Source organism: Podarcis melisellensis (assembly GCF_964234715.1).
Source record: "Podarcis melisellensis genome assembly, chromosome: 8".
NCBI classification, from domain to species: domain Eukaryota; kingdom Metazoa; phylum Chordata; class Lepidosauria; order Squamata; family Lacertidae; genus Podarcis; species Podarcis melisellensis.
The window spans coordinates 62,965,690-63,025,696 of record NC_138540.1 but is presented as its reverse complement, the minus strand read 5'-3'; the positions used below and the strand labels follow the sequence as shown (position 1 = coordinate 63,025,696).

Below are 60,007 nucleotides of genomic sequence, written 5' to 3'. Positions count from 1 at the left end.
AAGGGAAGGAGGGGACACCGCAGTGAGGTTGGCTGTTTTCACCACCGTTTCCTGCCCTCGTCTTTTTTTTTACCATAGATGGTAACATCGACAGTCACACACCAGGCATGTGGAAACTGGAAACAAACAGGCGTAATGCTGGCCTGCAGCTCTTACATTGCTTTGTAGAGACGGCTGCTTTATTTCTCGGATTCTTTGCATTCAGAAATGGGGGGAAGGGATTTGTTGCTTGGAGGGAACAGGACACAGTGGATTCCTGTGTGTGTGTGTGTGTGTGTGTGTGTGCATACATGCCAAGGATATGGAATTGCTGACATCTAGTGTCTTGCTTTTCAAATAGGTTGTGTATGAATTGATGGTTTAGAAATCATTGGACTTTCAAGGGGACCAGAAGGTCTTCAAGACTGCCACCCAACTTCCAAAGTAGGAGCTGACCCCTAGATAAAGATCAGATGGAGATTCAGGTTCACCAGATCACAACAACACCTGATCTTCATCTAACAAAGTGATTTCTGTGGTGAATCCAACATTGTAGAAATCCTTCCCTAGAGAGGTATATTGGACCTGGCTTTAAGTGACAAGCAGGTTTTTGCCAAGCTTTCTAGGTTTCCAGAGCGTACTAATTTTAATTACTGTGCTGTTGTTCTGAGCTAGCTTTAGATGGCTCGGTTTTCCTGTTGCCTTTACAGTTGTATTATGAGGACTATTCCAGGGGGAAAGGAAACATATTGTTGCATGCCACCCCAATCTCCGAGTAGTGCAAATTCCAGGGGTTCCAGGCACTTATACAGGGTTTATGTTTCCTTTTGTAAATGAGGTGCACCAGAGACTGTAGTGTCTTTATTATCTATAGTTTATTCACACATATATACAACCTAGTGTCTACAGTGGAGGGCTTTGCAGCATTAGCACTCCCAGATGGTCTTGTTTCTCCCATAGCCAGAGCCTTTGATTGAAACAGACATCAAACATCATACTCTGCTTCTGCCTTTTATTTTTGCCCTGGCATATGCCCCATGGAAACCCACTCTTTACTGCTGAATCGGAGCAAATGGCAATCCATTGAAACCTGAATTACTGTGTGTTCCAATTCAACATTAAAGAGAGGGTTTTCCTGGGGAAAGCAGGGAGGGGAGTGCTTGGATAGGGCACTTAAAAGTGCAGACCTATACCTAGAAAGACCTATATCTAGAAACTGGGACGCGGGTGGCGCTGTGGGTTAAACCACAGTGCCTAGGACTTGCCGATCAGAAGGTTGGTGGTTCAAATCCCTGCGACGGGGTGAGCTCCCGTTCTCAGTCCCTGCTCCTACCAACCTAGCAGTTTGAAAGCACGTCAAAGTGCAAGTAGATAAATAGGCACTGCTCTGGCGGGAAGGTAAACGGCGTTTCTGTGCGCTGCTCTGGTTCGCCAGAAGCGGCTTAGTCATGCTGGCCACATGACCTGGAAGCTGTACGCCAGCTCCCTCGGCCAATAAAGCAAGATGAGTGCCGCAACCTTAGAGTTGTCCGCGACTGGACCTAATGGTCAGGGGTCCCTTTACCTTTACTTTATACCTACAAAGTATAGGGCAAAAGGTAAGTGTGGATCATGGTCTGGCTGGAGGAATCTGTTATTACACTATGCAACCCCCTGCCCTCAACAGAGATAAAGTTTGTTAGCCATTAACTTAGCTGGTAGTGATTTTTTACCTAAATAGCTGAAGACAACACATGGTGTCAGAAGTGGGATCTGTACATTTATAGGTGCTTTGTAACTGTAGAATCCAATCACAACACCTTGGAAAGAATACTAAATAAACCTCTGACCTCTGGCTCCACCAAGACTTCAGCAGATGATCCTAAAAGCACAACAGTACAATTTAAAAGCTACATACAAGTGTGGGAAAGACATTCCCAAAGCTGATCTGCTCTCATGCAAATGTGTAGAAGGACACAGTTAAAAAGAGGAGAAAAATGTAGAAGAGCAGGTGCACATGCTATTGCAGCACCTCCCAGCAATCACAAACAAACTGGAAGAAATGGCAGAAAACAGAGAGAGATTAGACACTCTTATCGTCAAAGTCCAGGCTAGCACTAAAAGTTAGAGACACATATTCAATTGCAGCTTTCTGTCTGTTGCAGAAGTACCGGTAACTAATTTAGATGGTTACCATTACCAATACCCAAAGTCACCACAATGGCCCATGTAAAACAGAGGTGGGAAACCTTTCTGCCCAAGATAGTCTTCAGGGGCTGCATATCTGGCGGTGGGTGTGGCCAAGGGCAAAAGTGAGGCAGCAGAAGCGGCTTTCATCCTTGTACTCTTGGCTACATTAAGGTAAAGGTACCCCTGCCCGTACGGGCCAGTCGTGTCCGACTCTAGGGTTGTGCGCCCATCTCACTTAAGAGGCTGGGGGCCAGCACTGTCCAGAGACACTTCCAGGTCACGTGGCCAGCGTGACAAAGCTGCTCTGGCGAGCCGGCACCAGCGCAGCACACGGAAACGCCGTTTACCTTCCCGCTAGAAAGCGGTACCTATTTATCTACTTGCACTTTAGGGGTGCTTTCAAACTGCTAGGTGGGCAGGAGCTGGGACCGAAGACGGGAGCTCACCCCGCCGCGGTGATTCGAACCGCCAACCATGCAATCGGCAAGCCCTAGGCGCTGAGGTTTTACCCACAGCGCCACCCGCGTCCCCTTGGCTACATTACAGGCACACAAAGGTCAGAGGTTCTGATGTACATCTCTCTCCATCCAGGCAAGCACAAGAGATTATTCCAGTTCAAAGACAAGTCACAGCATTCCAGGAGGGCTGGGAGCAGGGACAGTGAGAGGTCAGGCCTGGGGACTTCCTTGAGGGCCAGATACAGAGGGCTGGAAGGCCACATTCAGCCCCTGAGTATGACGATCCCCACTCCTGGCGCAAACTAATCTATAGCTTTCCCATGCGCTGGGCAGACACTGACGGTTAAGTAGCAGTGACTGGTCCAGAGCCACTGGGCAAGGATTTGAACCCAGGTCTCTAGAGTCCAGATCTGCCCACAATACTACACTGCCTCTTAAAAGCAGTATTGGATTGTACCACCCATCCACCCTATGTTTCACATTGAATGGGACTCTGTAGTCTCACTTTGCAATTGCACCTGCAGAGATGCAGCCTGACTGGATCCAGTTCTGAGTGTCAGGCAGAGGGGTTCCCCCGTTCCTTGCTCTCTGAGCTTACTTAAGGCGGGGGTGGGGAATGTCAGGCTCGGGGACTAAGTACTGCCCTCCGACTCTCTGTTTGGCCCTTGAGAATCTTCCCAGACTAAACCTTCTTCCAATAACACGCCCCAGAAAGCCCTGCTCTGTGCTTTCCTCAAGTGCTTTTGCCTGGCTGAACTTGTGAGAATGCCTCTGGCTTGCCTGGATGGAAAATGAAGAGATGGGGATATATGTAAACCCCTGACTTTTGTGTGGCTGGAATGTAACCTACCATACAAATTTAAGAACCACAATGGTTGCTCTGCCCATTTTGCCTTTGGTCCAGTCCACTTTAGCCTCTCGCTCTGCCTACCACTGACATAAGGCCCTAGAGAGGTTGCCAACAAGGAAATGCGGCCCTTGGCTTGATAAAGGTTCCCCTCTCCAGTTTAAAGCATAAACATTAAGCCAAGAAACCTAGGACCAAGTCTTGAATCATCCATGCCTTATTTGTCAGTTCCTAGGCTGTTGTCATCAATCAGTACCTTGCAACAAGTGAGATTTCACCAAATTGAAAAGGGCTTTCTGTTTTATTTTATTGCTCCAAATCTTGATTGAAAGGGGCCTTCTGTTTCATTTTACTGTTTTGCTTTCAAGTGATTGCTTTTAAATTTCATCTGGCACCTCCGATTCTGTGCAATGCAGTATATAGAAGCTTTCTCTGTCACTGACTACTGTACACATTTGCTTTCTATCAGATCTGCTTTTCAGAGTCGCTTTTGGAAGCTAAACACTCGTAACCTTTATCAGTTCGCCTCACATGGAGTCTCACTTCTAGTCATGATTGTTCTTTGGACATTTGTTGTTCCACATCCTGGTATTTCCTTTTGGGATGATCTGCCCTGGAGTTATCAGTTGCTCATTGCTAGGAAATCCTAGCAGCGGAAAATAAAGCTGTGCCTGTCAGTCTGCTTTGCAACAGCAGCTGAGCAACCTGACTTCAGAGGGCTGATAAGAACAGTAATTGTTATCACACCAGTTTGCAGAGTCCCATCTGGAGATATCGGGGATTGAATCTGAGACGTTTTGCATGCAAAGTAGATGCTCCACCACTGAACTGGAGCACTGTGTCCAGTTTTGGGCCCCACAATTTAGAAAGGATATTGACAAGCTGGAATGTGTGCAGAGGAGGGCGAACAAGAAGATAAAGGATCTGGAAAACAAGCCTTATGAGGAATGGTTGAATGAGCTGCAGTGGCATAGTGTGGGAGGAGGCACAGGGGCAGTTGCCCCAGGTGCAAAATTCTTTGGGGTGCAAAATTTCAAAATTTGTTTGGGGTGCTGCCTCAATGCAGCTGTGCACTTCTGTTGAAGGGCTCCATTGAAAACAGCTTCTCCATGCGAACCAGAAAGTGACCTCTCCAGACCATGATAATCTCTTCTTTTCTTATATCTGCAGCTGCAGTTTGGGTGATGCAGACACCATTAAAACCATTGAATGTGCATGTGTACTCTGTCCATTTCCCTCCCTTCCATCCCTCTCTGTGTGGCCCCAGGTGCTGGCAACCCATGCTATGGCACTGAGAAGCTGTGTCTGTTTAGCCTGGGAAAGAGAGGAGATACGGTAGTCATCTTTAAATATCTCAAGGGCTGCCACATGGAAGATGGAGCAAGCTTCTTTACTCCTGCTCTGGTGGGTAGGACTTGAACCAATGGCTTCAAGTTAAAAGAAAAGAGAGTCTGACTAAACATCAGGAAGAACTTCCCTGTATTGCAGGGGGTTGGACTAAATGACCCTCGGGTCCCTTCCAACTCTACAATTCTATGATTCTATGCTTTCAGGGTTTGAACCAAGGTCTGACCTGGCCAGGTGCTTGCCCAGGACCCCCACTCCCTGGCCCTGCTCCTCCCCTTCATAGTGGGGCTCAGGGGTACAGCATCTGTGTCTTGCATGCAGACATGGGCGTAGCCATGGGGGCCGGCGGGGGGCAACTGTCCCTCTAAATCAAGTAAATCAATAAACATACTTAACTAACTGAGATTCTGCCCCCTAACATGAATCCTCCCTCCCCAACATAAATTCTGGCTACACCCATGCATGCAGAATATCCCTTGTTCATCCCTAACATCTCCTCCCTGTCTGAAACCCTGGGGAGCCACTGCCAGTCAATGTAGAGAACGCTGAGCTGGATAGACCAGTGGGCCTGACTTAGTAAAAGGCAGCTTTCTAGGTTCCTAGCCTGCTTGTTCACCTGCCTCTTGCTCTGGCCAAAAGCGAGGGAGCAAGCAAACTACAGAAGTGGTGAGAAGGAGGAAGAGTGACTGTCAGAGCCTCTTTCTCCATCGGTGAGGGCTGGCTGGCTCTTGCTTTCCTGTTTTATCTGGCAACTGGGAAGTGCAGACCCTATGGCTTATGTGTATCTGAGAACCAGGGCCAGCATTAGCAGTCAACATGGCTGAGTACTTGCCAAGGGCCCACAGGGGCCCAGCAGGAAGGCCCCTGGCAGGAGCACCCTGGAACGGCTATTTCTTCTCTTCCCCATTGCAACCCACCTCCTTTTCCAACAGGCAAACAACAGTGGTGAGAAGGAAGAGGTGTGGTCGCCACCCCCTGCTTGCTCATTGGATCTGTCTAGCAAGCAAGCAGGTGGCAGCAGCTAGGAGGGCAGAGGAGCAGGAGCAGCTGGCAACAATGGCAGACTCACCAAAGCAGTGGGTCCATTCTAAGTGTCTTTTCCAAGCACCCCTCTCCCTACCACAAAACCTGGCATCACCATCATTCCTGCCTGTTTGTCAGTTTTAATCAGTGGTTCTGCGAGGTCAGGCTACACCTGCTTTGTTTTGGAGGCTATTTTTGGTTATACTATGAAAGAGAGAGGGATGCGGGTGGCGTCGTGGGTTAAACCACAGAGCCTAGGGCTTGCTGATCAGAAGGTTGGTGAGCTCCCGTTGCTCGGTCCCTGCTCCTGCCAACATAGCAGTTCAAACGCATGAAGTGCAAGTAGATAAATAGGTACAGCTCCGGCGGAAAGGTAAATAGTGTCTCCGTGTGCTGCTCTGGTTCGCCAGAAGCGGCTTAGTCATGCTGGCCACATGACCTGGAAGCTGTACGCCGGCTCCCTCGGCCAGTAAAGCGAGATGAGCGCCGCAACCCCAGAGTCGGCCGTGACTGGACCTAACGGTCAGGGGTCCCTTTACCTTTATGAAAGAGAGAGACAGACAGAGAGAGAGAGAGAGAGAGAGAGAGAGAGAGAGAGAGGTTATTAAAGATGGCCTTGAAAATGAAGATGAAAATGGGTGGTCACTTTTATTTATTGAATCTGTATTGAAGTTTTGGTAACATGCAAATACAGTATATACAGAAATGACAGCGCAACGGCAAATCTTAAAGAGCCTTTTAATTGATTGTGTGCCTGAGTATACAGAGATGCTATCCCTTCTGCGGTCCAGGAGAGGGCACCCTTCATCCAGCATTTGAAGTGAACTTTCTAGTTTGCAGCTCTGGATTTCTGCCTGACAGGCTGCAATTTACTGCTGCATTGAGAAAGAACCGAAGTGGTACATGGACTGAAAGCAGAACCTGATCTGTAATAACAGCCATCAGCAGAGAACTGAACGTCTGGTGCTTGGATTGCTGTGCTAGAACAGAGAGCTCCTCTTCTGTGGAATGCATTGTTAACATTCAATATATGAGCAGTAATACCACAGGAATTGGCCAAATGTGGGGGACCCACATCCATCTAGCTCTGCTGGTGGCTTGGCTTGTTAGCATAACTCAATCCAGGGGGGTTCTGTGTTTGGCACAGTTTAATCAAACCTAATTTATACTAATTCCAGGATTTATGGGTGACTTGCACCCACAGACTCTAACCCCTACAACTTATAACATTACATGCTGATTTAGTTGCACATCAGTTTTGAAGGCTAGCTATAGGGCAACAGGCTCTTTTGGGATGAAGGGCAGGATACAAGTTTAATAAATGAATAAAATAACAAATGCATATTCATCCTGATTTGCTTGTGGAATGTTTACACATCTTTCCATTAATTGTTCATCCCACACTTTTCAATGCATATCCCTGTCACTCTCCTAGTTGCAAAAAGGCATGCTGATTTTTTAAAAAATGGATTTGTTGCACTAGGGTGACAGAGTACTTTAATCTACCTTCATCGCGCAAACCAACATTTCTGCAAAATAGTGGCAGTCTGGAGGCACCCATTATCATTCGCCTCTCCTGTTGATCAAGCCTTGTAACATCAGCCCACAAATCCCAATACTGACTTTCTAACCTCCTTTTCCTAACTTTTCAAGTTCCTCATGGGTTTGCTCCACTTTAATCCCATAACGTGTTAATTCCTTTCCACCACTTGAAACTCCCTTCCCACATGTATATAATTTCTCCAAATTCCATCTAGGTTTGACATCATGTTAAGTTTCGTTAAATACCAAACCATGAAAACAAATTAGTATTGCATTCACTTGCAAAAGCAGGGCATTCTGTAGGTTAAAGGAGTTCAGTATGTTTAGGTGGGGAGATGATTAAGAGGCAATATGAACTATCTGAAGGGCTGTCACATGTAGATCACATGTGGAATTCTTTTCTGTTTCTCCAGAGGGCAGGAGGACCAGGAAGCAATGGGTTCAGATTACAATCAAGGGGATTTTGACTAAGCGTTAGGAAGAATAACTTCCTGGTGGCATGACCTGTTTGAGAGTGGAGCAGGCTGCCTTGGAAGGTAGTGGATTCTTCTACCTTCCTTAGGCCACCTAGCAGGGATGCTGCAGCAGTGGATTTCCTGCATCAATAGTGGGGTTGGACTAAATTGAGGTCCTTTCCAACACTCTGGGGTTGGGACATAATTTGCTGCTACATTTCAGGCAGCCTGGGAAGAGTCCAGAGGGACAGAGAAGCATTTAGCTCCTGGGCCTGAGGCTTCCCACCACTGCATTGCAGAGTATGGCCATGATAGTTGGTAGAGCATGAGACTCTTAATTTCAGGGTTGTGGGTTTGAGCCCCATGCTGGACAAAAGATTCCTGCATTGCAGGAGGCTGAACTAGATGACCCTCATGGTCCCTTCCAACTCTACAATTCTATGAGTACAAAAGACAGATCCCTGACCTAATGGGAAACCCAGCCAGATGGGTGGGGTACAGTGGCATAGCGTGGGTTGTCAGCACCCGGGGCAAGGCATGTAATTTGCACCCCCTAACCCATGGATTTGCGTCCCCTAACCCGTGGATTTGCGCCCCCTAAACCCCAGATGTTGCGCCCGGTGCGGCCGGCCCCCCCACACTACGCCACTGGTGGAGTATAAATAATAATAATAATAATAATAATAATAATAATAATAATAATAATAATAATAATAATATTTACAGGCTAACATATAATACAGAGGTAACTCAGAGGAAGGAGAAGCAGAGGGATAAAGGAGAAGAGTTGGCAACAATTGCACTAATTGTTCAGCCTAATGGAAAATCACTGTCCACATCAAATGTAACTCAATCAGAACAAATGCTCCCCAAACTAGGAGTTCCTCCTCCACTGAAATCAGCAGAATCAGACTCAGATGCCCATCCAGCAGCAGTGGATAATTCTTGGAATGTAGTGAACTGCAAAAAGAAAAAAGTAAAAAACCATCCAGCCTGCAAACCAAGCGAAACAGAATGAAAGTGAAAAAGTGAGTGATCCTTAAGGCTGTCTAACCTAATATTTCAACAGAGTTTTCCTATCAGACACTTCTGCAACCAAACTTATTCTCATGTTCATTGTAAACCTAGGGGAGGTAGAAGATCTTCTAAATACAACAGGATCTCCGCTGGCCCCTAAGTTCTCCTCTGCAACTTTGGGAACTGCTCCAAACTCCCCTGATGGTGGGAGAGATTCCTATTCAAAGGGAACTGTTTATTGTTGTGTTCAAATCACTGTTGCGGTTATTGTTGTTCAGTTTCATAGGGATTAGCAACCCAAGTCACATCAACCAGAAATCCCATCTTTCCACAAAATTTAAAAGTAAAGCATCATAGCAACTGATGCTATGAGCATTTCACAAGCTAGTGCTCCATCTAGTGGCTGGCTTAAAGTCTATCTAGTGGCTGGCTTAAAGTGGGATGCAGGTGGCACTGTGGTCTAAACCACTGAGCCTCTGGGGCTTGCTGATCAGAAGGTTAGTGGTTCAAATCCCCGCGAAGGGGTGAGCTCCCGTTGCTTACTGTGTTTCTGTTGCGCCAGAAGCAGTTTAGTCCTGCTGGCCACATGACCCAGAAAGCTGTCTGTGGACAAACACCAGCTCTCTTGGCCTGAAGCAAGATGAGCGCCTTTGGCTGGACATAACCATCCAGCGGTCCTTTACCTTTTCTTTTCTTTTTTTCTTTTTTAACCTTTTACTGGCTTTAAATATAGGATTGGGACATCCAGCTAAAAGAGCCAGAATGGAACCAGTTCATTAAAAAAAACCCAGCTGACATAATTTCTCTACAGAGAATACAGAAAAAAAGAGAGAAAAAGACTCAGATATAAACTTCTTAAGGGTGGATGGTTAAAATCCCAAATATTTGCAGATGGCAATACGAAAGTGAGTGGGGAGTGGTGGTCATTATAACCAAAAAGTGTCCTTTTGCAATTTGGGAGTGGGGAGTGGGGAGGTTTTGTGCAATATAAGCAGTCATATGCTATTTACGTTAGAGATACAGTCATACCTTGGAAGCCAAACGCCTTGGCACTCGTACATTTGGCTCCCAAATGCCGCAAGCCCAGAGGTGAGTGTTTCAGTTTGCAAACGTTCTTTGGAACTTGAACGTCCATTGTGCCTTGGTTTTACAAACGTTTTGGAAGTCGAATGGACTTCTGGAATGGCTTTCATTCGGCTTCCAAGGTACGACTATACTGGATGAATATATAGTTATGAAATGGTTTTGGTTTGAGTTCCTGGGAAATAAGCACTACCACCTGAAACCTGGTTGCCTGTCTACTTACAAGGAGCCCAATGTCAGGGAACTGACATCTAAAGCGCCGCAGGTGCAAAGGCTCCCTGAGGTTGAGAGAGCAGTAGCAGCGGAAGAGGGAACCAGTAGAGGGCGAGCAAGAACTCCAAGGGAAAGTGAGTCGGAGGGATGGCTCAGAGACGCTTCAAGCGAAACCAGTGGGGAGGTCTCAGGACCTCCTATAGGGACACCCACACCTCGACGGAAACTGTCACGCCGAGAGGCCAGACGACGTGTTTCCGTTAAGGAGCTTTTATGTTGGAAACGTTTCCGAAAGCAGCCACTTTCGGATTCTACTAGTGATTGACGCAGCCATGCTGGAGGGGCTCCGTCACAGGCAGAGGTTTGAAAACCTGATCAAACTCTGAGGGACTTGCATTTTACGCACAAGCAGCTCATCGTCCCATCACAGCAATCCGAAAGTCACCGAAAGCCAGCTTGTGCAGAGAGAAGCATCATGAGCAACCCAGCCGGAACCGGGGGTGCAGGAGCAGCTGGAGGGGGTCCAAGCCTGGAAGAAAGGTACAGAGCGTTGGAGATCCAGTTGGCGCTGCAAACGGCGAGGCTTGAGGAGAGGAGGGCTCAGGATGCAGAAAAGGGAAAGGAGAAAACCACCCCGCTCGCCAGAAAGGTACCAGGATTGGTGCAGAAATTCGGGGGGGATCCCAGGAACTATCATGCCTTTAGAACAGAGATGCAATACGCTCTAAACTTGCAGTTTGATGACTTCCCCGACGAGGAATCGCGGGTGGCGTATGTGATTGGCCATCTCGAATCCGGGGCGAAAGATTGGGTTAGACCCCTGATGGCAGCGAATAATGAGATCTTAAAGGACACGAGGAAGTTTTTTCGTGCCATGGACCTGATGTTTTCCAGCGATATTGAGCAGGGGGTGGTGCGAAGGCAGTTAATGGCTTGCCAGCAAGGAAGCAGATCTGTCCGTGAGTACTGGACTGAATTTACTATGCTGATTCATAAATTGGGGTGGGACCTATCGGCGGAGCCCATCCAAATGCTTTTCGAAGAGGGGCTTTCTTCAACCGTCAAAGATGAGCTTTCCCGGGGGCCCAGGGCGGAGTCTATGGACCAATTAACCAAATCTGCGCTGGCCATAGGAGCGCGCCAGGAGGCGAGGGCTTTGGAAAGGCGGGAAGGGAAAGGAGACCGTTGGAGGGAGTTCCGCATTCCAGACATTCCAGAGCCATCTTTCCCGCCGGCAGAGCCGATGGAAGTTGGAACAGCGCGGGCGCGCGCAGTTTCAAATCCCAGTGAAGGGCGGAAGAAGGAGGGAAAGAGCGCCAAGAGATGTTATCTCTGCCAACAGCCAGGGCACTTTGCCAGAGTCTGCCCACAAAGAAAGGAATGGCAAGGGATGGCAGGAGCTGTTGGGGGAAAGGAAGAGGAAAGCAAGGAGCAAGTAAAAGCCAACGCCTGGCTGCCACCGTCGGGGCACAGCAGCCAGGCCAAAGAGCAATGAAAGTGCCCATGCCAGAACCTCCCAGACCTGCTTTAGTGATAGAGGTGTTACTAGAACTGCCAAACGGACACCCACTAAAGGTCAAGGCGCTTTTGGATTCAGGCAGCTCCTGTAATTTCATGAGTAAGGAGTTTGCAGCTGAGCACCAGATACAGACCATCCCTTTAAGTAACCCCTTGCAGGTGACTACGATTGACGGCAGAGAGCTGTTGGGGGGAGAAGTTAGCCAACAGACTGTCCCGATGATAATGAGAGTGGCAAGGCACACCGAACAGATAGCGTTTAATGTGGCCATCCTGGGAGGAGCGCCCATCATTTTGGGGATGAGCTGGCTGGCGCTACACGATCCGCTAGTGGGCTGGCATCAGAGGGTGGTCTCCTTTGGGTCAGCGCATTGCCTAGAGCACTGCAAGGAGGGGAAGGTCTCGGGAGGAGACAGAGTCACCCTAGCGGGGATGGAAGTGATGGGCAAAGGGAAGGTGCCCCCGCAATACGCAGATCTGAGCAACGTATTCAGCGAAAGGGAAGCAGACAAACTGCCATCGCATAGACCCTTTGACTGTCAAATCAACCTACTCCCAGGGGCCCAACTCCCAGTAGGCAAGCTGTACGCCATGTCAGACAGGGAGATGCAGGAGCTGAGGGAGTTCATTGACAAAAACTTGAAGCGAGGTTTCATCAGAGAGTCCCGAGCGGTGGGGGGCAGCCCAGTGTTTTTTGTGGACAAAAAGAACACAGACAAACCGAGACTGGTGTGTGACTTCAGGGCCCTCAATGCAGTGTCGGAGCCCCTGGCTTTCCCTATGCCCCGAATTGACGACATTTTGACCAGAGTAAGGAAGGGAAAGATTTTTACAAAACTGGACCTGCGGGGGGCGTACAATCTGATACGCATAAGGAAGGGAGATGAATGGAAGACCACCATGTTTACCCCTTTGGGAGCCTTTGAATACCTCGTTATGCCCTTCGGTCTACAAGGGGGCTCCGCCTGTTTTCAAGCTTTTATAAACCACGTTCTGGGACCTTTGCTCTACAAGAACTGTGTGGCCTTTTTAGACGACGTGTTGGTGTATTCGGAAGATGAGGAACAGCATGTGAGGGACGTTCGAGAAGTGTTGGGCAGGCTGCAAGCCAACCAGCTGTGGGTGAAACTGGAGAAGTGCCAGTTTCATACCAAGGAGGTGGAATTCCTGGGGTACCGCTTGTCAGACAAGGGATTGGCCATGGATCCAGGCAAGGTTCAAGCGGTACTGGAATGGAAGACACCGAAGACCAAGAAGGACGTGCAAAGATTCTTGGGGTTTGGGAACTTTTATCGGAAGTTCATCAAGAACTTTGCCCACTTGACGGCGCCCATCACCGACTGCCTCAGCAGCAAGAAGAAATTTGTTTGGACGGTGGAGGCGGATCGAGCCTTTGAAGAACTGAAAAGGGCTTTCGCCTCGGAAGAACAACTTCTGCATGTGGATTTACAAAAACCCATGAGAGTGGAAACAGATGCATCCGACCGGGCTATAGGGGCGGTCCTTCTTCAACCGGGGAGGAGTGCGTCGGAGTGGAGACCGTGTGCATTCTTCTCGCGGAAACTGAATAAGTCCGAGAGGAATTACACGGTGTATGACAGGGAACTACTTGCCATTCACGAAGCATTCCGGAGGTGGAGACATTTATTAATTGGGGCACAACACAAGGTGCAAGTGTGCACCGACCACAAAAATTTAGAGTATTGGAGAACAGCTCGAGTGCTCAACCAACGACAAGTGAGATGGGCACAGGAATTCTCCAAATTTAACTTTGAGATTTGTTATGTGCCAGGCCCAGAAAACGTCAGGGCGGATGCGCTCTCACGCAAACCAGAATATTGGGAAGGGGAGGAGGTGATCGAAGAGAGACATGTCATCCCGGAGGACCGCTGGGTGTGTGGGGCGGCGCTGGTGGGGCAACGGGAACTGGTGGGGGAAACGGAAAATGATGAATATGCCCAGGATAAGCTCAGAGGTCTCAGGGGGGAGGGCGAGAGCCCCGGAGGTTTTGAGGAAAGAAATGGGGCATTGTATTACAAAGGGGCACTGTATATACCCGAAGGTGAATTGAGGGGGAGAGTACTCAAGCAGTTGCATGATAGCCCCACGGCGGGACATTTTGGGCAACACAAAACCATGTGGTTGGTTACCAGGGAATTTTGGTGGCCTAAGGTGAGGGAAGATGTAAGGGAGTATGTAAGAGGGTGTGACCAATGTCAGCGAGCCAAAGGGGAAAGAAGGGCGCCGGCAGGGTTATTAGAACCTTTACCCACACCAGAACGGCCTTGGGAAGCGATATCAATAGATTTTATGACGGATCTGCCAAGGTCCAAGGGGAAAACAGCCATCATGGTAGTAGTAGACCTGTTAACTAAGATGTGCCATTTTGTAGCATGCTCACATGCAGTCACAGCGGAAGAAACGGCGAAGTTGTTTGTGGAACATATCTTTAGGTTGCACGGGGCTCCCTCGAGGGTGATCTCAGATCGAGGCAAACAATTTACTTCCAGGTTCTGGAGGAAGCTCATGAGCTTGCTACACGTGGAAGTTAATTTTTCAACTGCCCGGCACCCTGAAACCAACGGGCAGGCGGAAAGGGCAAGTGGCATTCTTCAACAATATCTTAGGTGTTATGTCAATGACAGAGAGAACGATTGGGTCGAAAAGTTGGCGTTGGCAGAATTTGCCTACAATAATGCGGAGAATGTGTCCACAGGGATGAGTCCCTTTTTGGCTAATTACGGGTGTCACCCCAGGGCATTTCCAGGGGAAGGAGGGGAGAGATGGAGCGTTCCAGCGGCTGAACATTTTGTAGAAGAGATGGAAGCCATCCATCAGCAGCTCCAGCTCAACTTAGAAAGGGCCAAGGCACAATATAAGAAGCAGGCAGACAAGAACAGAAGGGAAGGTGAAACCATAAGGGTGGGGGATCAAGTGTGGTTGTCAACCCAAGGGTTGCCGTTCAAAGGGGGTTGTAAGAAACTGAGGCCCAGAAGATTGGGACCCTTTGAGGTGATTCAGCAGGTCAACCCGGTAGCTTTCAAACTCCGATTACCCAACCACATGAAATTGCACCCAGTGTTCCACAGGTCGTTACTGTCACCATACAGGGGGGGACGTGAAGGGGAGCACGTCAGGGGACCAGCCTTGGAAGAGAGGGAACGCCGCAACCATGTAGCGGAAATCCTCGATTCCAGGTGGAAGGGTAATCAGGTGGAGTATTTGGTGGCGTGGGAAGGGGAACCGGAGTCAGAAAACACCTGGGTAAGTGCAGAGGAAGTCAATGACGAGGTTTTAACAGAAACGTTCCACCAAAGGTTCCCGAGGAAACCTCAGCCTATAGCAAGGTTTAGGAGGGAGTATTTCGGCACCACCGATGAGGAAGAGGAAATGGAAGGGTTCGCGGAGTCGGAGTTGGAAGATGGAGTGGACTCTGATGACGAAGAGTACCTAGAGAGTAGGAACAGCAACAAGTGGAAGGAAGTGTTCGCGACGTCGGAAGATGAGGGAGGTTCTTTCAGGGGTTTTACCTCCTCACCGCCAGTAGGAGAGGAGACGGGAGGGGGTGAAGGGGGCCCTGGAGGGGAGGTGGATGTCAGGGAACTGACATCTAAAGCGCCGCAGGTGCAAAGGCTCCCTGAGGTTGAGAGAGCAGTAGCAGCGGAAGAGGGAACCAGTAGAGGGCGAGCAAGAACTCCAAGGGAAAGTGAGTCGGAGGGATGGCTCAGAGACGCTTCAAGCGAAACCAGTGGGGAGGTCTCAGGACCTCCTATAGGGACACCCACACCTCGACGGAAACTGTCACGCCGAGAGGCCAGACGACGTGTTTCCGTTAAGGAGCTTTTATGTTGGAAACGTTTCCGAAAGCAGCCACTTTCGGATTCTACTAGTGATTGACGCAGCCATGCTGGAGGGGCTCCGTCACAGGCAGAGGTTTGAAAACCTGATCAAACTCTGAGGGACTTGCATTTTACGCACAAGCAGCTCATCGTCCCATCACACCCAATCTATTGGAAATTTCCATTGTGCTAGCTCTACTGCATCAAGAATTAAGAGAACAGCTCATTCATTTTGGTGGGGCTTATGCTGTGCAAGTTCCCTGTCAACTGCAAAGCTGCCTGCACTTCACTTTGGGAAGTGAGGAATTCCATAGTTAAGCAAATTTAATAATAATGATAGTACATGTCTGTCAATATCTACACCTATTCTAATTTAAATTCCCCTTATAAGGGAAATAGAACATTGAGCTAAAATTTAAGAACAATTTAAGCAGCAATTACCCTACCTACAGTCCTCAGTTATTGCAGAATGTCATAGCTCCAATTAAGAGAAAATTAGGTTTTAATAATTCTAAACAGAATTCTGTACTAAGAATCTTAGGTTTCATGCATTATCCTTTATAATTTGTGTTAGTCTACTGCATTCAATATTTTAGTTATGCACTGTATAAATAAGTAATTTCTTTGATTTAAGTTGATCTATCTATATTAGCTTAATTGCTAGCTGTTTTTTAGAAAACACACACAAAGGATCTATTCTGGATCTCTTTTGGAACTGTACAAAAGCTTGTATGAATTAAAGCTGCCTGTAGCTTCTGAATTTTGCACTTCTCATGCATTGTGAATTTCATATTTAAATAAAACACTTTGAGTGTAATTGCTGTCTTAATTTCAAATTGGGATTTTGCAGAAAGAAAATGCTTTGCAGCATAAGCTAAAGAGATATTTACCCCTCTACTGCTGTTCAAAACTTGCAGCTGGCTCAGAATTATAAAAATTATGAGTTTTTTTGGTTGGACAGCTTAATCTTTTCTCCATTCCAATTCTCCACTGTGATGCCCTTCTCATCTTCCTACTCATGCTGGGTGTGGGTAATATGGCTGAAGAATGGCCAGAGCCCAGAGTTATGACAAGGCCTTTGTCACCTAAATCTTCCTTATAAAACCCCCATCCCATCTCTGATTCTTCCTTATAGGTAGCCCTTGAGTCATAATATATAGTGTCGCTCTAATGACAAGCCATAACAGCAATCTTATCTATACTCCCTTGTGAGCTATGGAGAAATCAGTGGGACTAATGAGTAAATGTGGCGTATTTGGGCTGTCAATATATTCTGCATTCATATTATACAAAGTTCATTCATGCTCTCATAATATCTAGGTTAGACTATAGCAGCATGGAGCTCGCCTTAAAAACCATTTGGAAACTTCAGTTTGTTTAGAACACAGCAGTCAGAATACTAACTTGGACGTATGAGTTTTAACCTATTTCACCTGTGTCAAAACATCACTGATCATTGTTGCATTTCTGGGCAAAATTCAAGGGTTATCTCATACCAAGTGATCCAAGTTTTACCGGTAATTGATTTTTTACTTCATGTCATCCAATTGTCTAAAACTTTTGCACACTTACTGAATGATCAAAACTCAGTTTAAATCTATTTTTTTAATCTCATCTCGTTTTTGAATTATAAGGGTTTGAAATTTCAAAAAATTGACAATTTTGGCCTTGCCAGACTATATAAAAACCTTAAAAACTAAGCCCAGAATTGAGATATTTCAAAACTAATGATACAAATCTCTTCAGAACTTCATGGGCTTTAATACGATATAGTACATGATAGACTTATTTTAAATTTCAAAGTTAAGTTACAAAATTTAATTTCATCTCGGTCTCTTAATGGGGTCACATTTTTAAAATATATTTTTTTACATGCATGTCTTCCTTGTTGGGTTCTGTTTAGGATAAATGGATCTTGGAATAAATATAACAGAAGAAACAAAACTTCAAACGATAATATCAGTTACTTCAGGCATTTCTTTTATTCAATTAAAAGGTTTCTGATAAGCTAGCCAGGCTTTTTTTTAAAAAATGAGTTTCAAAGCAGAGTGATAGCTTGCTATTGCATGACAGAATTAACACTGTACATTCAGATCTCAGTTTGTCTAGAGTTGCAATATTTCTAAAAGTGAAAATCCAGAAAATTGTAAAAATTGTGATCTCTATTTTTTAGAGAAATCTCAAAAAAAAAGAAAATAATTTTTGAGCTATTTTTAGTGAGATTTATCAAAATCGACATGAGCTGCCAGACATTTCCGCGATTTCTGCCCAGACACTGTTTATGAGGGCTGAATACTGGCTATGTCCGGGAAATTCTGGACATATGGCATCCCTAAGTTTGCCAAATATGCAGATAGTCTCAACACCTCCTTTCCGTTTTGGTTTTTAAAAAAACTGAGCCCAATTTATATAGCCATGTTAGTTTCTGGCAGCAAAAGTCTTGCAACACCTTGAAGCCTAAGAAATTAATTGATGGTAGCATAAGCTCTCATAGAAACCCCTCCCGCCAAAACATACAGAGCGCTCAAGTGAAATTGGTAGAATATCCAAAGTGTGTGAGAGAGCATGATCCACTCCCAGCTTGTAAATAATTGGTGAAACGAGATGATTTGTGTGCCTGAGCAATCACTTTCATGCATGCCTCCAATTACCGTATGTTTTCATGCATTTGCTTCCTAGCCTGCTTCCCCCAACCTGTTCAGCTCTGCTTGACTGGGACCATTTGCTGCTTCCCTTCCTTCCTCGGGGAGGGGGGAAGAGGTTGTGGCTCATTTTAGGCCTTTGCATTTATTTTCTGAGACCCCTGGCTGGCCTTGGCCTATTCAACAAGGCATTTCCATCACTGCCTTTGTCCCCTTGTTCCGCCCAGCCGCTCAACTGGTGTGGAGGGAGTTCCCTTTTGATTCTTTTCCCATGCCAGAAGCCCTTCTCAAAGCAGCTCCCTGACTTCCACTTGCCTTTGTTTTGAGAAATTAGCCCTTCTCTGGCTTGCCAGCGCATCGGCATCTGCTGCCATCAATCAGCTCACTCCTAATGGATGAAGAGACCCCCAGTTTTCCTACCTAAAAAGAGAGAGAGAGAAGTCCTGAGACGCTTATCATCCTTGGCTGCAAAACAAGGCCACTTTCAGTTGCAAAAGAGCCACCCACAACCCCACACAATGCCCCCCTGGCCTGTCAACTCGTCTTGCTCGATGTACCCCAGTCTTGAAGGATTTGCCTCAGCTCCTTGATTAGCATAGGCCAATGGCTTTGCCCTGTTCCTTTTGGCCCAGCCGGGGCTACTTTTCACTCTTTATCTGGAGGCCAGTCCAGCATTTCCATCTGAGGGATAATCCCTTTTGTCGCTTTTAACCCACTCCTCATTCCAGCCCCTTCGCTTTGTTCAACATTCAAACAGCGCATGAGTCATCATCTGTGCACCCTTCCCATCCACCTCCAAGAATTGTGCTCTGCTGAGGCTCATGTTACCCTTCTGAACTTTTGGGCCATGGGAAATGTTGCCTCAAGGGTTGCCAAAAAATGGGGCTAAGGATGCAGCCTTTAGAGCTTTCCCCACTGTCTTGTGAGGACAGAGGACCAGGATTCAAGTTCAACTGGGAAAAGATATACCGTATTTTTCGCTTCATAAGATGCGCCAGACCTTAAGGCGCACCTAGTTTTTGGAGGAGGAAAACAAGAAAAAAAAAATTCTGAATCTCAGAAGCCAGAACAGCAAGAGGGATCGCTGCGCATTGAAAGCAGCAATCCCTCCTGCTGTTCTGGCTTCTGGGATAGCTGTGCAGCCTGCATTCGCTCCATAAGACACACAGACATTTCCCCTTACTTTTTAGGAGGGAAAAAGTGAGTCTTATAGAGCAAAAAATACGGTATCTAGAATCCAAGTTCAATTGGAGAACTTATCCAAATATCTAGAAATCAAGTTCAGCTGGATAACTTTTAAAGAAGAACCTTGGAAGTCGAACGGAATCCATTCTGGAAGTCCGTTCAAGTTCCGAAAAGTTCGGAAATTAAGGCGCGGCTTCCAATTGGTTCCTGATTGTGCAGGCATGTCGGAAGCTGCGCTGGACATTCGGCTTCCCAAAAAACCGGAATACTCACTTCTGGTTTTCATTCGTTTGGGAGCTGGAACATTTGACTCCCAAGACATTTGGGAGCTGAGGTACAACTGTATGGCATGGGCAGGGCCAGCCCACCCATGAGACAAGGTCAGGTGACCACCTTAGGTGGCATGATCCACAGGCGCAGCAGATCTGACCTATAAGGCCTACCCACACGCTGCTGCTGCTGCTACCGCCACCACAGTGTCAGCAACAGCTGTGGCACATTCCTTGGAGGCTGGTTCTGCTGCCTCCTCAGCAGCCTCTTGTTGGGGGGACACCATCCACTCTGACGCTCACCCAAAACACAGGGCTGGGAACGACTGTTCATTCATGACTCCAGGCAGCCAGCACTAGCAACCCTGGACCAGATGAACCAACTCACCCACGTGCAGCATGCGTGCCTAAGCACAGGACCAGCTGACCAATCATTAATTAATCGGCCTGGGTTCAGTGTCAAGAGATTCTGATGTATTCCACTATTGCCCTGAAAACATATGTCACATATAAGTACAGTGAATGGAATTTAGCACCCTGATCATCTCTCTCTTTTTCCCTTCTGTAAAGAGCATGTTTCTAGCCGCTATGGTTATTTGAAAGGATATGGGTGATGCCAGGTGAACCTTCAGAGGCTGGCTGAGTAGGACTTCAGCAGAAAGCAGGCAGTGCTTCAGGCCACAATCCTACACACACTTACCTGGGAGTAAGTCCTGTTGAACTGGGTCTTCTGGGCAGAAATATTGCACTGTCTTATGTTTTGCTTAGGGGTTTTGCCCATCTCCCTCACTAGTGGCCTTTATTTGAAGGAGTCCTCTGTTTGAAGGGCTGCCAGGTTTAAAAAGAAAGACCCTAAGAAAGGGAGAATAGGGATGGCCTTTGGAAGTTTCCGTGAACAGTTAGCATGCTGCGGATGGTGATAGCAGTACGAAATTAAAAGAAGCCTGCATCTTAAACCTAGACAGCGTCTTAAAAAGCAGAGACATCACCTTGCCAACAAAGGTCTGTATAGTAAAAGCTATGGTTTTCCCAGTAGTGATGTATGGAAGTGAGAGCTGGACCATAAAGAAGGCTGATCGCCAAAGAATTGATGCTTTTGAATTATGGTGCTGGAGGAGACGCTTGAGAGTCCCATGGACTGCAAGAAGATCAAACCTATCCATTCTTAAGGAAATCAGCCCTGAGTGCTCACTGGAAGGACAGATCCTGAAGCTGAGACTCCAGTACTTTGGCCACCTCATGAGAAGAGAAGACTCCCTGGAAAAGACCCTGATGTTGGGAAAGATGGAGGGCACAAGGAGAATGGGACGACAGAGAATGAGATGGTTGGACAGTGTTCTCGAAGCTACGAACATGAGTTTGACCAAACTGCGGGAGGCAGTGGAAGACAGGAGTGCCTGGAGTGCTCTGGTCCATGGGGTCACGAAGAGTCAGACACGACTAAATGACTAAACTACAACAACAACAATGGAGGGCTACTGCTTCTTCATTCCTTCTCTACAGGTGCATGCATTTAAAACACATTTTCCCAATCCCCCCCAAATCCTGGGAACTACAGTTTACTCTGCACAGAGCTGCAATTCCAAACACCCTTAACAAACTACAGTTCCCAGGATTTTTGCGTGTGTGCTTTAAATGCATGGCGCGTAAAGTCTTATGTGATGGATGGGGAGAAGGGGGTGTGGTGCCAAGGACCCACTGGAGGAGATCCGGTCCTCACTACTGACCCCAGAGATGAGCCTGCAGCAGCTGCTGTTCCTCCTTCTCCATCTTTGTGGGTCAGGGACTGGCCATGAACCCGCACAATGGGCACTGGAGCCTTGGCAACTGCCCAGAGATGCCAGCTGAATGAGTTGGTGCAAGGTGTTGACTCATTAGGATTTTTTTTAAAATAAAAAGCATAAAATATGCACAGGCTAGCTCTCATTCAGGCTGTGAGAAAGAGCAAGACTCTCTTTCTCGCTGTGTTTCTTAATGATGTCAACTGTCCCATCTCATCCTTCTCAGCGACCCGACCCCCCCCCCAGTTCTTAACAGGCGCATAACAAATGACTTGCCTCTATTTCAAAACCACAGCCCAAACTTCCTGCTTTGCAATCAAAAGAAGAGGACCTGACCTTCACCCCTTCAGTAACCATAAAAACAGGGGCAATAAATCTAATCTGCCTCCAGAGGCTGTTCCACAGGATCCAATCAGTCGTTCGTTTCGTTTGGATAAGGGTTGTAGAAGTGTCTTGTGTCAGCGCAAGGTCAGGTTCATGGGATTTCTTCCCAGCCTCTCCCCCATTTCTAGCTAGGGCACAGCCTGGAATCTCAGCAACCGGAGCTTTAATGGCATTGGGGTGTGTGTGTATTTTACGAGCATCTCGAAGAATAGGAGCTTTGTTGGAAACCTGAAGGCCTGCGCTGAGAGAGTGTCAAAGGGTTAAGTGAACACACCAGCACATTAATGGGGGGTTGGATTAAGACATTCCAGTACTCCAAAGTAAGAGACTGGAGGCCGGCAGAAGGAGGTGGCCTGCTCAGTCTTATAGTTAGTTTACTTCTACACTGGATAAGGGACCATTGTTCATTGGCAGAGGACTTGCTCTGCATACAGAGGGTCCCAAATGCAATCTCAGGTACTTCCACTTAAAGGACCTCCTTTAGCAGAGTCTTCTGATTGCTTTTGTTTGATTCTTGCTTTAAAAACTTCCCCAACACCCTATAAAATCACAACCAAAACTCCCTGCTTCCTCTAAAAACCTCCTCTTCTTTATCTAAAGTGGCCCAAGTCAGCATCTACTTTCCTTTCGATACTACCTCCAGCCAATTCCCCCGCCCCCAATTCCTAGTTTCTTTCTTGCTCTGCCCTTCTCAGTCCCTTACTAAGTTTACATGTTTCTATGTTGGTATATTGAATGTTAATTCCTTTAAAACTATGAAAGCCCATGCCACTTCACTTCTGTTTCACATATTTTAAATAAAGATGCCCATTCCCTTTTACTTGTTTGATGAATTTTGAGGTAATTTTTTATGTATTATTTTTACTCCATAAATCTTTAATGTGCCAGTTTTAGGACACGCCCAGCTTTCAGTGTCAAAAGACCCTAAAATGGATGTCAGGGTCACGTGCAAGAATTGTAGGCTCATGTGCAAATTGCAGAGTTCATAAGGAAGTAGCTTTCAGACAGACATTCCCTGTCCTACCTAGAGATTCAGCCAGTCCCTATACCAGAACTGGACTTGATAGCCCAATGCCAGGCCTGGTTCAATAGAAAAGGTAGCTTTGCTGGAAGAGTGACTTACACCCTGTCCCCCCCAAAAGGACACAAATTTGCACATGCAAACTTTATATGTGTAAATGCCATTGTATATTTAAAAAGGTAAAGGTAAAGGACCCCTGACTGTTAAGTCCAGTCGCAGACGACTCTGGTGTTGTGGCGCTCATCTCGCTTTACAGGCCGAGAGAGCTGGCGTCTGTCCACAGTTTTTCCGGGTCATGTGGCCAGCATGACTAAGCTGCTTCTGGCGAAACCAGAGCAGCACATGGAAACACTGTTTACCTTATTGCTGGAGCAGTACCTATTTATCTACTTGCACTTTTTAGCATGCTTTCGAACTGCTAGGTTGGCAGGAGCAGGGACCGAGCAACGGGAGCTCACACCGTCATGGGGATTCGAACCGCCGACCTTCTGATCGGCAAGCCCAAGAGGCTCAGTGGTTTAAACCACAGCGCCACCAGCATTTACTGTCTTTTAAATAGGAATAAAGTGGCAAACAGGTGATCCCATTTGCCAGCTCAATCTTCTGTCCAAGTACCCACTGCTGCTGATGTACAACTCCAAAGCCCCTGCTTTTTCTTCTGGTTTATCATCTTTAAACCAGAAAGCCTGGTGACACTTGGGGGGTGGGGAGTCGCTAGTGATTAGTCCCTCAGGGATGGAGTCTGACTGGGGTGGGGGGTGAGAAAATACAAAAACCTCTCCATGGCCCCTTGACCCAGCTCCTTGCTGCAATATTGTAGTTCTTCTCTTGAGAAACTCTGGGCGTGCTGAGGGAAAGTTTGAACCTGAAGCTTCAGAGCAGATGTTGACATCTGGCAAACTACTATATTTCCCTCCCCTATAATCTTGGATTTGCCTAAAGGCACCCTTGGTCAATGATGTCCTGTTTTCTGCAACACCAGCACTTGGGGCAACCAGAACAAAAGATGCAATTCAATCAAAGTACCCAAAGCTATACTAGTTAAATAACAATTTGTCCAGTTTCAGTTGTTCTTTAGGGAAAGTCATAACAAGTACAGGTGACACATTTGCATTTTAATGTAAATTAATATTAATAGGTCCATTGTCTTCTTTCTGTACAGATATATACAAATAGGTAAACATAGCAGTTTTATATTTACAAAATAATTAAGTTATTTTTATTAATTAGGCTCTCTGTATATATAAATACACATGTACATAAATAGCACCAGCACAGGATGCTTCAACATTAGTTGTGTCTTATTTACAGTTGAGAACAGTACGAGGTTGTGTTTGGCAAGGTCATGCCAATGGTGTAATGTACACCAACAAGCACCATCCGGGTCCGTGGCAAGATAAAATTTTATAAAAAAAAAAGGAGGGGGGAGAGACCCTTAACAGTACTGCAATTTTCTTTACCACACTTGATGCCATTGGTATCAGGTGGATTAGAGGCAGCACGAAGCACACCCAAAGAAAGTGACTGCTCAAAAGGTGTTTTTCAAAAAATAAATGTAAAAATAAATAACAATTGTGGCGCACTTATTCCATCAAGAGATATGTTCCTGCAGTACTGCACATTGCCGTGCATGCAGTTGCAGTTGGTGCTCCTTCAATTCCACGTAGCATGTACCAGTGTTTGCTCTCCAGAGAAGTCTGGAAGGACGTCACAGAGCACTCCCTCAAGGAGGTAAGTCAGCATCCCTCCTGCACAGCGGATGGCCCCCGTGGCAGCCCCTCCCCACCTTCAAAGGATCCCAGTGTGTAAACAGCAAACCAAGGCAAGCCGAGGTCAAACAATGCTGGCCAGCTCTGTGGAGTCCGACTCGGTGCTACTGTTGTTTTCTTCATCTCTGGGGAAGTAAAAGAAGGAAAATATATGTTAACCACACACACACACACACACACACACACACACACACACACACACACACGTTTGCAGTAGGCACACACACTGCAGCTGTAAGGGCTGCATTCAACTAATGAGTCCTGCTAGTGGAAGCTCACGCGAGGACTTCTGCTTGTGCAGATCCCAGCTTGAGTTGTGTGTGTGGGAAACCCAGAACAGTGCATGAGGGGAGGAGAGGGGAGATTGTTCCATCTGGTAAGCCAACACGCTTCCGCTGATGGAACAATTGTCATAGAACTATGATGAATTCCTAAGTTTCCAAACAGGGATTAGGTGTTGCTGCCAGAGGCAAAAGTGTCCTTCAGCTGTGTACACACCATACATTTAAAGCACACACCCTATCCCAGGAATCCTGGGAAATGTAGTTTATTAATGTTGCTGGGAATTATGCTTCTGTGAGGAGTAAACCACAGTTCCCAGGATTCTATTTTGGGGTGCTTTAAAGGTTTGATGTGTACCAGGCAAGGCGAGGCCAGTACCCAATCCAGAGCTCCTGTGTGTTTGGACTCCTTCTTTGGAGGTCTTTAAGCAGAGGCTTGACAACCATATGTCAGGAGTGCTCTGATGGTGTTTCCTGCTTGGCAGGGGGTTGGACTCAATGGCCCTTGTGGTCTCTTCCAACTCTATGATTCTATGATTCTGACCTTGCTTCTGCCTCGTCCCTCCTCTTTTATCTCCTGGGAAGCAGCAGGGACTGCTATTCAGCAGACCCATCGCTATTGCCTAAAATGTGACCTTTAATCTGTCCCATTATGAAGATGCAGGTTGCTTGTTAAGACGCAGCTCATGACTCCCCTGGTGCCCTCTTCCAGGCTCGACAGGGAATGCAAGGCACAGCCTGCTGCTTATGTGACAAATGTCCCTCCCTCTGGGGAATGAAAGAGGTTTGCAGTATTGGAAAGGACTCAGAAAAAGAGGAAAATAGTCTGGTTGGTGGGCCACTGTGACTCATAGGTCACCAGTTGCCTATCCCTGAACTAGAGCTACCCCCACTTCTGAACTATCAGGCAGTTATGTGCCACCACTAATCTTGGAGTAAAAGAGGTACCCGAGGCAACTCTAAACAGTCAGGAATCCCAGCAAGTGAAGACAGAACTATCAGGAAGCCAAGCAGTGATTTGTGCATAAAGGGCCAACATTCAGGATCACTCAGCATTTTATATTTAGCTCTCTAAACCCTGCCATGGAGTGCTGCATCAGAGAAACTAGACACCCGTTTGTCCCAGGGCCACCAAACGCCTGCTCTATTTTAAGTTTTGGCAATAAACGGAAAGGGTCATCTGGAGGAAGAGCCACCTGTCCTTGCAGAATTTGAACCCATGGCCACAAACGGGGAATTTTGAAGGAGTGGTGTTTTCTGCGGGGGTGGGGGGATTCTTCCTGATTCTGAATGGAGCATGAGATCACACTCTCCCCTTCACTGCAGCTTCACACAGACACGGGATTCCAGATCCTTTGCAAGCCATCCTTCTCCGGAGCCCCTCCCATGCTCAGCCTATGAGACTACAGTGAGCATTTTTGCTCAGAAGGGATCAAGGAGGCATAGCATCTGTGGCAATCGCTCCTGAGCCAACAGCATCTCTGCAAGGGAATGTTCTCCTGCAACTACTGGCTAGTGGGTGATAGCCCATCCCATGAGAAAAGTCCCAGTCTGATAGTTGCTCATCTCTGCCAAGTTATAGATGCACTCCCCCCCTGCCCTGCCCCAAGTGGCCATCTAGGGTCTCACCTTAAATCCTGCAGGGCTTTCTTGTTTTTCCGTCGCCTCTCCTCATCAATGGGGTACAGCTTGAAAAGGAGCAGGCCAAGGATGATCAAAGCCACAGGAGCAGCAGACACCAGTATCTTCAAGGTCAAGTTCACCTCCTCTGGCTGGGAGCACCCCCGGGTCTTGTAACCAGCAAAGCTACACACCAAAAAAAGAACCGTTATGATGGCTGAGTAAAGTGTCCAGCAGCCCTGTGTCGCTCCTTACCACACCGCCAGGTTAACAAAACCAGAATAAATTAAACAAAATAATAAATTATGCAAATTGGCCCAAATTGCAATAAACAAACCGACACACAAAACAGGTTTCATAACTCTTTTCTTGGGCTGCCTGGGCACAGAATTTTAACATTATTTTTAACATACACTCCTGCTACAGCCCCTGTAACTTCTTTGAACAATCTAGTGAGTTAAATCTCTGTTTTAGAGAAGGCAAACTGCAACTAAGACAGAACAAACTGCCTAATTCAGCACACAGGTATGTGAAATTAATGGTGACACAGAGCTTCAAGCCCAGGTATTCCAGGGCTCCCAGGTGATGCATTCTAGTCACTGGATCTCACTAGCTCTCCAGTAGATCCATCAGGATCCTCCTCTCCCTAAAATGTCCCCATTCCAGCCAACATGATGAAAACTACCATGCAATTTTAAAGAAATTGTGTTGGTATATTATAATCTTCTTCTTCTTCCCACCCATTTCGTCTTGCATCATATCTTTTTAGATTGTAAGAGCAGGGATTGGCTTTGCTTTTATTCAAACAAAGCCACTCTGGAAGCATTTTCGGCTGAAGAGCAGGGTAAAAATAATAATGCTTCAAATGATGGTGTTCTCCTATATACACCACCAAATCTAAAAAAAGGGGAGGGGAGAAAGAGAGGCAGGTAGGCAGACAAAGACTTACTCTAAACTGAGTGTGGAGATCCCCAGAGACACGCCAGATGCAAACTTGATGAAGAAGACGTAGAAGGAGAAGAAAATCGCTTCGTGGCCAGTGGAATCTGGGTGCTGCAGGTTGAAGTCATCAATGACATCTGGCAACATGGACCTAAATGGAGAGAGAAGCAAGCCAGTCAGTACCATTTCATTCTCCCCAATTGTCCTCAGCTTCCAAACTGGAGGTTACAACAAAGAAGTAAGATGTCCAATTACATAGGGCTGCCATACATCCGAGTTTGGTTGCCAAAAATAGGGAATTTCTGGGGGGAATTTCTGAAAATTGCTAAAATGTCTGGGAAAACCTGGACATAAGGCAACCCATGTTGGAAGTGGACTTGTTTTGGGCAAATTTCCTAAAAAAATAGGTCAAGAAAATTAATTTGTTTTGAGATTTTGCAAAAAGCTCAACAACATTTGTCACTGGATTTTCACTCTCTGAAATATGGCATCCCTAAATTACAAATCACACTTTTTCAGTCAATGATAACCCAGAAAAACATGTTTTGGAGCTGCCCCATTATTTGCCACCCGCACTTCAACATAGAGTTGGGAGTTTCAACATAACATAGGAGTTATTGGGGTGTGTGTGTAGAAGCATAGTTTGCTTTCAGCACTGAAAACACAGTACTATGTTTACTAAATACACACACACACACACACACACACACACACACACACACTTACCAGGGTAAAAGAAAAGCAGCAGCGACACTGATTCCAGCTGCAACAGCCACTATATAGGTGATAATAAGGTTACTTTCCATGATTATGATCAAGAGGAGGAAAGGAGTTGCAGACTGTGGAATCAAGAGAGGAAATGGTCAAAAAGATAATCATTTGAAGGTTTTCACTGGCTCAAGACACAGTGGATAAAGATTTTTTTTTTTAAAAAACTTGATAGTTTAGGCTTTGTTTGCACCTTGAAAACAATATACAAATATTCATTTATATACCTGCAATACCTGCAATATATATATTAAGGAACAAGGTGGGCTAATATTGATACAGCCACCTCACAACTTACATGTGTTTAATTTATGCAATTTCAGCTTTACACGGTTGATGGCCAACTGGTTAAAATTGAACAAATTAAATGTGCAAAAACTGGTGAGCTTAAAAGTTATTTTTGCACAGAGTTCTCCTGGTGCAGAAAGAGCTTTTAAGCTCTCTGCCTTGTTTACCAGGCTCTGGGAAGCTCATTCTCGGGCTCTGGGAGGGTCTCGCAAGATCTCGGAAAGCCTCCTAGCATCTGGTAAGCAAAGCAGAGCACTTAACAGCTCTCTGCTCGTTTTTAAGACTCACATTGGTGTGCTGGTTCAGGAAAGCAAGACTGGGGTTCCAAGGAGGTGGTATGTCTATAAGCATTTGTGGGTATCCACGCCATCCCCAGAACATAATCACCACAAAAGATGTGAGAAGACTGCATTTCTTGATTTGTAGGCCAATTGCAATGTAGCCCAGCCCTGTGAATAGACTTAGTAACTTACAGGAAGAAAGTAGCAGGTACAGCCCAACACTATGATGTCAGTAGGCCTCAAGCACATGAGGACTGTTCCTCCATGACAAGGCCTTTCCACAGCCTTGTTCTGGGGAAAAGTAAAGGGGCCACATGAGGCCCCAAGTCCTGTACTGTCAATACAGTGGTGCCTCGCAAGACGAAATTAATCCGTTCCGTGAGGCTCTTCGTATAGCGGTTTTTTCGTCTTGCGAAGCAAGCCCATTGACAGCTTAGCGGATTAGCGCTACAGCTGTCAAGCGGCTTCCAGCGATCAGCTGTTAAGTGGCTTATCAGCGGAACAGCTGATAAGCGGCTTAGCGGCTTAAGAAAAGGGCGAAAAAAAGCGAAAAAACCCTGCGGGGGGATGCAAGATTTTTTTCGTCTTGCGAAGCAACCCCATAGGGGAATTCGTTTTACAAAGCGCCTCCAAAACGGAAAACCCTTTCGTCTAGCGGGTTTTTCGTCTTGCGAGGCGTTCGTCTTGCGGGGCACCACTGTAGGCCTTAGATCTGCTGCAGAGCAGCCATCTCAGAGAGGAAAACACACAGAGCTAACACTGCACCACCAACAGCCCTCCAGAGAAATCCTTTGAAGAGGCCCATAGTGTTTACCCATAATTCCATGGCATGTTCAGTTCTTTCACTTAATAGTTTTATCGAGATCTAGACCAGCTCATTGAGAAGCTGCTTGGCAGACCACTTGGGCCGCGTGGTTTCCTCGCTGTTGTAGGCTTAGCAGCACCAAGTGGAAAGACTTGCTCTGAGCGCTACATTTCCCTGCATGGCTTGGCAACAGGCACAAAACCTCAAGTTGGCTTTGTGCTTCCCCTTGGAGATTTTTCACTCACCGAGATTCCAATGTAGACGGCCGTTTTCTTCCCAAAGCGAGTGAGGAACCACTGCCAAAAGGGGATGGTAAGAGTGGCAGAGAGCTGCAAGAGAGCAACAAGAAGGGGACGGGAGGAAGAGTTGTTACTCGAGTCAGCCAGAGTCAGTCTTTGCAACAGCCTCTCCAAGGGAGCTCTGCGGGAGCCTCAGGCACTATGTATGCAAGATCACACACTTGGATGTGGCATTGATTAACCTGGACTTAAACCCCCGATTCCAAACATAATCATGCGTATGGAATCCACATAAGCATGCACAGAAAGAAGGGGAAATGTTCTGACAGCAACCATAGCTAATGACCCCAGGGCAGGTTATTATCATGGGAGATATTTTTTTTAGGAATGCCTGCAGTCACATAATGGCAGGGCAAAAAACATGCTCAGGTTACATGATACCCATTTACAAATGGCTGCACCAGCTCCTTGGCTTCTTTAATAGCCAGCACAAATGCCAATTCTATCCTCAGCTGTCCCACCATAGTCTCCTGTTCTCAAACCATCATAACCAGTCTCCTTCACTGCCCCCTTACGCCTGAAACTCCCTTCCTTTTTTATAATAACTGTTTATTAGTTTTCAATTGAAGTCCAATAATAGCCTCATTTTAACAATACCAATTTATAATACAATTCGTTCAAATACCGAGTTACAGAATTTAGATAATCAAATCTAGCGCACAGGGGGCCACTTTGTTTGGTGATTTTCTTTATTTCTGCGTTCTATAGCAATAATGCCATAATTCCGCAAGGCTTATAAAGCACTGAGTTTCCCCACAAGAACTCAGCCAGTGTCAAGTTCCTTTTCCTCATGAAAGTTCCTCTCAGGGCAGCGTCTCTGCCCTTGCCTCTTCTTAGGACAGGACAGGAATTGTTGGTGGCATGTCAAGAACACGCCCCTACGTTCCTATGCAGTCAGAAAGGGGAAAGAGGAGAGGAGAAATGAAGGGTGGCATGGTCCTCCGGACTGTTACTCAACAGGGATTGACGTAAGTTTTGATTCTGCAAAGGGGGCGTGAACTGGATGGAGTCTGGCCAAGAGAGCTGGCCATGACAGAACATGCTCCACACCCCTCTCTAAGGGACACGCAATGAGGGGCTGAGGTCACAGCCGGCGGCGGCATCCAGCAAAGCTAAGCATGTGGCTACAACTAAGGGAAGCTTGAATATCCTACTGAGGACAAGCACAGCCCCTCATCCATCCTCTCTCATCCCCTCTCAGCAGCACTGTCTCAAAACACCACAGGGAGATGGCGCTGCAAATTATTATTATATAATACAGCTCCAGCTGTGGACACTGAACTTTATACAGAGTTCCATAAGCAAAAAAAGTGACACAGGTCCATGTCCTCCTCCCTTTGCCAGGACAGCACTTGGGTTTGGTTATAGTCAAAAGGATTAAAGAGTTAAAGCCAAAGGCTTAATGGAAAAAGGCGGGTTTGGTGGAGTGATTACGGAACAGCCTTTGCCAGCCTGGCACCCTTCAGATGCCTTGGATTACAACTCCTCTCATTCTATGGCATTTGTGCTCCAAAACATCTGGAAGGCACTACGCTGGCAAAGGCTGTTCTGTAAGACAGCTGTGTGTGATCTCGCTGGGCAAGGGGCATATGGGGGGGGGGAGAGCATGGGGAAGTGCTGCAGGTCATTGGGCTGGAGCCCATGAACACCCCCTCCCAGGTTTAGGAACACACACTATTTCCTGAACTTGCACGGCTCTAAAATAAGACTAATTTTTACTTTCTTCCTCAATTTCGACATGGCCACGAGGTCCTTAAAAAAGGGTGGGAAAGGGTGGGTGGCCTAAACTCTCACTAGATAAGCAGACTATGAATTTGCTGCAAATGCCCAGGCCACATGGTTTGGGTGGGGAGGAAAGAATAGGAATGAATATGCTAGCCAAGTCAAATTAACACAGTAAAACTGCAGGAGACCACACACCGATTAAGCAGAAGCTTTTTGAAAACATAAAAACAAACACCATACTTTCAGGACTGCCTTATAGAGGCCACATGTCTGTCTGTCTGTCTGTCTGTCTGTCTGTCTGTCTGTCTCTCTCTCTCTCTCTCTCTCTCTCACACACACACACACACACACACACACACACACACACGGCACTGAGAGTCACCACCTGGTATTCAGATACATCAAGGCCCTTTCTTACCAGCGCCTCCCTCCACTCCAAAATATTCAGAGCTCTTCTCCAAATAGTCCAGAGCCCTGTTCATTTTATTCCCCCACAACGGCCCAGACACACACTCAGCATTCCATGCAGGGTTTGTAATGGCTCCTTGAATGCAAATGGATCAGGTTTTTCCCACTCCTCTAACATTCATCTCCAACCTCTCCAAAACATCCAATTCATCCTGTTCGGCTCCAGGTGGGTGTGCTACATATGCTGCCCCTGCTTAACTTCAAAACCAGCAATTTCCTTTAGGAACTGTTCTGCAGAATGTGCGTATCACACCACTTTAAATAGTCATGGTTACACCCCCCCACCCCACCCCCAGAATCCTGAGGACTAGTTTCTCATAGGTGCTGAGAATTGTTAAGAGACTTATTCCCCTCACAGAGCTGCAATTCCCAAAGTTCCCTGGGAAGAGGAATTGCTTGTTAAACCACTCTGGGAACTCTGTGGGAGGAATAAGAGACTCATTCCCCTCCCAGAGCTTAACAACTCTCTGCACCTATAAGATTCTTTGGGGAAATCCATGACTGGTTAATGTTGTGCAATACTGTCTTAAATATATAATATGGATGAGGCCTCAGTAATGCATGTTCCTGAACGTGTCATTTTAAAAGAAAAGAAACTTCCTTATTTTTTTAAGCAATGTGGTGAATATCTATATCTATATCATCTATCTATCTAGATCTATCATCTCCTGTCCTCCTGTTTGAGGTGGTATAGTCCAAGGCACGGCACCTCCTCTACAAACACACCATTAATGTGCAGAAGTACTTTATATGGGAAACAATGGCACCTTCAAAGGACACCATTTCCTTTTGTGTGTTTTGCATTTCTAGGATGGCTTATGAGTTAATCACTGGATCTGGTACCAGATCCAAAAAGTCAGCATTTTACCTGCCCAAAGTTTTTAGTTTTTCTGTAGCCATGAGAAAACAGAGACCATTGGCGGGGCGGTGGGGAGGAGGTAAACGGAAAGCCAGACTGCACTCAGGATTTGGCCTACCCTGAAGCTGCTTCACAGAGAAAGCTGACAGAGACGCCCCTCCCCCCCCGAGCTAAATGCAGCACCATTGCATGGTAGTCAGTACCACACTGCCAGGTTGCAAAGGAATTATTCTTTTTACCACACCATCAGATGAAAGCATGTGGCAAAACAGTTGTCTGCAACCAGTGCAATCAAACCTTTTTGGAAATGTGACACACAGGAGAAGGAAAAGGAAGACAGCAAGTTATTGGTGGGGCTTTACTACGCTACGGTGTCTGCATCAGGCCACAGTTTGACTCCTTTGTGAGCTTGGAGAAGCAGAACAGGGCCTCTTCGCCCACCGTGCTATTACTGCCTGAAATACTTTCAAGTCCCTGTGTTTCCTAAAGACGTTAGAGAGGAAGGGGGTTCTTCCCTCTCCCCTCACTTCACTTACTTTCTAGCCTGGCACAACACAATGCCCCCCACTGCCTGCTCCCCACCCCCACCCCTCCTCCTCACATCCATCAGCCTGGAAAGGCTTTCCCAGACAAATCGGCTCCATTCCTTTCATTCAGTGCCTCTCTCCGATAAACACTCAAGGCTCCTTTTTTCTCATGATTAAGGGTAGAAAAAATGGCCGGGTTGGGACAAAAGGCTCACATGGCTTTTATTCTCCGTCCCTTTTCATGGCCTCCTTCAAATGCCTAACAAAGAACACACTGTTCCAGGAACCATGTAAAGTGACTGCCCTTCCCTTCCCTTCCCTAAGGTTGCCCATCCTTTAGCTTCCTCCAACTCCTGCACAATTGTCAGGCAGCTTAAATGCTCCTATGGTGGCTCTCCAAGGAGTGCGTGGCTCAGTTTTCCAACTTCCATGTACTCCTTGGACTCTTTGCACCCTGGCAGCTCAAGACCGGTTTACTGCCGGATGCGCCTCAATTACTATTGGCTTGCAGTTCAGCGGTAGTTTGGTGTTCAGTTGCTTCTGGGCAAACCAAATCCAAGTTCTTCAACATTTCCCCAAAATGCCTTAAACAGACACAGAGCTGGATAGTCATAGGGTACAACTGTCCAGTTATTTCTGCTCAGGAGGAGAGCAGCCTTTTCAAAAGACAGGATCCTTTACCTTCCAATATTCAAAGTGAGTATTAGCTAAGTAGAATAATGGGGAACCTACAGCCCTCAATAAGATTTTAGACTCCTTCTACCATTAGTTCTCGTCAGCTTGGAAAGCTACAGCTTTGCCCAACACAGACTGGTGTGCGTGAGTGTTTACAAAATAACCTGGCACACTCACACATAGGATGTCACACAATGTTCATTCTGCACATGTGTAAAATAGATTTTTTTTTTAGTGTGGAATTCACTGCCTTTGTAGCTGTTGGCCAGTGTGTTTTAAGTTTGTAAAAAAGCAACTGTTCCACATTAACCTGAACAAAATGAGGGCAGAGGTCAAGATGAAATGGATCTCCCAAAACAGAGGTCTTCCTCCCTCCCACCAAAAAAGAGCTCCCTTTTGCAACAGATAAAGAGCAAGAGAAATGTGAGTAGTAGTCATGCTGACTGCCATATACATACCATGATGGCCAGGAGAATGTTCTGGAACTCATTGCGTAAGCCCAAGGTGTACGTACAGAACAAAGCAAAGTTGCCTTCCAGCAGCTGAAAAGTAGTAGAACAGATGGCATTAAGGGAAGAGATCCTGGGAACTCTCATTAAATCTCATTAGAAAGGAAGAGAGGTTCTTGATTTCTGCCTGAAGTAACTTCTTTATCCTGACTTTCCTCTATGGAACTCATAGCAGCATATCTAGCTCTTTCCACCTTATACTGTACAATCTATTCTCACAACTACCCAGTGAGGTAGGCTAAAGAGAGAGAGAGAGACTGTCAAAGGCTGTCCAGTGAGCTTCAAGGCCAAGCAGGGATGTGAACCTGGGTCTCCCCAGTCTTAGTCTAACCCTCTAACCACTATACAGTGGTACCTCGGGTTAAGAACTTAATTCGTTCTGGAGGTCCGTTCTTAACCTGAGACTGTTCTTAACCTGAAGCACCACTTTAGCTAATGGGGCCTCCCGCTGCTGCTGTGCTGCTGCTGCACAATATCTGTTCACATCCTGAAGCAAAGTTCTTAACCCGAGGTACTATTTCTGGGTTAGAGGAGCCGGTAATCTGAAGCGTCTGTAACCCGAGGTACCACTGTATTTCACTGACTTGCCAACATCCCATAAGGGGTGGAGGTTCAGCTGCAATGTTACGTGCACTTATCCCCAATTATAGGCTGTCCCTAAACAGTGTTATAAATTAGCCAGGCGCCAGGTGCATTTTGCAACTGGCATGGGCTCAATTGTGGCCACACAGAGATCTCTGGATGCCAGGTCAGCAACTAGGAAAAGCAAAATGTCACTTAGAGAAGGATCTGAAATATTTTCCTTGAAGTATGCATTAGTTTTATCCTGGATTGTTTTGTTTTATTTTTTAAAATGTGTTGTAAACCACATTGAGTTTTGTTCTTTAAAATATAAAGCTGTATAGAAATGAAAGAACAAGAACAACCTTCATCGTGTGTGTGTGTGTGTGTCTCTACTAGACATTCTATTGTGGTGACCGTAACCTAGGTTTAAAGGTGGTATTTGGCAATTAGGATTATACATCTGAATTTCTAACACTGCCCCAAAGATACCTTAAATCACAGCTCCTCTAAGAGTGTGCATATACACTGAGGTTTATACAAACCAGATATTTTGGTGGGGGCGGGCGGGGGGAGCAGGGGAGTGCAGCCTATATTCGGACCAATACGGTAACTCCAGAAACAGAGGCATATAAAAATAAACTTCTGTATTGGAACCTGGAGCAGTGTGTGTGTGTGTGTGTGTGTGTGTGTGTGTGTGTGGAGGAGGGAGAGAAAAAGACGAGAAGGCTACTGGATGACTGCCACAGTGAAGGGGAAGGAAGGCTAACAAAAGTGGAAGAATTCAGCAGATTCCCCAAGGCCAGAGAAGAAAAGTCACTATTCACAATTGAGCTGGAAGTAAAAAAAAAAAGCAGCTAAATGAGAAGTATTCAGCCAAGGAGCAAGTTCAGCATTGCTGCTGTTGCAGCTTGTTGCTACTAGGGCAGATTCCAGAAAAGGTTAAGAAGTTTGCCTCTTTAGCAAGAATCTGGTATTAAGGACCCATAGACAGCCTCTGGTAAAGTTCTTCAGCTTTGTCCGGTGATTGCTTCTATACAAATGTGTCTATAATCCAGAAATAGATCTAGGTCTGAGTTCATTCATTAAGCCCAGCTCTTTTCTTCTGCTCCTCCTTTTGAGGGCAGCCCATTTCATAGCACTCTTTTTGTTAAACCTTAGTCCTTAATATGAGGCATTAGTATGTATTAACATTCTAGCTAGCAGACATCTTGCCCTGGGTTCTGCCATATAGTTGCCTGTTTCAAACTAATTTACCTTGTCATTTGCTCAGTTTAGGACGCTATCTTGTATTACTGATAGAAACAGAGCTGAGTGGCCCTTCCCCAAATCTAGTCAGAAAAGTGCCATCAACTCAATGGGAACTAAAATGTTATTCTTCTTTTGCAATCTGGCTTCTAACACCACACTTGCTTTCAAGGAAACAGGAGACACACTAGGACACACAACACGCTTCTCTGTGGGTCTCTGATGAAGTTTAACAATTTGTGGCATTCCTATTACCAACTCAGGTTTCCAAAAGGCAACCAGGGTATTACTGAACTAAATGCACCAGGTTGCACTCTTAACTCAGATTTTGTGCGTGTTTTGTCTCCATTTTTGGAAAGAGTTCCAACAACAGTTGTCGTAAAAACCCTTCTGGCAGATTATGGTTATTATAACTTATTCCCTTTTTAACAAGAATACTCCTGAACCAATCTATTCTGTCTAAAACAGTACACGACTCTCCGTGTTATGACCTATACTAGGCAATCCAGCTATATGTCTGACTACCAGTCTCAACATAGGGTCCCAACAAAGTTGACAAATACTGTAAGACTTGCATTTTATTTTGCCAACCTGGAAATAATCCACATGGCAAGGGAGGAAAAACAGTAAGTCTGAAGGCTGCAATGAAATAAACCACCCTGTGATCTTTGGATGAAGGGCAGAACATTAATTAATTAATTCAGCCAGCCAGCCGGCTGCCTGGAGATATCATATAAAATCATCATCTTAAATAGAGGTGGTCAAGGCAGCCCACGACATAGGAACAAGCAACTTCCACACAGGGCTCACCGATGCAAATCCCAAGTGCCACCTGGCTAGGTGTTGTGGTGGATTTCGGGATTAGGATTTCCCCACGAAGGAAACAACAACGTTCTAAGCACTCGGGGAAATGGAAATTCTGTGCTCCCCTGGGAACTTCTGTTCTTCTCAGGGAGAGAAGGTCACCAAGGTGGGGTGGGGAGGCCTCAAACAGGCAGACCTCACCTCAGTTGGGGGAGAGAAAGGACCCCACCTCTGAAGCTGGGTAGTAACGGTGCATTTATCACTGGGAGGGGTGTGTGTGTGTGTAAAAGATGGTTTCCTTACCATAAAGGCCAGAGAGGTAAAGAGTAAGCCAGCGATCAGCTTGACGTAGGGGCCATAGTTCATCACTAGTTTTAAGCTTTGGAAGAAGGAAACTGGCTCTTCTGGCTGGAGATCGGAAGACTCTGCGGGGAGCAAAACAGAAGCACTAGGTCAAGTTATTTCCCATCAAAGCATCTTCAGACAGGCCTTACACCACTTACATGCTGGTGCAAATTTTGTTTTGATTCTTATATTCCTATTTGATTTAGTGAATTGTCTAGAACACACTGGTTAGTTGGGATATACGTAAATACCATAAATAAATTTGAATGCAAAATAAAATGCTATGAACGAATGCCTTACAATGCCTTCATTATTTAACTTGTTTTGTGTCATTTCATCATTTTGCTCCTGGTTTTAGGATCTGGCTATGAGGAGCAAGGAGCCCAAGGCCAAGCCAAGGAAAAGATTGCTCAGCCACCTCCCTAACATGCTTCCCACAGTATCATTGCTGTATAAGGGCTAGTGGCTGTCATCTCCTAAGAGCTAAACACTGACCCCCCACTATCAGATCCTACCGTATATCCACCCTACTGTGGAATTGTAGCTTATGCGTTGCTAAATTTTAGCGAGAGAGAGAAAGCAAGAAGGGGCAGCCCTCAGAATGCTATGTATGTGGATTAGAAAATAAGGTATCTCTACAGAGAACGGTAATGAATTTGCATAGGCATAGAGAAAGACAACTTCTTTTCTGCAGTGAGCAAATCGTTCCCAGTTCCTATAAGCTCAAGTCAGCAAATGAATTAGGAACACAGGAAACTGCCGAGTCAGACCAGGGGTCCTTCTAGATCAGTATTGTCCACATTGACTGGCAGGGGCTCTCCTGGGGTTCAGGATTCCCTCCCAACCCTACATGGAGATGCCAGGGATTGAACCTGGCAACGGATTCATGGCCCTTCCATTAGGTTCCAGTTTAGCAGCTTAAAACCAGAGCTTGAAACCTTTCGGGTGGAATACAGCAAAGGGAATTTCCATGCCTTTGCAATATATTCTGATGGCCAAGGCGCTTGCTCTTTGATACTTCCATTACTTGCATATTTTGGATATATATTCCCCCTCAGCCCTACTCACTACAGTCGTACCTTGGAAGTTCAACAGAATCTGTTCCGGAAGTCTGTTTGACTTCCAGAATGTTCAGAAACCAAAGCACGGCTTCTGATTGGCTGCAGGCATTTGGACTTTCGGCTTCCAAAAATAGTTCGCAAACTGGAACAGTCACTTTCGGGTTTGCGGCATTCAAGAGTCAAAACTAAGCTGTTCGAAAACCAAGGTACAACTGTATTTAGGCTAACAAGTCTATTTTACAATTTGTCCGGGACTCTATTGCATCATGTTGGGGGGGGGGGGAAGAAAAAGCAAGCAAGCAAGCAAGCAAACCTATCAGGGAAATCTCCTTGTCAGTAAAACCTCCTCTCCATCGTAAGTTTAGGACTGTTGACAGATGGATTGCAAGACTGGCAGGACTTCCCCTTGAAAGCTAGCTAACTATCATTTCACGAATGTGGAGTGTTTGGGTGATGATAGGCTTAGTTACCTAAGAAGAGGGACAATATTTCATAGATGTGGGTGATTCTTTTGATAAGCCCCCTGCAAATGTGGCCTCTAGCACACCTTGAGGCTGAGTGGATTATAAACCTCAAGAGGAACTTGAGTGACAAGGAGGCCTTTGAGAATGCAGAACAAAGATCACAAGAGCCAGCATCCCTCCCCAATGGCTGGTTTCAACCAGCAAAAGTCAGGGGCTTTTCCACAAGGAGCTGGAGTTGCATAGGTGACGCTTGGTTTATGCAACGGGAAATTCTTGCAATGGAAATTCTTGCCCTGTGTGTCATTTGCTGCCTTGAAGTCAGCCCATGTATTAAAAGGGATTGGCCCATGTACAAAGAGGCACAATAAGGACATCCACCCCAAGAGGCAAGGAGTAGATTATTTTGCAACTATCAAACTAGCCTGATTACATGCCCAATGGGAAGAAAAGACAAAGCATGTCTCTTTTTTCTAGTAGGTGGGGGGGGGGAAGAGATCAGATGCTTATACAGCACATTAGGAGTGCACAGAATGTTTCATGGATAATCCTAGTTCTCTCAAACCAGAAAAAACTCTATGAATTGGAAGTATGAGGTGGGTGGAACAGAAGAGGAATGCATGTGAGTGGAAATGCGCTTATGAAAGCCAAACCATGGTTTGGTTGTTACATATTTAAAATAGGTCTGTGTAAGTAATGGGAGGGGAACCGAGGTCAGTGCCAGAGCACACAGTTTGCATTAAACAGGCTGCAGGTTCAATCCCTAGCATCTCCAGGTTGGGCTGGGGAAAAACACCCCGTCAAAAACAATGGAGCACTGCTGGCAGTCAGAGTAGACACTACGGTGTTAAGCAGTATAATAATAATAATAATAATAATAATAATAATAATAATAATAATAATAATAAAACAATAATAATACTCAGCTAGATGAAGTAAAAGGCAGGTTTCGATGGACTCCTTTGGGAGCCAGTATCAATTCTGCACTACTCAACTTGCATCCATCTTTGTCACAAGCAAGTTGATTTCTTGGCAGATTATGCCTGGCCTTTACCTTTTAGAGCCCACCCCTTCCACCCACTTTGCAGAGGTCACTTAAGCTGTCCTTGCTCACCTCGTCTTTCTCGAACACCCACAGATAAGACGATAGCACAAAGAATATATATCCCACCGATGACACCAGCTGCAATCATGTAGGCATTTCTCTGTACAAGGATAGGAAACAAGGTTGGGGTGGGAGACAAAGATGGAACATCCAGATGAGAGGTGCTGTTTTCCAGAATGGCTTGGCACAAATGAATGAGCATGTGGGCGTCAGGAGAGGAGATTGTGGTGGCTTTGCTTCTCCCTGGCTGCTCTGGGAGTTGCGAAATGCTGAGCTAAGCCATGGCTTGGCGCGTTTCTCCAAGTCTGGGCTTATGGTTTAGTCAGTGCTTCCAAACAAAACTTAAGCTGTAACCATAGGGCAAACCTTGGTTACAGCTTCTGGTTCACCTGAAGGCTCTATGCTCTTGCTAAACCATGGTTTGGCATGGTGTGACGCGCAAAACAGGCCATCATATGCTTGCCTGACAATGGAGTAAAACCAAAGTCACCATTCCAGGAAACCCCAACAGCTTTTAATTATTATTACATCTGTATTTTGCTCTTTGCCCAAAGCACATTAATTAGCACTATGAACAGGCTGAGATGAAAGTGTAGCTTTCCTTTCATATAAACTGACCTGGAATCCAATGGGAGGGCAGTATTAAAGCATCAAGAAACAGCATCGGGTTTGATTGCTGCACCTCCAGTTAAGAATGGTCCTATGGCAAAGTTCAATTTAATGAAGGCAAAAGAAACCTTGCATAAGAACGTAAGAACCCAAAGGTTCATCTGGTCCAAGGATGGGGAACCTGTGGCCCTTCAGATGTTATTGGACTACAACTCCCATCAACCACCGTCACTGAGAAAGTGTTTTGGTTGGGGTTGATGGGAAATGAAGTCCAACAAGCTGGAGAGATGCAAATTTCACATCCCTTTTGTAGTCCATCATCCTATTCCACACAGTGGCCAAATATGTGTCTCTGGGAAGCCCACAAACAAGACATGTAGCCAAGAGCTCTCTCTCCTTTTGCTGCTGCCTAGCAGTTGGCATTTGGAGGCATGCCGCCCCCTCTGAACCTGGAGCATCAGTGCGTATTCAGCCTGGCTACTAGATGGGCTTCTTGACAAAGAAGCAGGAGGAGGAAGAGTTCTCTCTCCAGCCCAGCTCTGCAGCCATGGGCTTCTGCTAAACCCCTTACTATATTATCCCAACCAAGTGGGATTAGGGAATGCTCAAAAGGGATCTGTACCGTGTCCGTGAGTGAGCCAGTGTCATGGGTGATGTTGACCTCTTCCATGGCCACTGAAGAAGTATTGCCAATGTTCAACAAGAGCGGGTCTGGAATGCAAGGCGTGCCCACTTTGCCCACAATTTGCCCTTGGATGGCTGTTCCCAGGACGGTCCCAAGCACTTCCACTGTCATGCCTGCAGGAAAGGGATGCACAAGCGGTGATTAGGGCTAATAAGTGTACTGTTGAGCCAGAAATGGCGTATGAAAACCTAGCTCACCCAGCAAGTTTAACTGTCACAAGTTGGCTAAACAAGCCCATTTCTGGTTTAACCCACTTAGCAACGGAGCCTATTTTGCAAAAGGTATTCAGTCATCTCCCAACAGTCTCCTGGGAAGCTATTTCCAAGTCAGCATCTACTTAAAATGGATATTCCCAAATACCCGGTGGGGTGTAGATGTTTGGACCAAGACGACTCAGGTTCAAAACCCCACTTTGACACGAAGATAACCAGATGACCTTGGGCCAGTGACCATTGCTCAGTCTAACCTAACCTATCTCACAGGGTTGTTGGGATGATAAAATAGAGAAGAATTAAGTATGCTGTCTTGAGTTTGGAAGAAATGCAGGAAACAAATATGGTCAATAAATAAATATAGTAAATAAACATGAACAGAATTCAGCCCCTCATTTCCTAGTCAAGAGGTAGAATTCCTTCATAATGTAAAAGGAAAATTGGATCCATGAGGAATGTGAACTGCCTCTGAGCCTCAGCCTTTTCTTGCAGTTGCTCAAAAGCTCCTCTTGAGTGAGGTTACATTTTGGTCTCTGGTCTAAATATTAAAATTGTTGAAAATAACTCTTCTACTTATTAAGAGGTAAAATCTGGACATTACCACTGTAGTGGGAGCAAAGAATTTAATTTTTAATGCTCCCCCATGGGAAAAATTGAGTGGCCTACTTTATTGCATATTGGAAGATTGCAAGTGAGGTATGTGAATTCCCTCCCCATAACACGTCCCCTACCTTTCTAAGTGGCACAGCCAGAGTTCTATTGCCCCATAGTTCTATTCATCTGGGGCTGTTCTGACTAATGTGCAGAACAGCCCCAGATCAATGCAAATATTTATTTTTGTAATGAGAGACTGATTTGCATCCATTCCAAGGAACTTAACAGTGCTGAACTTCCTGAAATTTGGGAGACAGCAGAAGTGTGGGACAAATAGATCACCTGTACAGATATGCTGAGAGGAGAGATTTCTGAAAAGCTAATTATTCACAACCCGGGAATCTTAATGTCCAATTTCCATTGGGGAAAAAAATCTTTTGAATGCTCCTGCCCTGTGTTTTCCTAACTGTCCTGCATAATTCATCCACGATCACTAGGCACTGAGCACAAGCTTTGCAAAGGTGTGTTCTTCCTGTCTTAAGTAAACACACCAAAGTAGACAGGAACAGCCTGAAAAGTCTCTCTTCTTTTCAGCAAGTTGCTTCCACTCAAATGCACACCTTACTGCACGTAACAACGATGACGCTGCATCATCAGCAAACGTATAGACCTCCAGCCATAGAAACCAGAGGCACACACCCAAAATTTCAAGCCTCTACATGCAACTGAGCGGGGCATATGAGCAAATTTCATGCTGAAGTCCCAGCAATTCACAGTTAAAACACAATTAGCTGGAGCAAGAGGGCAGGGGGTGGGGGGAAGGAGTAGACAGACTCTCAAACGAAAGGAGCCGAAGCATTTCAACATTCAAGGAAGTGGCGGTTCTTACGGTAGGCAGTGGCAGAATCTCGCTCACTCTGCTCCCTGCTAATGAACATGGTGAGGGCCGAGTACGGAACATGGAAACACTGCAGAGGAGAACAAGCAAATAAGGAAGTCAGACTACACATATCCTTGTCCAACCTGCAATTACAATATTCAAAAGGAGAAGCGAATGCGAAGTGGATGCTATTTTAGGAGGGTGTGGTGGGAATGGGGTGATGTAGAAGAAGAGTTAAGCAAGGCTTCGGGGCCTGACGCGTGCTGAGCTTCCCAACCTGAAGAGGATAAACCCCCTACTGGACAGGCCAAGCCCTCAAAATAAGACAGGGTAACTTTAGGGAACGCTCAACCTGCAAAAATCTGCCCAACTTCCATTGTCTAGATCTACCGGGATCCCGTCTTATGGCAAGCAGGAACCCCTCCTCCTCAGGCATTTAAATATGAAAACCAGACCAAGAGACACAACAACATGTGGCAAGCACATGCCTAGCTAGAAAGGGCCTTAAATCGTTCTCAATGGTACTAGACTAGACTTTTCCCATTTATAGAAAGTTTTATATCACCATTTTTCAAACTATCTGATGTGGTGGGCTGGCATTCCCCCCCCCCCCAGTGTGCCAGGGGCCAATAGCATATTTGGTCTCTGAAGCATCCTCTGCCCCCCCCCCGCCCCTGCTCTGTGGTGCAGTTGCTGCAGACAGGCAGCCAATGGCTCACGGACCTGCTGAGGGCCTGGTGCTTAGAGGCAAACAAGACCAACGTACACACACCTTCATACAATGCACACTTGTTCAGTTTTATTATTTAAGATTAGGGCTGGGCGATATCAGCTTTTCAACATCGTGGTTTATCACCAGCCGAACTTTGTGGTTTGGCGATATACCATGATGTTGAAAAAAAGATGCATTGGCCTTTGCCTGAGAGACACTAGGTGAAACTGCCCCAGCTCTCACCAAGGCGGTTTCACCCAGGCTCGCAGGCTGGGACAATGCAGCTTGTTTTCGCTGCTCAGCTGGGGGAGGGAATGCCCCCTCCCAGCTGAGACAGTCCTGGGGCGCTCACACGAGCGGCCAGACCATCAGGGCTCCTTTAACTGCTCGCTGTGGGGAGCAGCAACCGCGCTCCCCTCAGCTGAGCAGTTTCACAGAGCCACCACTGGCTTGCGGGAGCCAGCACTGGACTGGGGGCTCCTTTAACTGCTCAACTGAGGCAAGGGCAGCTGTGCAGTTTAAAGATGCAGAGGGAGGAACAAGCTGTATTGGCACCTCACCAATACAGCTTGTTCCTCCCTCTCCATCGTATGAGGGCAGGGTGGGATGGCGGTTTCACTCAGCGACATATCACTGGTGAAACCACTCCCGAGTCCCTCTGCTAGCAGTGCCAACTGAAGGAAGGAACTCTTGCACTTGGTAAGTACATTGCAAGGGCTCTGCCAGACCTACGTTCTGCAAAGCACACTAAGCAGAGAACTGGCAAAGCCACTTTCTGCAGGCATCGGTGATATACGATCAAGTTGCCCCAGGGGGAATTCAGTTCCGCAGCTGGTCTGGCCACATCACATATGATGTCGGGTGTGAGCTAAATGAGGTGCAGTTTTGGGGGAAATGGCCTGGTGGGCCAAATCTGGCCTGTGGGCTGGAAGTTTCCCACCCTTGCTCAAAAACAAAATGCAGGCTGTGCACAAGAAGATGAGGGACTCACTGTCACGAGGGTCTGGAAGATGCAGTAGAAAAAGAGATACCACATCACTTGGCCTTGAGAGATGTCGGGCACAAACCATATCAGGAAGTAGGAGATCACAGCAAAAGGAGTGGAGAATATAATCCTGTTGAAAAGTAAAGCAAGATGAGAAAAACTTTATATAGTTTGGGGTTTGGAGAGAGGAAAAGGAAGAGAAAAAGTACAATTTGATACCAATTAGTCTGGTTTTAAATGCAAGGGACGTAGCCCATTGACCACCTCTGCAGAAGTTCTATTGGTCTTGACCTAAGAGGGTTTTCACCTTCCTGTTCCTTTCAATGGCTGCTGGGGGCCACAGCAGTTCTCATTACCACGGAGGAGTTAAAGCTGATGTCAGTCGTGAACTTACTAGGCCGCCTTGGAAAAGCCACCAAATCCAAGTCCCTGACCTGAATCATAAAGGATAATTATACTGGCCTACTTTTAGGAAGCAAATACTGACACGATCCTTGGGAAACGCTTAGACAACTGAAAACAAAGCCAAGTATAATTGTCATTCTCTTCACTGTATGGCTGCGGTATGTATCCCTGTGAGCCCCGCCTCATGGTCAGAACCCTTGGTTCAGCTCCAAGGGATTAGATGACCTTCAGATTCAGCTTGCAGTCCTACAAGCTTATAATTCCAGGCTTGTCAGTGCTTGGGCGGGATTGGGTGGGTAGGAGAAGAGAGTGAGAAACAAGAGAGAGAGAAAGAGAGAAGAGGCAAAGTTCCAGAGAGCATAAAGAGCTGAGTAAGGTTTTGTGTAGTGGGGCTTTGATCACAGAGTCCCCCTCAATGAGGCAGCAGGAGCAGGCCTGCTGAGCTTTAGAACCTGTTATGAGCAACAAAGCAGAGATTTGGCAAGAAGGTCCGTCTGCTTCAGGAGGAGTTAAGCATTTTGCAGGACTGGAAGGGAGGCAGGGGAAGTCTACATGCTGTGCGTGTGAGGCGAGGAAAGCTAAACCAAGGAACTAAAGTGCCACCTTCTCCACCCAAAGAGAGGAATTCACTACCTCCCTCACTCAGAAAAGAGAAGTGAACTGGCTTTCTTTGTGTATCTACTTCCCACGCAGGACCACATGATAAGACAGAGTTTTAAACAGCCACTTGGCCATCCAGTGACAAAGAATTAGGTGTAGGTCGCCAGCCTATTGTAAGCCACAGAAAACTAGCATAAATAAGTGTGGCTTAAAAGGCCAAATATTTCTGCAAGCTAGTCAACTCAGGTAGGTTTATATCTACACAAGATACAGTATGCATTTCACAGAAGGACAACTGACAATGCTCAGAATTCCTCCCCCAAACAAGCTAAAGATCTACATACACCCCAGAACAAATAAAAATCCGGGGGGGGGGGGGAATGCAGGCGGCATGCTGGAAAGCAGTGGCGTATCCTGCAACATAGGCAACTTGGGCTACAGCTTTCGCCCTTAACTGGAAACCTAGTTCTTTATCATTCAACGCCTCTTGTCGCTGGTCCTCCAGGAAACCAGAATGCGTTGCTGTATGCACATTCTCTGTAGCAAGGATACGTTATCAACAGGACAGAGGAGTACATAGAGACGGAAGGCGGGGATTGGGGTGAAGAGACAAAGGGGAAGATTTCCATTTATTCCCTAGGAATAAATCCTTCTACAGGAAAGGACCTGGTGAACGTAAGAGAAGCCGGCTAGATCAAGCCAGTAATCGAACATCCCATTCTCACAATGGCGCGCCAGTTGTCTGCAGGAAGCAAGCAAGCCAGACAGACAGACCCAAGCACAACACCCCCTCTCCTCTGCCATGGTTAAAACGAAGAGGAGCCTTGCAAGAACACATTTACTGTTCTCTCAGTGCAGTTCTCATTCAGTTCAATAAGCCTTTGTGTAGGACTTCTCTGTGGACTGTACATGCTAGAAATGTGTGTACTGTCATTTGGACTTTCTGCATTCTCAAAACCTCCAGCTTGTAGGCCAGCCTTGGCTCTCCAGGGGGTCTGAGTTGGTCTGAGAGGCAACTTTCCCCAGAAAACGCCCACCCATTCTTCAACTGACTTCAGTTATCTGATGGGCAGGAGGGGGAGGATAAATCCTGTGCTGGCTGTGCATGAATGTTTCTCATGTAGCAGTATAGCTGAAATGAGCAAGATTCCATACAAACCCCTTCCTGATTCAAGGATGGATTTGAATGGAAACCCCTGGGAAAACAAGTTTTAGAAGTGCCTTGAAAGGGGCTTTGAAGTCCCAACTTTAGCACTTCAAAGCTCTTTGCACTTGATGTCATTGTGATGCCATGTGACCAATAGCTAGGGGGCTGTGCCCACTAGTCTTGCTTCACATGGATTGTAAGGACTATGTGGGGCAGGAACTGCCCCACTGTTAAGTGAGTGCAAGGGTAACAAGAGCTGTTGTGGAGAGCAAGTCTGAATTAGTTTTTCTTTTTTTAAAAAAGGTTTCTGTGTGCATATTATGTGGGCATAATAATAATAAACGGGCATGGGCAATCCTGGTAGAATTCTTAGGAATCTCATTTCTCTTTTGGAGGCTGCAGCCATGTGGCCGAAAATTAAATTCATCCCTCTGGCAAGGGAGGCAGACGGAAGAGAGAGAGAAATTATTTTAATATGACTCATGGGCATTTTGCCCCACAGCACGCCAATTCCCATGACGCGGAAAGGAAAGGTGACGTGTGTAGGACACTAAGACAATCACAAGCGTCCTGATATTCTGAACTGTTTCTAGATACTCAGTATTTGCATAGCCTTCCTCTAGCCCCTGGGCTTTTAAAAAAATCCCCATAAACTCTACATAGCTTGATAGTGGTGCGGAAAGTGGAGGAGCGTCCACAGCATAGAGTGGGGATGCCCTTGTGGAGATCCCCTTGTAAAACACCTTTTTAGCAAGAATGACTGCTACAGAGTTCAAGACCGGACGGCCAGCTTCATCGTTTCCTCCTCTCCAACCCATTCTAAGAGTCTCCCAGCGGTTTGACTTCTAGTAACCCCCACCCGCTGATCCGCAGAGATATATGAAACAGGCTAGACAGGCACACACCCTGGCTCTCCATTGGCTGAGCTCCGATGGTGTGTTCCACTGCAATCTCTTCTCCTTCCCCGCCCACCGGCTTTAACCGTTTCCTCTGCCATGTGTGAAATAGCTTCCTTCCACACACGCTGCTCTTGGGGAAAGGGAAAGAGTTTGATTTTCAGCTCGGCTTCAAATCAGAATGGAAAGTGTGAGGCGGGGGCGGGAGGGGGAGAGGAGATACTAATTTTTAAAAAAAATTAAAGCAGATTTTTCAAAAGTAAGCCTTGCTTCCATGTTGAAGTTTTTTAAAGCAAAATTTTCGCTGTATTATTATTAGTGTTTTATTTATCATTATTTCTATACCAACCTTCATCCTAGGAGCACAGGGCAGTTTACAATGTAAAAAACACAAAGATACATAACACAGTAACAAGCAATAATAATACCGCCCAATATTATTATTGAGTAGTAAAACCCTGGCTCAGTTTTCATGAAATGCTGTGCTAAACCACAGCTTAGCACAAATGAGCAAGTTTCCTAAGCAAAGATCGCAGCCACAGTGCTTCTTCTGCTGCTACCAGAACCAAACTGAGGCCAGACAAACCATGAGCTGTAACCAAGGTTTGTTCTTGGTTTACCACTTGTACAGAGAAGTCTTCAATCACCTACCACAGAACCCCTGCAAATCTTAATGGGGCACCTTCTAGGGTCCTCACAGTCAACGTCTGCAATTTGAGCGGGTGTTCCAGAAACACCCACCCACACCTGTGTTTCTCCTTGTGGCTACTTCTTGCAGAGGGAAGACGCCCAAAAGCCACTGCGGAGAACATGCTAAAGATGTTGTGGGCAATATTAGAATAAGGCTACAAGCCTTTGCATGCTAAGCCCCATCAAAGACAGTGGGACTTATTTCAAAGGAGATGTGGACAGGATTGCATCGCAGGAGCGAGCCCTTCTCCCTGCAAGCCTGACTGGGGAGACGTGCGATGGAGAGGGAGCCAATTTTAGAGAGAAGCAAGCCGACTCAGGTTGATAAGGACACGACCTCATAAGCCATCTGCTCAGCCCACTTACCACATCAGAAATCACTAAACTTAACTGCTCTCTGACATGTTGCTATTCTGGACTTTCAATACTGTATTTGCAACTCACCATCCGAGATGCAAAAGTGAGGGAGAAGCACTGGTGCTATGGAAGCTATTAAGCAGACTCACACAAACTTCAACTCAACTGCAGGAAGCCTTGCCCAGAAATATCTCAGCTGCAATAAATTGCCAGGCAAGTTATTACTAAAATAGGTTTAAAAGAATCAGTTCTAGCTTAACAATGGGCTAGACAATGTCACAGCGAGGGTGTTCTGCTTTCTGTTCTGCAATGGGCCCGCTTACAAAAGTTTTCCATGAGATCATGTACAGGTGAAGATGAAGTCACATTTGTTTCTACATATTCGTTAACACATTCCAAACACTACTGACACCCTTTTGTCTTTGTGAGTCATATTTACTAATGCCAACAAAGGTATCTGGCTGAGCCACTTTCCTAACTGCAGAATTCTTTTTGCTTCCCAAGAATAAACTAGTCCCCTACTCCCAACAAATTTAATTAGCCCCCACCCACTTCCTGCTGACATCCTGGCCAGCATTTTATTAGCATATCATAAAAAGCCAATGAGGATCTATATTATATACCGCTAACATGGGGAGCCTGGGCACTCCAGAGTATGTTGGGGTATAAATCCCATTACAGTCATACCTCAGCTCCCAAACGCCTTGGGAGTCACAACGTTCTGGCTCCCAAACGATCAAAAACCAAAAGGGAGTGTTCCAGTTTTCGAACGTTCTTTCGGAACACAAACATCCTATGGGGCTTCCGATTGGTTGCAGGAGCTTCCTGCAGCCAATCAGAAGCCGTGATTTGGAAGTTGAATGGACTTCCGGAACGGATTCTGTTCGACTTCCGAGGTACGACTGTATTCCATCGCTGTGAAACAGTATATCAGTGGCTAACTGCTTCTCCAATAGCCAATCCCTATACAGCGAAAACAGAAGTACCCTCCCCACAGATGGCATACTTCAGGGAGTGGGGGGTGGGAATAGACATACGGACCCTAAGGCCTGCAGAAGTACCAAAACCACCACCACAAGGACAACCCAGAGAACAACCCAATAAGCAGTGAGCAGAAAGCTGACCCAGAAAATGAGGAGGCGAAGTGGGGAAGGGGATAGGAGATGGGAATGAAATGGAATTACATGAAAGGGGGCCCAGTTCACTGACAGGTACCCTGACAGGTACACTGACAGGTATCCACACAGCAACATTTTGTTGTAGGCCCCTCCAGTCTATGTGAGACGCCAACAGGAGTTTTTTCTGGCTTCTGACTGGCCTTTCCTGGACTGAACCCAAATAGCATCATCGCATGCTGGCTGGGCAGACACCCGCCCTTTATTCCAGTCCTGGAAGCTCAGCAAAGGCAAGAGCAGTGGGGGAGGGATATTTTGGGCCTGGGTTTAAGGCCAACAGAAGCAAAACAAAAAGCACCAAGTTGCACCAGCAAATTTAAGAACCCCAAAGGGTGGGGTGGAGAGTATAATCATGCCCTACCAAGGAAAGGCATATCTAATTTCTCCCTGGGCACCTCCTCCCCGCCCAACCCTTTTTCATATGTTATTCACCGTTAGGCCCTTCAGCCAGTGAGCAATGCAATCCTAGTAACAGATGCAAATGCTTCCCAGATTCAGAGGCTGCCACTATACCTCAGCCATAACTAGCTATTGCTGTCTGTCAGCCGAAAGAGGATTGGGAGAGTTCAGACACAAGCAGCTGTCTCCTAGGATGCTTTTCCTTATAAATCCCAGGGTGCTAGTTAGCCCTTTTTCCTTTATTTTGCTGCAACTTTGATTTATCAAGAAGTTCCACTTTATCCATAGGAATCTGAATAGCCACAATGGTTTCTGGTCCTACTGCAAGTTCTAATTTAAGCACATTTCCACCCTCCAGACAACCTCTCTCTTCCCTAATTTCTCCAAGTACTGGAAACAGGCCTGTTAGGAAAGAGGTGGCAGCACTCTCCTAGTCCTCAAGGGAGAAAAGGCTGCTGTTTGCCCAGGTTCCAAAAGCTTTCCAGTCATTAACACTCTCCAGTACTAGATGGAAAAAGCTGTGGTTCGAAGGTTCTCTCTCCACAAAGAGCTGCAACCCTGCATGACAGGGAGCCTCTGACTATCAGTGATGACAGTATTATTAAAAGGATCTGTTCCCCAGTTTTCACCTATACCAGGAGTGGGGAACCTCTGGCCTGGGAGCCAGGTGTAGCCCTCCAGACTTAGCTATCTGGCCCTCAGGACGTTCACCACACCACTCACTGCCCCTGCATTGCACCATTTGGCTGCAATGTGTTCTTGCACTGGGGGACTGCCTCTTGTTTGCCTCAGGAGTATCCCCTAGACAGGAGACTAAGCCAAGGGGGCGTAAAATTGAGAAGATATATGAGAAGATTGCCAAATTTTGGCTTCACATGGGGAGCCGTATTATGAAAGATCTGCCCCGAGACAGGCCCCCACTCCATTCACAAATGCATGTGCTTCTCAACATAGTGATAAGCACTATGCACTGACTAGCTCTACAAATCCCTAATTTTGGCAAAAACCAGCTTACCAGGGCATCAGGCGTCCAAGGCGACTCCATGAGGTTTTACTGATGAAGAAACCCACCAGTGGATCAGTAATGGCATCCCATGCGCGGCCCACAAAAAGGATGATGGATGCATAGAAAGGGTCCAGCTATGCGGGAGAGGAAGAGATCCAATTCAGGTCGAGCAGCTTAAGACTGAAGGTGTGGAAGCACGTGAGTACAAGGTGAGGTTCCATCAGTTATGCTTTTCCAAGTGCACCACTTGTCTTTGTCATTTCAGGTGGTCTTTTGTCTGCCCCCACTAAGCTTGAACAACTTGTGACCTGCCACACATTACAGAAGCTCAGCAGGCAGGGAGAGACAGTGGCATAGCGTGGGTTGTCAGCACCCGGGGCAAGGCAAGTAATTTGCACCCCCTAACCCGTGGATTTGCGCCCCCTAACCATAACCCCCAGATGTAACCGTAACCCCCCTAACCGTAACCCACTGGGGAGAGAAGACACCATAACACAAAGACCAGCAGCTCCAAAGTGCAGCCTGTCAGGTGCTTGGAAAAACCTTCAGGCAGGCATCAAAAAATTGGAGGGTTTTCAAGCCCCAGGTGGCTAGTAGGGCACATTTTCCTTGGAAGAGGAACTTGCATCATGAAATGCTACTCCTGCGAACAATGTAATTTACGCAGGAATATAGAAAGCTGCCTTATACCGAGTCAGGACATAGATCCATCTAGCTCAATATTGTCTATTCTGATGGACAGTGGCTCCCAGGGTATTTAGACAGGAAGTCTTTCCCAGCCCTACCTGCCAGGGATTGAACCTGCGACTTCCTGCACACAATGCAGATGCTCCATCACTAAGCTATGGACCTTCCTCCAGCAACAGAACTTTACCGCTCTCTTCTGCTATATTGTTAGCTACGGTATATCCAAAGGCAGCCTTCATGCAAGAGCCTGTCAGGCATAACGACAACCCTTCTCCTGCCAACTTTCTGTTTCAATTTGCAGGTTACTCAGTGGAGTGCTGCATTCCATCACCTTTGGGCCACCCCTCAAAAAGCAAACATACAAGCTGGTCAGACTTACCTGAGCCACATCCAACAAGTAAATCTGTAGAAAGAAGCCCAAGGCGCAGCCAGTGATCTGGTAGGGCGCTCCGCCAATGGCATAACACACTTTGTTGCATATCGATAGCTTTCCTTTGCTTTCTCTCTGGAAAATAGAGGACAGGACGTACTAAATTAGCCACCATCATTCCTGGGCATATTCAGCTTCTTGTGGGAACAGCATGGCAACCTAACAACTTTGCAACTAGTTGAGGTTGTGTGTGGTTGTTTTAATCACTTTCTTGCATTTATCAGTCCAGAGCCTTGAATGACTTCCAAGCAATGTGTCATATCTGGTTGTATTAGCTCAAGGCATATTTGAGCAGACAGCTTTACTACTCCCCACTCTTACTAGCAAAGATTTACATTGCTCACTCAACGTTTGCAAACAGCTCTGCCTCAAGGGACAATGGAGTTGCATCAAGGACGGACAACAGAAGTTGCCCAGGGTGGGTGTGTTGCTTGTGTGTGCGTGGCAATGCATTCCACACCACAACACTAATTTCCTGCTAACCACATAAAACTCTCCCTGTCTTTTTGTTCCCTGTCTATTCAGGGGGTGGGGTGAAATGTTTATTTTATACATCATTTACAGGCTGCAGAATATTTACTTTTAATAAGCTCATCATGGCATACAAATCTATGGCCATGACAAGCCTACTTCTTAAACAAGTAATGATTTCAGAACCGACCAATTTCCTAGTGGTGCAGCAATAGCATCATCATTCATTCATTCAAATGCTAGCACATTTGCAAAGCTAAGCAGGGTCTGGTATGATTTCAAATTGGATGGGGGAATGCATGTTGAAATTCCTGCATTGCAGGGGATTGGACTAGATGACTTTCAGGGCCCCTTCCCGTTCTATGATTCTATGATCACTGCTTCCCCTCTGCTAGCCTATATCTGGTTCTCTTAATGTTGGGGTGACTGAAGCCTGACAACATCTGGGGAGCCACAGTTTAGCCTTCCCAACTGCCAGTGGCTCTCCAGGGTTTCAGAGGGGAGTCTATCAGGCAATACTTGGGATTACCTGGAACCCTTTGTACGGAAAGCAGGTGCTTTCTCTATGCAGCAGCCCTCCCCAAAGGTAGAGCAGTGGACTTGGAAGACTACCTGGTGAACTTTGGCCAGTCACAGTCTTTCAGACTAAGCCTACCTCACAGGGTTTTTATGCAGACGAGAGCAGTTATGCTACCCCGAGCCCTTTGGAAGACTGAATAACCCTACCTCACACCCAATCAGCAGCAGCAGTAGTCCGAAGTAAGGCTGTGTACAGTGGTACCTCTAGTTACAAACTTAATTTGTTCAGAGGTCCATTCTTAACCTGACACTGTTCTTAACTAGAGGCGTGCTTTCGCTAATGGGGCCTCTTTTGCTGCTGCGCCGCCAGCACATGATTTCCGTTCTCATGCTGGGGCAAAGTTATTGACTTGAGGTAACTCTTCCAAATTAGCGGAGTTTGTAACCTGAGGTGTTTGTAACTCGAGGTACCACTGTACACACTATTACCTTTAAAGCACATTCAAATCCCATTCTTTCCTTCAAAGAATCCTGGGCACAATGGTTTACCCCTCACTGTGTTACCATTCCCAGCAACCCTTCGCGAAACGCAGTACCCAGAATTCCTTGAGAAAAAGAATGAGCTTTGAATGTAGAGTGTGTATGCAGCTTTAAAGGTACAATCCAGAGAGATCCATCATGTTTGCTCCCTCCCTTTCTCAAGAATCAGGGTCTTACAGTTAATCATACACACACACAATATCTACTCAGAAGAAAGATGCATTGAGTTCAGTGGGGTTTACTCCTATGGAGTTTGGGATAGGTGTGCAGCCTTAAACCTTCTGAATATCACGGAAGGGATCAGATATGTACCTGCTACAGTTCAGTCTGTGGTCAGATAATGCAATAGTACTCTAACCAGTTACATGAAGTGCTTAAAGATATTTTTTAAAACCCACATAAAATGGGTTCTCTTCTCCATGAAGCATCTGATGACACACAATCTGCAGGTGCTGGCTATCTAAACCAGGACTCCCACCACAAATATATAGTATTTAGCCATATGAACCTTTTCTGGAGAGAAGCACCACTTTGTTTCCATCATAAGTACCACCTGCGATCCAAGTCCCCATTTCCTGGTGGTAGTGCTCTCTTTAAGGCTGCACTCCTAAAATGCACTTCCTTCCATGAAAGTAAGCCCCACTGATCTCCATATACTTCTGAGAAGATCTGTATAGGTTTGCACCACAATTGTATTTAATCACTACATTGCACTGTGCAGCTGGGATGGGGAAACTGTGGCCCTCCAGATGTTGCTGAACTCCCACCATTCCTCATCACTGGCTGGGGCTAATATGAACTGGAGTCCAACAACACAAGTTCCCTCTGCTTGCTTCAGAGCACTGAAAAGCCATGGGCTCCCTCAGAAAAGCTTCAGAGCAGCCCCGTAAAGCAGGCTAGTATTACTATCACCATTTTTCAGATGAGACACAGCTGAGACACAGGTGGCAACCCACAAAAGCCTACCTACTGAATCTATGGCGGAAGTGAGATTTGAATTGGAAGGGCAGGGAAGACACAAACACACATTTCCTGCCTTACTCTTTCAGTAAGATTATTCAGCATAAGCTCCACGTGGCTGCCTGGCAATGCAACTGCTCCATCTATCTATGCAGTAAACTTGGAAGCAGGAAAGAACAATGTGCACAGCTCCCTGGATCCACTGGACCGTATTTAATCTAGAAGATTAACAAAGGGGGATTGGTTTACAGATAACAAGCAAACTTCTCTAGAAAGCAGCAAAACCAACTGCTTTGAATGGAGCCAGTGGACTAACACAAGCCTAATTCTGCAAAGCAATCCAGCTGCCAAGTTTAGCGGCACAGCTGCATTCACAGGGAGAACAGCTGGGGCAGCTCCCCACCCCCCCAAGCCCCGGAATTGGCAATTGGAAAGGGAGAGGCCCTGAAAGAGACACGTACTTCAACGGCACTGGTGTACACTTTCCCCAGGAGGCGGGCTCCATCAATAGTGCCCTGCGGGAAGCTATGAGCTACTCTCACCCCATGCAGCACAGCACAAGGAGCTGCTGCAACAGTGAGTCTCCAAAGCCTTTGCAAGGAGTAAGTTCTGGGCATTCCACTATCAGAAGCCAATCCTGATACTAATTCAACAACAGGCAACCTTGAGCAAGGCAGCTCTGTGCTTCTCGCCTTTCCTTTCTGTTGCAAGGAGTCAACATCTTCAGTAGGGATGTTGCAACTAACACTGGAAGAAGCCTGCAAAGCATTTCATGGGGTGGGGGGTGCTTTCGCCCCCACCATCGCCGTGTGGCAGGCTCCATAGAATTGCTCCTCAGGAGCACTTTAAAATGGGTATGAAGCGTGCATGCCAAAGGCAAGAATCCCACCACCCCTTTTAATAACTCTGACCTATGTTGAGTGATAATATTGCTAACTCTGAAGCAACCACACATGCTCTTGTAGCATATTGACTTTTTGCAATTCAAGCTTGAATGAGTGGACCTTCAAATCTTATAGGGGGGCAAACACACACACTGCAAATTAACATCCCTGCTTTATACAAGAGGCTGGTCCCATTCAAGATGTGTTGTGTTTCTCTGCTTTTAACCCAGGGTTCGCTGAAAGTCATTGTCTCTAATCCTAGTAATGCAGTTCATGTGCTGTTCCAAACCGCTTAAATTATGCTCCTCCTTACTTCATTCATTCACACAAGAACCTTCTTGGGTAGGTGAAATTTCCACACACGTTTTGCACCCATTCAACATACAGCAAACTGTTCAACGATACCCTTTCGAGTCCTGGAATAAGGATCAATACTATCTACTACCAATACTGGCAGTTTTTATTTAGTGCTCAGGGCTATTATTTTTTGACCAGCTTTCTCTCAGCTCTGCCCTCAAGAGTCATGAGGAAGCCAACAGGTCAAAATCCCACCTTGGAAGTCATGGTTAGAACTCAGGAAGAGTCCTTCTTCTGGATCAGGTCAGTGGCCCATTTAGTCCAGCATCCTGTTCTCAGGGACCAACCAGATCCCCTATAGAAAGCCAAGACCAGCAGCAAAACTCTCCCCACTTGTGATCCTCAGTGTTCAAAGGAATATTGCCTCCGACAGTGGGGGAGAAGGAACATAGCCTTTTCCTCCAAAGTTTAGCTTACAAAAACAAATGTAATAAGTTTGTATATTAGTACGGACACCCTATAAATCAATTATTACTTTATGCTCCCTATCCTCTTTACTTCCATCTAGACCTCCCACTCCGCTATGTATATGTTTTAAATGCGTATGAGAAAGCGGGAACAAGTCTGATTTTTCTAGTTGCCAGGAAGTTAAAACAGCGCGAGCGACCCCCACCCATCGAGCGTAAAGCGAACGCGGCGCCTTTAAGGAAAGTTTGCCCTTGTCTCTAATGAATGAACTTGAACGGCTCGGAGGCCTTTGGAGCCGATTTACTACCACTCGAAGGTTATGGGGGAAGAAAGGCAGGGGGCGCAGCACCCCTCGCGCAGCAGGCGGTGAGAGACTTCGCAGCGTCCCGCGCAGAGAGCTCAGCCCACACTAATGGCCCCGGCGCCTCCCGAGAAAAGCCAGCCCGGACAAAGCGCCTCCAACCCGCCACAGTCCTCATCCGAGATGTGGGCCGTTCCCCTCCTCTCATCTGGACGGATAAACCTTATAAGGAGTCCTCCCGTCACCACCCCCACGCTCCAATCCCGACGGGATTCGGATCTGCCACATCGCTTTGACGCCACGATCCGCATCCCGGCGTTGGGGCGAATCGCAGGATCTATAGTCCGGTTTCTCTCTCTTGCACACACAATGCACGGCCCTTTGAAGAAGAAGAAACTCCCAAAGGCCATCCGGATCGAGCCATGCGGATCCACTCAGCCCCGGTCTTCCTAGCCATGACTCCTCGGGAGTAACGCCCGATGGAACTCCCCTCCTCCCGAGCCCAGCGAGCGAGGATCGCGGCTTCAAATCCCTTGGGGATTTCTAAACTCCCGCCCCGGCCCGACCTCTCAAAGGGGACCCCCCCCTCACATTCTTCCTTAAGTACCTTGGGACGTATCAGTTCCTCTTGCTTCAAGATACTTTGCTGCAAAAGACCCGCAGTTGCAACGCTCTCCGCTCCTTCTCCTTTGGCCATTTGGCAAAAAGAAAAAGAAAAAAACCAACCCCAAACCCTGACCCGATCCCCTTCGCTGGTCTTTCCTTTCCTTCTTTGCTTGCTTCCTTCGCTTTTTTCTTCTCCTTGTTGCTCGATTGGTTGCTCTTCGCTTTGCCTTTTCGCAGGTGAAAGTACCCCGTCGACAAAGCAGCACCACGTATTTGATGGCCAGATAAGCGCGCTCGCCAGAACAGAGCAGCGTGGCGTTTCCTTTCGCTTTTCCCAAGGCGAAGGTCCCGCTCGAAGCCGCCCAAAAGTAAGTGAATGAATGAACGGCTCGAGGCGGATTGAATTTCATTCGCACGCTTGCAGGCGGAGCCCCGCCCTCTTACTCGTGAGACACGCCCCCTCCCCTCGCCCCAGGGCTGGTGGGTGGGGGCTGGCAGCTGCCCAGCGCACACCCACCACCAGCCCTGATCCTCTTTTGCTCCTGTGCCCATAATTGGAGGCGCCACCCAATATAACGCGAGAGCCAATCAGCGGCTGCGCCGGCGCAAACACCCCCAATTTACCCATCGCCTTCTGCCTGCCTCCTCCTCGCCGAAGCAGACAATCCCGGCTCCTAATTTTAGCCCCTCCACCTGCCTGCCGTTTTTACATTGTGATCACGGCTTTCCGAAGTCCCTGAGACATTATTCTTAAACTGGTCTAATCCCGTCCGTATCCCCTGCTGCTAAAAGCGTCAGGCTTTGCCAGATCGCTTGCACCAGCACTTCCCAAATTTGGGAGGTGCAAACTGCTTCCTGAAATAAAGAAAAGAGGCACGTCTTATTCGTATCCTCCCCATCCCCAAATATTCATTTATATAGGCCAGGAATGGGGCTGCAAACATTGCTGGACCACAGCTCCCCATCAACTAGACTCATCAACTGAGGAGGTTGGTGAGAGTTGGAGCAAAACCACATCTTCTTTAGGCACTCTGAAAATAGACCTTGTTTCTAGTGCACTGATAGGAGCCAACTCCTGGGGGCAGTGGGTGCTTGGGCACCCACAATAATATAATTCTGGGGGCGGGGCACCCATAAAGTCAATGAGAAAAGCTGGCAGATGGCAGCTCAACTCCGCCCTCCTCAGCCTGCCAGCAAGGCACCCTTTCTGGTGGGGGTGAGGGACTCAGATGTGGAGACAGAGTCTTTCTGCCTCCGAGCCCGTGGAAAAGGGTGCCTTGCTGGCTGTGGAGAGGAGGAGGAAGAGGAGCTGCTGCTAGCTGCAGCAACACAGACGTATGACATCACACGCACACTCCTGTAAGTAGTGCGTGTGACATCACTATGTGCAGGTGTGTGCTTGTGACATCACACGTCCATGTTATGGCGGCAGGCACGCACAATCCTGAGGGCGAGTTGGCACCCCTGGATTATAAAGTGAAGTGAGGTGTGTTTTTGTGTGGAGCCACTGTTTGCGCTAGTTCCATTAGGGCAGCAGGGCATGATTTGGTTAAAATTGGAAGGAGTCAGGGATGTGGCCTTTAGGCAGCCATTCTTAGCCTGCTCCCTTCCAGATCTTGTTGTTGTTGTTTAGTTGTTTAGTCGTGTCTGACTCTTCGTGACCCCATGGATCAGAGAACGCCAGGCAGATCTTATGGACCACAAAAATATGTAGCAGTTCCAAATGAGAATTACAACAGAAGGTGTTCTGCTGAAAACTTGAGAGAAGTTTGCTTCCCTTCTCCCCACCCGCCCAGTCAGCGTGGCCCAGGTGGTTAGGCCTGACCATCTTACTACTGTGTTATGTGTATACAATGTTTGTGTTTACGCTAAACATCTTCTTCCCTACTGTTGACAGCATCAAGGCTGCTTCAAACATGATGCATTCACTACACAATAGCCTGGTAACATAGGAAGCTAACTAATTCCTGTTGGAAGGGGTTCCTTCTGTTAGAGTTAAAGCCAAGAGGGAGATGAGTGGAGGTGTTGCTTAGCAATTAGGTAGACTGGCATTTGCTCTGATTGGCTGTGCAGTTTTGAGGGTTTCTCTCCCCACCAAATATGTTTGGTTAACTGTCCCTCTGCCCTGAAAAAGGCCTGAACTAAGAAAGTCAAAACCTGTCTGTTAATTTCTTCCCAGATTACACTGCTTTGTGGAGTTTCCTCATTAAAGTGTTGTCAAGATTTCTTTCTGGAATCCATCTGCATTGTTTAAATGAACTTTCTAACAATTCCAAGATAAAACGTTGGCTCATTTAGCCCACTAATGTGTGCACTGAC

General features: G+C 46.6%; 1 protein-coding gene across 1 annotated transcript; it reads right to left on the bottom strand.

Moving 5' to 3' along the window:
- Nucleotides 1-23,866: 23,866 nt before the first annotated feature.
- MFSD2A (MFSD2 lysolipid transporter A, lysophospholipid) lies at nt 23,867-58,083 on the bottom strand. The gene is made up of 14 exons (XM_081923203.1): nt 57,690-58,083; nt 52,592-52,717; nt 51,535-51,659; nt 44,857-44,980; nt 43,163-43,241; nt 41,405-41,580; nt 40,183-40,273; nt 37,505-37,626; nt 34,538-34,621; nt 29,772-29,855; nt 28,111-28,223; nt 27,392-27,535; nt 26,452-26,628; nt 23,867-24,666 (listed from the first exon to the last, which is right to left on the bottom strand). Exons 1-14 carry the CDS (start codon nt 57,777-57,779, stop codon nt 24,606-24,608), a joined length of 1,596 nt encoding a protein of 531 aa, XP_081779329.1. The 5' UTR covers nt 57,780-58,083; the 3' UTR covers nt 23,867-24,605.
- Nucleotides 58,084-60,007: the final 1,924 nt, after the last annotated feature.

What these genes read in the sequence shown, in the direction of transcription:
- MFSD2A (XM_081923203.1), bottom strand. Translation starts at nt 57,779, where the DNA reads ATGGCCAAAGGAGAAGGAGCGGAGAGCGTTGCAACTGCGGGTCTTTTG. An exon ending in GGGTGTTCGAGAAAGACGAG is followed by an intron (nt 37,627 to 40,182) that starts GTGAGCAAGGAC and finishes TGCTCCCCGCAG; the next exon opens with AGTCTTCCGATCTCCAGCCA. An exon ending in CCGTCTACATTGGAATCTCG is followed by an intron (nt 28,224 to 29,771) that starts GTGAGTGAAAAA and finishes TTGATTCCACAG; the next exon opens with TCTGCAACTCCTTTCCTCCT.